The sequence below is a fragment of the Lolium rigidum genome, chromosome 7, assembly GCF_022539505.1.
Source record: "Lolium rigidum isolate FL_2022 chromosome 7, APGP_CSIRO_Lrig_0.1, whole genome shotgun sequence".
Lineage (NCBI taxonomy): Eukaryota > Viridiplantae > Streptophyta > Magnoliopsida > Poales > Poaceae > Lolium > Lolium rigidum.
Window position 1 is genome coordinate 314998013 of NC_061514.1, and position 72089 is coordinate 315070101.

Here is a 72089-nt window from a genome sequence, read left to right on the forward strand (position 1 = left end):
GCTAAAAAAACAATTTTAGGGACCACCGGCTGGACAAGAATTTGGACGCCGGCACTCCCAAAGGCCTAGGTTCCAAGCTTGTGTACGTACAGTGTTCGTAACCTCATCTGAAGCCACGAGAGTGCTCATCCGTCAATATTGCAATGTAAACTCGACATACATGTACGTACGAGTAGCAGATCGACAAGCACGCAACGACGGGCTATGTGCCTCTCCCTACTGTCAACATTGCCATGCAAGTACGAGTTACGGCCACATCTCCACTGTGAACCGTGAGTCGCACACGCGCCTGTCGCTCGCTCGCTGGATCGATCGCTCGGTCGCCTGTTGGCACGGGCGGGCGTGTCGTATGCGCGCGCGGGCAACCCCAATGATGGCGCGACATCCATCCCCACCGTCCATCTCCATCCCCACCACGCGTACGGACCACGTGCGGCCATCGCACGCCACCCCTCTGGCAGCCGGGCCACCACGCCGCATGTGCGCCTGCCCCTCTCTCTATGCCGTGGGTATCCACACGCGAGCTGCCCTGCTTGTCGCGTAGCCCGGCGGTATGTACGTACATCACTGTAACTTTTTATTACGTACAGAAACTGTGGACTAATCGTTGTAGTACTGTTCTTTTTCTTAGAGAAATAATTCTGCTGAGTAAGGTAACTGCAACTAGGCCATGCGCGACACCTGACAGTCGGCTCCGGCCTGGCCTCGCCCCATTGCGCTGCGTGGCCCGCCGCGGAGACGAGTCACGTGTTATTTAATCCATCCACATGGCCAAATTATAATTACAAACCCCTTTCGTCGTACTGCAGGCAGGCGCCGTACGTACTACTGCTCGATCGATCCCGTTCATCTGGATTTGGACAAGAAAACGCAACGGAAACCAAACGCAACTGTCAACGAATTGACACCGCTGCTCTGTTCAAGGCAGACAATGCAGTCAAATTGCTTGCTGAAACTTAATTAAGAACGTGGAGCACAAGTGTATGAAAGTCTCATGCATTTACCTCACACCCAAACAGGTTAACTGAAACACTAACGAACAAACATCTACAAAGGGACGAGCCACTTACTGTATCCCTCCAACTAGCACGCGGCTCGATTCGGCCAAGAAAATATACTAACGGAAACCCAAATCTTACAGGACTGCGGAAATGGAAATTGCCCTGTGCAAATAGGCACAAATGCATCAGTCGAATTGCTGATCGGAACATGCACACCAAAATTCGTAGTATGAAAACCTCATGCATTTACCACAAACACAAACTGAAACGCTAACGAACTGAACATCTGCAAGGAACGAACGAGCCACTTCCTGTTTCTCTCCTCCTAGCACGCGCGCGGCTGGCCGGGTCAACAAATCGCCAGCGCGCGTATCATGCATCAACCACACTAGAACGGCACGGGGAAAAATGTACATGCGCGTCGGTCGGGAATCTTGGAGCTGGCCGGCCTTGGAGCTTGAATTGGATTGATCACGACGGCGACGGCGATGGGGGAGCGACGGAGGCGAGGGCCTGCGCGAGCGCGGCCATGGCGCGAACCTGCATCTCGAGCGCGGCGATGTAGTCGGACGCCTCGGAGAGCAGCGCCGGGAAGGGCAGCTTCCGGCACCCGGGCACCAGCCGGCCCAGCTCCTGCGCCTTCCTCGCCAGCGCCGGCGCGCTTGAGGAGCTCGAGCCAGAGGAGGATGGCGCGTCCGTCGTCGACGGACGCCGTCCCTGCGGTTGCGGCGCCGGCGCCCGGGAGCTGAGACGCACGCGGTGCGCGCGGGCGCGGCTGCGGGAGGCGAGCAGCAGCACGGCGCGGCTCCACCGCGACCGCCCCCTGGCGGCGACGGCGAGCGCGCGGTCGGCGGCCTGGCGCACCTCGCGCGCCGCGGACGGGCCCCTCCCGGCGCGCACGAGGCGCAGCGCGTCGAGCAGCTTGCTGGAGTAGATCTCGTGCTCCCGCCGCGTCCGCCACCTGGACGGCGCCTGCTGCCGCCGCCGCCCCGCCACATCATCCGTCTCCGGCTCCTCGCCGCCGGCCCGCTTGCGCTTGCGGTCCCGCTCGTCTGCCGCCGCGGGGATCGTGGACGAGGAGGAGGACGCCATCGATCGCGCCGAGCCACTGACGCTCTGGTCCGGTAGTGAGCTCTGTTTGCGCGCGCGCTTGTGCTGCAGGGGAGGCGCTCTCGTCTCGGTTGGTTCGAAGCTTGTCGTCCGAGGCAGGGGAGCTGCCCCGGAATATATAGCAGGAGAACGGATTTAACTCGCGATTTTTTAACTAGTCCCGTTTGTATCTTTGTTGGCCCTGTTGTGCATGGATGAACACGAAGTGAAACAAAACTGGATGCACGTACGTGGCTCCGTCTAGGCCAATCACGACCCTAGGCAGGCTTAACTTGCATCTAGTGTTTGACGTGTACGACTCCCGATTCATTTCCGGCTGCAAGGACGGCGCGCGTACTGGCGTGTACGTCCATGGGGTTTTGCCGTGGTGTTTTTTTTCTGGACGGTGAAGAAGGCCGTACCTACGTACGTGAGGAGCGAGCGAGGGAGTGATGCAGGTCCAGCGCGACGGGCAGTGGGCATGAATGCATGATTGGGCACTATGCATGGCGAGAGAGCTTCCTACATGCCATGTTCCTCATGGGCGATGCTAACATGCTGCCAGGGGTGCTCACATGCTCCGACTCGTCGCTAGGCACGCGCACGCACGCACATTCTCTTCACCTCACCTACTTCCACATACGTATCGTCACATCGGATATACGTACTCGCCTACATTGCCTGCACGTATATCTAACAGAAAGAAATACAGCAAATGCACTAGAGATGAGGTAAAAAAATACAAGAGATATGAAACAGGTTTGGAGGTCAAATGGTCAATCCTGGCGTGTACGTGAGAAAATGTTGGCAACAAGATATGAAGAATCGGTGTGGGAGGGAGCCGACTATCTTCAAGGATCTGTTGGCAACAAAACTCGAGGCACCCTTGATGATGTTAGAGGCAATGTGAAGTGCACAAGCTTCAACTCGATCTCCTCCTGAATTTACGGGACAAATATGCTCCATGGAGGTAGAGCCTCTCAGGCATGCATTCAGTGGCATCTCGAGGATGATTCAATCCATGTCGTCATGTGAAGCACCATCAATCTGCTGCGTTGATTCTTAGTTTTAATGTTAGTAGGTGCGGTTTTAGGTGTGATGCTGCTTACCTTCTGTCGCTGGTAGCTTTTGGATGAGTTTTGGTAAGTTTTCAGAGTGCTGGTGGTAACTGTAGAGTTTGATCAGCGCTATGCCCGCAGGGGCGTCCTGGACTTTTAAGGGTTTTGGTTGCGGTAGTCTTGATCTACTAGTTATGTAGCTTTAATCTGAATCATGAATATGACCAAGACTTTATGGTTACGTTTTATAAAATGGATATGGGGAGATGTCTCCCTGTGAATCTAGTAGAAGAGATATCTATGTTTTTGGCCGACGAAATACCCCCCAGGATTTGTCAAACAAATTCATAAAATTTATCCAAAATTTCTCAAAAATTTGAATTTGCACAGATTATGTGAATACCGGTTAATTTCATGTGCTATTACAGTCTTCCAGTGGCAAGCGATAAAAACGGTTTCTGCCAAAATTTCAAAAAAATTGGCTGACAAAAGAACTCCGAATGTTCGCTGTTTCTCAAGCCCGCTTGTTGTTGTTGTTATTGTTGTTGTTGTTGTTGTTGTTGTTGTTGTTGTTGTTGTTGTTGTTGTTGTTGTTGTTGTTGTTGTTGCATTGCCAATATATCTTTTCTTATAGGGGCTGTTGGTGTTAGCTACTCTCAGAAGCTAGTATATATGGTGTAATGTTTTCTTTTCTCTTTCTTCTTTTCTTAATATTTTGTTTGAGAGCAAGCGGGGAGTTTCAACATTGATGTAATCTAGTTCACATCTCTTCAAAAAATTACAGCCTATTACACCAGTATTTACATAATCCGTAATATGTAAATTTAGGCAAATAATATAGGAGGAGGCGTTTTGACTCATAGGAGCATTTGCTCCCATTATACAAAATAATTAAAAAACAATTATTAAAATGTAAAAAAATTCTGACATAATTTTTTTGTTGTACATCATGACATTCTATATTCGTACACAAGTTTTTGCAGAAAAACAAAATTTTATGTGGCACGTACAAAAAAGACAAAAAAATGTACTATACGTAGTCGTGTTGGAGCATAAAAATTTGTCTATTTTACAGGAGACACATAAAATATTATTATTTTTTCTAAAAACTTATGTACGAACGTAAAATGTCTAGATGTACATGCAAAAAATTTATAATTTTTTGACACTTCAAAATGTACATTCACACAACGGGTTCATATGCTCCTATGAGCCAAAGTGGATTTCCCAAATAACATTGTAATTATTATTTTGAACTCATGTAAACAAGATTTTCCTTATGTTTTTATTTTTTTATCTAGCAAATTATAGCCTATTATATTGCACTAACATTTACATGATATGGGACATGTAATTTTGGGCAAACGATACACTACTTTAACTTCTGAAATCATGCAGACTAGAGTTTCTTTCTATTATTTGTGTAAGTTCTCTATCTATCGAGTTACAATCCATTACATATAAAAAAAGAGTTGCAATCCATTACAGTAGCATTTATATGATCCGGAACATGCAAATGTGGTCTATGTATAATTGATTTTCACTATTTTCATTTTCTTTGTTTATTGCTAACTAAAGGTAACCAATTGAACTAGTAGCCGGCCTATAAAACCTGTTGAGTACATCTAAGGGTTCTAGGGAATTTTTTCTCACGTCACATGTGATTTATCATTGGAAGAAAATTTGATAACGACGGAAAAGGGAAAATCAGTCAACTGCTTGGGAGTTTTTTTTCTAATGCTACATGTCATTTAATAATTGGAAGAATAGCACTGCCAAAGAGTCATTCCCAAAAAATACTCTACACTGTTTGCAGGAGATAAGTGGAGAATTAGGTCAAACACGTTTGACGCAGCTAATGTTGACACGTTTGAGTGTTCACAATTCTTATGTTGCCTGCTTCCTTTGACCGGCTTATCGTTTAACTTCTGAAATCATGTAGACTAGAGTTTCCTTCTATTCTTTGTGTAAGTTCTCTATCTATCAAGTTACAATCCATTACACACTAGATTTTATATGATCTAGGACATGCAAATTTGGCCATGAAACTTGCCATGTATAGTTGATTTTCACTAATTTCATTTTTTTTGTTTATTGCTAACTAAAGGTAACCATACTGAACCAGTACCTGCCTATAAAAATTATTAATGACTTCATCTAAGGGTTTGGGAGTTTATTTTCTCATGCCACATGTCATTTTATAATTGGAAGAATAACACTGCCAAATAGTCATTCCCAAAAAGTACTCTGCACTGTTTGCAGGAGATAAGTGGAGAATTCGGTCAAACACGTTTGACGCAGCTAATTTTGACACGTTCGAGTGTACAAAATTCTTATTAATTAGGCTGCACGGTTAGGTTGCTTGCTTGCTTTGACCGGCTGATCGTTTCACCTAACCTGATAGATAGAAAGGTAAGCGTTCATCAGCGCCGACCCATTATTCAACATAGTGAAAATAAACAGCAACATAACATGGACAGAGAGTTCAGAACCTTCACGAATCATAATAGTATTATTATCCAGGCATCTAAAAGAGTGGCTACTGAATGTTAACTCAATGGAACACACGCAGATTGACAAATATGGTCAAAATTCAGATACAAGTGACTCCGCGCATGGCTCCGCTGCCGCTCGACTGTTGACGTCTGCAGGTATTTCAGGTCGTTCAGGAAACGGCAGCCTGATCCCTGCATGTCTGCCTGCGTGTATGTTGCAAGGCGGATCAGAATTCAGAAGGGAACCTCTCCAAATTTGTGGATGGCAGCGATGCCACGGCAGGTGAATCAGTCCTGCACGGGCATTTACCCATGCTTCAGAAACTCAGACTTTACAGGAAGCTACAGGCTTCTCTGACTGTTCCTTCAGCAGCTTGAATCGGATAGAATCTAACCTGCCACCTCCAAGCATTGCTGTTTTATTTACTTACTAGAACATGAAAGCGCGCGTTGCTGCGCCCGTCGGTCTCAAGAAAGGAATGTTAGAAATATTTTTTGTGATTCGTATAGTTGGAATCAGATATACAAAGGAAACCACCCTACTAACTTGCATACAAAAGTACACATGTTAATTAGAACCACAAAATTATCAACCCAACGATCGTTCTCCAAAGTGGCTCCACAACATTTTACATATTTGCCTTCTAATTTCCTACAAACACGGCTGCAGTATTGAACAGAGTTTGGCACTGAAAGGAATGGTTCACTACCTCCGTCGTCCAAAGTTTGGAAGCCAGAGAGCGCCACCTCCATTCTCCAAAGTTCAGAAGCCAGAGGGCGACTGACAGTTGGATGCTTCCTGTCATAGTAACCCATCAGCATGGTGAGCTGTAGCAAGAGTATTTCCAGATATCACACACATATTTCATGTTATATATTATATTAATCATTGAAACTAATTTTAATCTCCCCGTGCCAATAGAAAGGCATATATACATTACATATCACAATGACATATGGCATTTAGTAAAAAATCCATGTTGCGTGCCAATCAGTGGTTCATCATATATCTCACATTTGTTCGCTACAGAGAAAAAAAAGTCATATGATTAGAAATGACAAGAAATTGTATACACCCACTCATTTTAGGAGGCCATAATGGCAATACCTAACATCTGTAACTCAAAACGGAAATTCAATTCGGCTCCCGGGTGCGTATGCTCTCTCTAACAAAAAAAAATCACATTTCGAAGTGTCGAAAACAATTTGACAGAAAATTCTACATGTACATCTCCATAATATATGTGAGTTCGTCAAGTTTCACGAAAAACCAACAATTTCTGTGTTCTATGTAAAAAAGAGAAAAATTGTCTTGTGAAAAGCATTATTTTTTGCACTGAATTTTATCTTTTTTACAGACATCACATAGTAAGTCGATTCTTTATGAAACAAGTTTGTGAACACGTAGCATGTGAAGATGTACGTGCGAATTTTTGGATTCAATTTTTCTAAAATTCAAAATCTGTGTAAGATACGTTTAAAAATATAGGGAGCATATGCACCCATGTTCCGAAACATCACTCCCCATATTGCGCGGTAATTTCACCATACAGTAATATTTACTTACATGTCTAACGTGGTCATGGGTCAATATGACAAAGGCAACAACATCTACACTGTGAGTGACCTGCAAACAGTGGCAGGAAAAATTTAGCATATATGGCATCAACTGTAATTACATATAATTTGACAAAAGGGCATACAGTAATATCTTACTTGCATGTGTAGCATGACCAAGGGATCAGTATGCCAAAGACAACTGCCTTCTTACGACCTGTAACCAGTAGCAGAACAAAATTAGCATATATACTATCGATTGTAATTACAATTAACTCGATAAAAAGGCATCTTATATGCTAACCTGCTTAATCCCCTTAAGATCCTTAGTTCCTGTGTTTGTGGGGCGCCATTGACAGTTATCAGCAAACAGCAACTGAAGAATGCTCCCTTTACTTAATAGCAGTAACTTTATTAGTAGCTTTTTTCAGCAAGTAAAACTTTATTAACTGCGAGCCTAAGTGCCTAACTTCCATATTTATAATAAATAATTAATATCTATGTCAAATTTTTGATCATATACATGGCACTCAGAGTTTACCTTCTATGTCACTTGAAAGGATGGAAAAGGGAAGATAAATTCGGAGAAAATAAAATGTTCAAAAGGCTTGATGAGTAAAAACGTTGTCCACTACTGTCAATCAAAAAATGGTGAAGTTGGTAATTTTATTTAAATGATAAACATATAATAATCAAAACGACATTAATCAGGAATTTCATAAATTATTAAATATAACAAAATTAGACATGATGCAACGACCAACAAACCTGCAACAGTCCACAATTTGACCTATGAACACAAGCACAAAGTTCTTTTTTTTTGTCAAGCACAAACGTTTTTGTGGAACCACAGACCTAGCACAATCAAAGTCGAGATGTAAGGAGGGGATGGTGGGTCATGGCCTCATGGGTGGTTACAGGATTGTCGAAGAAGATACATGTGTAGAAGAGTATGGTATTCTACAGATATTAGTCATACATATACAGACATCAACATGAGGTATGCCGGAAAGCCTATAATACGTCCGTTAGCCATATAGCTCTGAGATTCCTTCAATAAATCCCGCAGATCCAATTCGCCAATCCCTCCACTGGCAAAACATGTACGAAAATCTGGAAGGAAAAAAAACATTAGTGAGAAAGCATCAGTAATTTAATTGATATAAAAGAGGGAAGATGGGAGGAAGAGTCTGCGTCGAAGCAGAACCAAGCTCCAATCGAGCTAGAGCACCTGCGTCGAATTATGAACAGAAAATACTACATCAATATAAAATAATCTAATATTTGATAGAAAAAGGGAAGTGGAAGGCCTACCCAAGGGTAACAATCTTGCTGAATCAAGGAGGGGAGGGGACTATATGTACTCTCCTAGAGGAAGAGTACGCAAATAGGATAAATGAATTATAAGCTGCCCGCCAGCGGCGCACATTCATTACCATTAATTCCTTGTAGAAACGGTAAATTAAATCCTGAAACGCTGGTGCGTGATCTCCAATTGACAACGCGATGCTTCGCCCTCCCATCAACACCCTCTCGTGTCGCTCGGCGAGCCCCTAGGCCTTTGCGTCGGCCGTGAGAGGACCAAAGCAACCACGTTTATCCACCACGCGTAAGGCTCAGGTATCGGCCCAATCGAAGTAGTCTCGGCCTGGTTAATCACAAAACGCCCAACCCAATCTGTGGAGTAGAAGCCCTAGAACTTTGGGCCGCCCCATGTTTTGACGTTAACTAACGATGAGAACGGTTCCAGCGACGAGGGGAGAGATCAGGATCGTTTAAGCGCGCCATCAGACGGTGGGGAGTGTCAAAACGCTGAGGAGGCTCGTAGGTAGCCCAGTTTTACTGTTACTCAATTATTTTGCTATCTGTAAATTTACAGGCTTCTAAAGAAAGAATTACACAATAAGCATTGTTCTGCCTTATGTAATTCATGATGTAACCTTATTATCCAATAAATAGAGCCAATAAGGCATTGCTTCAAAATAAATCCCCGTGTACATTTGTCCAACATAATAAAATCCGAAAAATAAACTGCTGGCAAGATAGTGGAGAATTGGGTTAATCACGTTTGACCCAGCTACCAAACTTGAGACGCTGCTCCTCCTAATTTTGACACGTTTGAGTGCAGAAAAACCTTATTAATTAGCTGCATGGTTAGTTAGTAGTACTAGCTTGCTTGCTTGGACCGGCTTATCGTGTTACCTAACCTGATAGACCGAAAGATAAGCATGGATCAGCGCCGACGCATAACGAAGCTTACTGAAGCATAGCGAAGCTTGCTGGTTTCAGGCATTGTAAAAACATGGCTACCGAATGGTAACTGGATGGAACGCATCCAGATTGGCAAATACAGTACGGTGCAAATTCAGATGGAACTAACTGTACACATGGCTCCACTGCTGCTCGACTGCTGGCCTCTGCGGGTTTTTCAGGTCGTTCAGAAGATGGCAACCTGATCCTGATCCCTGCGTTCCTGCGCGTGTATGCGATGCCAGCGATGCCACGTCAGGTGAATCAGTCCTGCACGGGCATTTACCCATGCTTCAGAGGTTCAGGCTTCAGAGGAAGCTACAGGCTTCTCTTAATGTTTCTCTTCAGCAGCTTGAATTGGAGTGGAGAGAATCTAACCTGCCACATCCAAACATGGCTGTTTTCACTTCTCTGTATTTCCAACAGAGATCCCCAATGATCGTTTGTAGGACGCTTAGCTTAGGCCATGTGGATCCACAGGCGCGCGCGGGGAGCATGCGGGAACAGTTCTTGGCTAACCATTTCATTGTGCTGTGCTAGCGAGTGAGATCGATCTCCGGCTCTGACGCCGACGCCATGCATCGAGCGGTGGTGGAGCCTGGCATATGCCCCGTCGGCCGTCGCACGAACGGCCAGCGTCGGGACGCACGTTCTCCAACAGACTCGTGGCGTGGTGGTGCCCCGGCCACGCGCGGCCACGGGCGGAAAGCCTGAAACGCTGGGCAACTCTCTGTGGATCAGGAGGTCCGTCTATTCAGGCACATGGCTGCCGCTTCTGTTCATCGGGGCCGTGATTCGGCGTCAGCTTACATATGAATCGTCCTGTCCTGGTGAGCATCAGAGCGCGGCACGACACGCCGATCGATCCTGCAGTCGGTCGACACACTAGAACAGTCGCAATGATTTTCTTCTCCTTGATCATGTTCACCAATCGAAGGACCAAACTGTTGCGCGATCGGGCATCTAGCTGTTTGTGCTTGGTAAATACCAGTTTCTGCCAGAGCTCGCAAGTACAGCGTGGTCTCGGCAGAGAGCTGACACATGTCCGCTGCCAAATGATTTCCTTTTTCCTCGATCATGTTCACCAATCGAAGGACCAAACTGTTACCAGATCGGGCATCTAGCTGTTTGTGTTTGTAGATCAACGATCGGCAACCCTGCATCTGCGTAATGAGAGAGGTAAATACGTACCACTTTCTGCCAGCGCACAGAAGTACAGAGTGGCCTCAGCTGAGAGCTGACACATGTAGATCAGCCGCCACTAATCTGCGAGCGAACTCACCGATCAATCAAATTAAACTGATTCTCGGTACACATGCATGTGCGAGGCGATCAATCAGTGGGACTACGACGACGGCGAAGTAGATTAGTTTAGACCGGGCGTGACATTTGGCGCCGCAAAAGTCAAGTTCAGATAGTCACGCACATGCAGGCCACTACATTTTGGGATTCTGGGATTAGTTTGTGGATAGATGAATCAGTCAGGCAGTCAGTCATTCAGTCAGATATCTAATTGATTTAGACTGGAGGATTATGGTTCCGTGTCAAACTGTAACGCGGGATTGTGGATGTATCCGATGCATCGCCCAACAACCAGCGAACTGCTAACTGCATGATACTGTCCGAGCCGGATATGGATCAGCAGTGCGGCAATATGATACTGGTGTTTTATGGCGAATCATCCTCGCAGTTGCGTGTTAACTAACTGACTGCTCTGAAACTGAAGGGTTGCAGTCGTGTCCGAGCAGCTGGGAAAAAGAAAAGGAGCTGCACCACTAGGAGCTTGGCCCGGCCTCGTTTGATTTTGCTAGGCCGCAATGGCCTACTTTTTTTATGGACGGCGCGAAGCTTTGATGGGCTTGAATACCCCGGGAAAGAATACAGGCCGGGCACGCGTGTGCAAGGCAGGCCAGGCCAGATGGGCGAACCCTATATGCCAGCTGGTCGACCTAGTTCGCGTTTCTTTCTTTTTTCTGTCTCTTTTTTTCTTTCTTAAGTTTTTAAAATATTTAAATTTTAAAATTAATTTTTTTTAAGAATGTTCACATTTTCAATTGTTAAAATTTTCAAAACGCCCAAATTTGAAAATGTTTAAATTGGAAAATTGTTCAAATTTGAAAAGTTTGAACTCAAAAAGTTCAAATTTGAAAATTTTCCTATATAAAAATAATACGTTTTCGGAAAACATTTTTTTCCAAATTTTGAAAAAAAATTCAGATTTCAACAAATAATTTGAATAAAATGAGAAAAAATGGCAGAAAAAACCGAAAAAGCAAAAAGCAAAAAGGAAAAAAAGGCAACACCTAACCTAGGGTGTGCGGCACATCGTAACTCCTGACAAGGTCGGTGCATAGCACCTCCCTGCCATATGGCTACCACCGCCGTCGGAGGAAAAAAAGTAGGTGCCCCTTTTGTCTCTCGCGACAGGATGTGGAGGCGACACCTCTCCACCCCCCAGGTCTTCGCTAGCGTGAAAGATGGCTACCACCACCGTCGGGTTGTGCTAAGAAAGATCAATGTGGACCATGTTTTTAACAAGAATGCTAGGAAAGGAGCAGTTGATGCATTCTGTCGTGACGATGCAGGTACTTATGTCGGTGCACCGTGGTTATCTCATGTGGTATTGTCTCTGTATGGATTTAATTAACAAGAGGAGAGAATACGAATGAGATAATTATGGTGACAAATGAAGTCTACTAAATCCTAACGGAGGAAGTATACTGAACCTGCTAGGTTGGAGGCATTGGCGTACCGAGAGGCCCTAGCACTGGTTCATGACCTGGATCTCAAAATGACGCATATCGCTTTAGATTCCAAAGCCATGGTGATATTCACGAAGGATGTAGAGAAAAATATAGACCTAAAGAGATGGAGATCAATCATGGGCAGGAATTTGCTGACTTTACAAGGTCCCAAGTCAGCTGACTTTGAGTCACTGATGAGTGCTCCCTCGTCGTGATGTGGGTTCCACATACCAGTGTTCCAAAGTCACTAGGAAGTCAGCACAATAAAATCAGCGAATCTCAATACATCAATCATATAGCAGCTCAATTTTAAGATTGCATCTTTGTTCATGAGGAAAGAACTTTGAACTTCAAAAGCCCACAATATAGCCAAGCATATGGTACCTAATTGAGTAGACCCCTATCTTTTGCTCGGTACCCCCTATTCTGTAACAATTTCAGTAAACATTATTACTCATCAAAAAAGCTTGGCAAGTTTCTAAAAAAAACATAGTGTTGCAATTGGCCTGCAGAAGCTTATTTTTATATAACTAGTAAAAACGCATGTGCATTGGAGTAGACATGTAAACGGGAAATCAAGAAAATATGAAAGATCGCCATGTTGGATTGGCCGCATGGGTTCCTCTGGCCATCCTACCCACCCCTCCCCCTTCCACCAAGTTTCTCGGCTCCTCTCTACCCAGTGAACTCATAGGCCATCACCCAACATCAATGTAGATTGCTCGGCCATGATGTCCGCTCGCAGCTTCTACGGACTGTCACCGACCATGCTGCCCTCACCCGCTCACTCTCATAGGTGGTTGCAATGTCGCTTCTATGGCCTATAGCCGAGCATATCACTGAGCTCATCATCTCACGTTGACTCAGCAAGGCCTGCCGCCCCCCTGTACCGGCCATGTTTGTTATATCTTTCATGCTTCTACGATCGCCGGCACATAGATCCAGATGACACTATCTTGTAGCCGCCTCGCACCTAAGCTTGGTTTTCTTCCTGCCAAGACTGATGTAGGAAGGATATCGAGCGGGCATTTGGCGTGCTCCGAGCTTGTTTTGTTTTTTTAGGTACCCTGCTATTACTTAGTCTACATCTCATTTTGTGGAAGGTGATGAATACTTGCACGATCATTCACAACATGATCATCGAGAGTGAGAGCGGCCCTCAAGTGGTTGATGATCAAACGTATGAGCACTAAGGGTCGCTTGCTCAAGTTGATCACGAGGTGTTGGCCAAGTTTGAAGCTTTCCTTGCCATACAACAAGAAATTCGCGACGGGCAGGTTCATCGCCAACTTCAAGATGACCCCGTTGATCATTTGAGGCCAAGGAAAGGATACGCCCCTTGATGTGTCTTGATCTATTGGAATTCTTGTATGAACTATTTTTTTAGTGTTTAAGTTATTGTAATAAAATTATTTGAATTGGTGTGCGAACTATTCAATTTGTTGGTTTGAATTAGTGCAATAAAACTATTTATTAATGTTAACTTTGCAATATGGTTGTATTTGATCTAGACTCTATTTATGTTTTGAATTATGGAAAATAGGGGGAGGCCAATTTAGATTGTATAGGTGTGGGCAGTTTGCCGCAAATTAGGGGCAATTTCTGTTGGTGCCCCAAAGAGCTTGTCCGATGTTGTTGCCCAAGATGCCAGTGGAGATGCCCTAATCATCCCAACCAAATCCACGCTAGGTAGTACACGATGGAACTCAAGAGAGCATGATCTATTTTTCTATCTATGTAAAGATTCTAGGGTTAACAAAAACTGATAATTCAATAACTTTGTTAGTTTATCTTTAATACAGAAACTGAAAAATTAGAATATAAAGAAAGTAAAATTTCGGAAGATAGGAAAAAGTCTTTAAATAGAAGAGAAAGATGATTTATAGAAGGAATATAATTCTTAGGGTAATGTCTACACCACGGCAAAATAGTAGCATCACAGAGCACACTCCAAATCTCGAATTACTGGGTAGTAATATAATAATAATATAATCTGTATATATAGTATTATTTTGCCGGCGTACAAGTGGAAGCATATATTGTCTTCCAAAATATAATAAAATTAATACTATCAGACACAACGAAAAGGAATGTCGCAAATTATTCGGTTATTTTCCATACGTACGTACACTAGCAAGATTGGTCTTGTTCGTCGTCGATCCGCCTCATGTCACGCACGTCTTGCCTGCATGCAGCTGAGCGACCGCGACGACTCGATCGGGGACCTCACTGGCCATCACCGATGCCACCGCCGCCGCCTGCGCCTCCGCCGAATCCTCCGCCACCGCCGCCGCCAGCTCCGCCGCCGAAACCAGAGCCTCCTCCTGCTCCGGCCCCCGCACCACCGCCAGCGCCTCCTCCAAATCCTCCGCCGGCGCCACCACCTGCACCACCGCCGCCGCCAACTCCGCCACCGAAGCCTCCACCTTTGCCGCCGCCTGCGCCTATACCGCCGCCGAAACCGCCGCCCTTGCCTCCTCCAAAGCCGCCGCCGGCTCCAGCGCCTCCGCCTCCACCAGCTCCACCGCCAAGTCCGCCGCCTCCACCGGCACCTCCTCCTGCGCCGCCACCGAACCCACCACCTGCACCGGCACCTCCTCCCGCACCGCCTCCGAGGCCACCACCGGAACCTCCTCCCGCGCCGCCACCAAGTCCACCACCGGAACCTCCTCCCGCGCCGCCACCAAGTCCACCACCGGAACCGGCACCACCACCTGCGCCGCCTCCAAGGCCGCCACCAGAACCTCCTCCCGCGCCGCCACCAAGTCCACCACCTCCTCCTGCACCACCTCCAAGACCACCACCGGAACCTCCTCCTGCGCCACCACCGAGTCCTCCTCCTCCACCTGAACCACCTCCAAGGCCACCACCGGCACCACCTCCTGCGCCTCCGCCGAGACCACCACCTCCACCGGCACCACCGCCGAAACCACCTCCTCCGCCCAGACCACCACCTTTGCCAATACCACCTCCGAGCCCACCGCCATGTCCGATTCCTCCACCGAGCCCACCGCCTTTCCCAATGCCACCTCCAAAACCACCACCCTTTCCGATGCCACCTCCAAGCCCACCGCCCTTCCCGATCCCTCCACCTAATCCGCCACCTTTTCCTCCTCCAAATCCACCTCCAAGACCACCGCCATGTCCGATGCCACCACCCAAACCACCACCCTTGCCGATGCCACCTCCAAGCCCACCGCCATGTCCGATGCCACCACCCAAACCACCACCCTTTCCGATGCCACCTCCAAGCCCACCGCCATGTCCAATCCCTCCGCCAAGACCTCCTCCGCCTCCTCCACCGAGGCCACCACCACCACCTCCACCTAAACCTCCTCCTTTCCCGCCACCAAACCCAATCCCAACGCCGCCGCCCTTCCCGAACCCTCCGCCAAGGCCCCCACCAGCACCACCGCCTCCTCCGAGACCGCCACCTCCCCCAAGGCCGCCCCCTTTCCCACCTCCGAACCCAAGCCCGCCGCCCTGACCAATCCCGGCGCCAAAGCCGCCGCCCCCGCCAAAGCCACCACCTCCGCCCAAGCCGTCCTTCTCCAAGCGACGCCCCTCGGCTGCCACTCCGAGGGCCAGCACCACGGCCAGCGCCGCGAGCGCCACAGACCACCCGCGCTTCCCCATTGCTCGGTGCTCACTGCTCCCTCGCTGCCACTCACTTGCTTTAGCTATGATCCAGTCGAAGCTCACTGGGTAGTGATGCTCTGCTCTGGAGCTGGACCGTGGGGTTGCAGAGCTTTATATAGTGACGGAGCGAGCTACTAGCTTGGTGCAGCTCGTGGAGTAGGAGTGGAGTAAATGCAGTTGGTTGGGGCAATGGCTGGCTGGCTCTCGCCTTTGATCCCCAATCTGTGAGCTGAGATCCACGGCGCCACGCGGGGATGATCGACGGCGGTGCACGAGGGAGCGGAGCAGTGGGTGACAGAGGAGAGGAGTGGCGCTCACCGCGGATTTTGCCGGTGGATTTCCGAGTTGACAGTGTGGGGGTACTGGCTTGCGAGGGAGCGATGGCGATGTATCTGTCCGGGCCCGGAGGATGTGCAAGGACTGGCCATGCCGGCTAGCCGGTGGGCGCATTTACGGCGGCCACGCGCTTCCCAGCTTGCTCATCTTCCGAACCAACCAACAGCGTGCATGCATGCGCGCGGCCGCTCGCAGCTGCATGTTACATTACATTAATAATGTTAGGATGATAGGCGCCAAGTACTGTTCTCGTGTGGACTAGCTAGGCAGTAGGCACGCTCACACACTCGTACTGTACGTAACCAAGCAGAAGCAAAACTTGCACCTACTCGATTGCACGAACGTTATACGTACGTACGCTCATCCTCATGGACATGTACGTATCTCCGACTGAAATACTAATACACCACGGCCGGTTTGGAATTATTCGACGCGGGACACCATGTACGTGTGGTATATTAGCTTTTTACGATCAACACCACTCTGTGTGATCGATTATATTGGAACAGCCTTGAGGGAAAAAACCCGTTCGTCTCGAGCGCTCCCGCGGGCGCTCGGGCGAACCCCATCACCGCGCCGCGCCTAGGCCGCTCCCCCTCCTCCCCCCGCCGCCGCCGCCGGCTGAAGCCGCCGGGCAAAGCCTGGTCGGTGCTGGCGGCGGTGGACCTCCCTCCCCTCGCTCCTCTGGTCATTAGCGCGGGCGGCGTGACCGGAGGCGTTGTCCCCGCGCGGATCTCGGCGCATCCGGGGTGGGCTGGCCGACGGCCTGCGGCCGGCGAGGTCCGCGCTCCTCGAGGCGGCGTGGAGAGCGCTGCGGGTGCTGTCTCCGTGGGAGGCGGAGGCGGACAGCTCGGGTGCTTCTCCGACGTGATCTGATCCGGCGGCGGCCGGCCCTACCGACGACGGCTACTGGGACGACGGCGCAGGTCTTGGCGCAGCAAGAATCTTTGGTGGGCGCGTGGGGGCGGCTCGTCGGCCGCGCCGGCCGGATCTGGGCCAGGGGGCCCGATCGCGGATCCGGCAAGCCTCGCCCCGCCCGTCCCTTCCCGGCGGTTGCCATGCCACCCCGGGGGGGTCCGCCGGCACGGCGGGCCGTCGGCACGGAGGGTCGTGTCCGGCGGAGGGCCGTCCGCTCTGCTTTCTTATGGCCTCGGCCTTCTTCGGGTGTGTACCGGGTTTGTGTCAAGGTGGTGCCTTTCGGCTGCGCGGGTGCAAGATCGAGGATGCCGGGGCGGCGGCCCCGGAAGGTGGGAACCTTGTGGGTTGGCGGGCGAGCCCGAGGTTCGCAGTGCTGGGCCGGGGCCATGGACATGGGGTTGTCATGGTTCTCAGCGAGTTGCGTTCTGTGGGGGCGTGGTGGCTATCACCTTGGTGATGGCCCTCGCCATGTCTGGGTGGTGGAGAGGTGATGCCGAGAGGAAACTCTCGCCCTGGGTCTTCCAGGGCCACGACGGCGGCGTCCACGGACGTCGTCTCCTTCTTGAAGGCGTCGTTGTGGCTTCTCCCTGCTCCCTTTCGTGCTCCGGGTGAAAACCCAAGATCCCCGGATCGGGCGGTGGCGGCACTCCGGTGTCGTGCTCTTCTTGAAGACACCGTCTTGGAGCCCACATTACAAGGCTCTCCGACGGTCGTGTCGAAGGTGACTCTTCGGCGATCGTTGGCAAGGCTTGCTCCGTGCCCTTCCCTTGTCGAGCTTCCTTGGCGCTGCTGTTCGGTTGGTGAGCATCTTGGCTCGGTCCCCGGTGGTGGTCGGCTTCCGTTGGTGTTTCTGCGACGGAGGAGGTCTGTTGAGGCGCGCGTGAAAATGGCTTGCTCTTGAGCTAGCTCCGGCCCGACACTGTAGACTCCACCTCTCCTCCGAGTCCTCGTAGGCGTGTTGGTTGAGCTTGTTGGTTGCGCTTCCGGCTGTAGCTTCTTCGGTAGTTCGTGTGGGTGTGTGGTGTCGTTCTGTAAGCTGGATTCAGCACTTTGTATCATTCTCGCCGTTCGTGGCTTTGTTAATTCAAAGTTGGGCACTTGAGTGCCTTTTATCTAAAAAAAAAATTATATTCGAACAGAGGGAGTACCTATGTATGCATGCATACATGTTGATGATGTATATGTTCATTTGAATGTGTGGTTTTCGTACACGATACATCCCCTAACTTATGTATATGAAATGAACGATATTTTCAAGACGAGTGCACTGATACCATTTATATTTCTACATATATACGCTGTTTTTTGTTATCTTTTTGGTAATGAAAATCGATCCAGAGGGATCGCTTGAAAAAAAAATCCTATATATATTGGTGAGTAAAGTTGTAGCATCAATGATGGAGCAAAAAAGAATGTGTGCCTTATATTTTGGGGTCGAGTGAGTAGTATGCACTATGGAGCAGTGCACGAAAGCACAATTCCATTATGTTTCGTTGCAGTGGCGGAGCTTGCCAAGGAATTATGGGGGGCAAAACATAAAATATGTGTATCTGTGGGGCAAAATGCTCAAAAAATCTCTTCTAAGCCTTCTAAAAAAATTCTTGTTCAGTAATTCTTAAAAGTTGGGGGGGAGCTTGTCAAGGAATTATGGGGGGGGGGGGGGGGATACATAAAATATATATATCTGGGGGACAAAATGCTCAAAAAAATCTCTTCTAAGCCTTCTAAAAAATTCCTTCATCAATTCTTAAAAAATTTCCGCCTATGTTTCGTTGTGTTTCATTCGGTACAAACAAATTACATATTTTCAATCCAAACAAATTACATTAAACATTGTGACATGAATCTTAAAGCAGTAGATCGACGGTAAAACATGCACAGGAAAATCGTCACTCTCATGTAGTAGTAGTATTGATCTATAAAAGAAAATGTGAAAGAAAAAGTCCAGGCATCGAGCTGTGGGTAAAGTGGGCCATCAGGAAGTATTTGGGAAAACCCGCACTCTCATGCAAGTCTGTATAGTTTGTGAGGTAATATGTATTAACCTCTCGGTTAATGAACTTGTGTTGCATCACAAGCAGTTGTTCGTGAACTTTTAGTGTAACAATGTGATCCACTACTACAACTATGTTAGCCCTGCTGATTATGTGTTACTCCCTTCTTCCCATATTAGGATGCATATTAGTTTTAGTCAAAGTTAAACTTTGTAAACTTCAATCAAATGTACAGAAAATTTTATCAACATCTACAACATCAACTTATTGTTTTTAGAACCATCATGAAATATATTTTCATATTTTATGCATTTGGTATTATAAAAATTAATTATTTATATATATATAGTTAATCAAACTTTATGAATTTGACTTTGACCAAAACTAATATGCATCCTAAACTGGAAAGGAGTGAGTATATATTAGTCGTCGTGTGAATTGCTATTGCGTTGAAGACCTTGTAGGCAGTGTTTCTTTGCTAGGTAAGCTCACCACATAGCTGGCGAGGTTACGTATCAGGGAAATGTCTTGTAATTAAACAACGGTTTTAGAGGAAAAGCAAATTATGGGCAACCAATCAATAGGGGCTTGCCTTCTCCTGGGATGTCTCGGAGGAATTGTTAGCAATCAAATTGGTGTAGAGGCACAACGCGAATTAAAGGTTGTATTTCCACACAATGCTTCCCCGCAGCCAAGTTTTTGGTTTTCCAGATGCAAAAAAATACTGCGAGGAAATAACACATTGTGACATTAATCTTAAGCAACAAATCGACGCTAAAACATGCACGGGAGAATCGTCACTCTCGTGCAGTAGCAGCATCGATCCATAGAAGACAATGTTAAAAAAAAACCCAATTGCTAATAAGTGCACGGTGGTCGGTTTGTTTTGCCGAGCCCTTGCTTTGTGACCGTCCGATGGAGATCGGAATCTGGTCGCGCGAGCCGTTCCGACAGCAAGTGAGAAAACCGGTAGTTCTTCACGGAACTTCACACACCCGGTGCGGGCGCACCTCCTCCATCCCCATTCTTCTGCTTCAGCGGCGACCGCCGCCGCGCCCATCACCTTCCGTTGCTCCACCGGCAAGCATCTCCCTGCCCCTCCACATCCTTCACTCCATCGTCGCTGCTGCGCCCCGCACCTTCCTCCCGCTCGACGGTGAGGGCCGCCGGCCCCTCCTCCTGCAGGATCGACTGCTCGCTGCCCTGGCTTGGGGGTTGGGGCACCACGGGGGATTTAACCGGCGCGCTCCTCCCCCTGATCGACAAATCTCCCGTCCCCGGCGAACTCGCACCCCAGATCTCTTCCGTAAAATTCTGCTGTGACGGTTCTCCCTCCTCTACTTCCCGAGATGTCCAGCATCGCTCCTGGCCTACAAATCTTGGTTCCCCTTCTAGCGAGAGGAGAGGGAGGACGTGCGTGTGGTGCTGGGCGGATGGGGTTCCTGCATTCGGTGCTCCCGGCCATGCGCATCCTCCACCACCTACACCGTGCACGGTCGGCGCCGTCTCTCCTCCACCTGCAGCTGAGGAGAAACCACGTTTCGTTTGGCCGAGGGCGCTGCACGCCGGCGACCTCGATCCCCTTTCTCACCAGGACCTCTCCGCTCTGCCGCTCGCCAGTGGTGGTCCTGGTCCTCACCGGCACATCCACTCCGCCATCCTCGTCTTCCCACCACCGTGAAGACGTGTAGGCGAGCCTGCTGGAACGACGTCGGGGACCTCGCCAATGCCTGCATCTCTGCTCGCCGCGAGTCCACGCCTCTGTCCGGAGCATGGAGTTAGCCGTGGACGCGGATGACGGCGTTCAAAGGGAGGAGGAGACTACCTGTACATGCTCGACCAGGAGGTGACAACCAGCAAAAGGTCCATTTTCCCTCTCCTGCTGTGTCGTATCTTAGTATTCCAAGTTTAGCCTACAACTTGATACTGAAGTTGATATATGCTCTTCTGAAATTGATACTGAGGCTGAACTGAAGTAGATACAAGCAAGAAAGCAAACACAAAGTGGCTCAGCCTTTATTATGCTGATATTGAGTGTATCACATCATCAACATCTCACATGAAAAAAATGGTAGTACTATAATATACAGTCAGCAAGCAAGTATTCGTTTGTAAAATGACAGAATAATGGTTCAGTTGTATAAGTGCCACGGTATTCTGGGCAAACAAGAGACATAATAGTACTCTAGTAGTTCAGCAGGAAAGTACTGTAGTATCTTTGGGACAAACAAGAAACGAACACTTGACCTTCATCATCCAAGCAAGCTATCTAGTAACTTATGCTTCTACATCATATGTTGCTTTTCTTGGACACAAGTAAACATGAAACATATGATGGCCCTGTAATATTCAGTATATTCTAGAGCTAAGACAACCATAGAAGGTAAAATATATGTTATATTGATCACATAGCCTACAAGGTACACTGCATTCATTTTTTTTTCTTGACTTCTCACACATGATTTTAAGCATATTCTGAAAGTACTATCATTTTTAGATACTGATGTGTGGCGAATATTGAAAACCAATCAGCGGTACTAGATACCTAATCTAGCTAGTGCTCCATGAATCGATCAGCAGTGAATGTAACCATCTGAATTCAGAGACACTACTATTTTTATACTTATACACACTACTTTATCTGAATAATTTATATCACAAAGTTGTTGATAATGAATTTACTGAACTTGGACAAGAACAACATGTGCCGGATACTGATTATCCATCTGGATCCCGTGTTGTACTCGAATACATTATGGTTTTATCTTTTTTGTACGGCACAAAGTAGTAATGTGTGATCTGTTTCTGTAGGAAGGAGGGCTTCATTGCTTGTTCCGGCTAAGCACCCTCGAGCGCGGTTGTAGGCACTCTTCAGACTAAATACGCAGCCTTTTGGTTTCTGTGCAAGAAAGAAGGAGGTCAACGACCATGGACGACAAGCTGCTGCAGAGTACCTCACAAGGGCCCATTTCATTAAGTTGATTAGCCGCTCTAGTTTATGTTGTGTTTCACTTTCTCCTAAGTTGTGTATCCTGTTTCATTAAGTTGATTAACAACTTTAGCTTGAGTTGTTTTACTCTTTTCTCCTAAATTGCTTATCCCGTTTCATTAAGTTGATTAATGACTTTAGCTTGAGTTGTTTTCTAGTTTATCTTAAGTTTCCTATCCCTTGTCATTAAATTCATTAGCCTCTTTAGCTTAAGTTTCTTCCCACTTTATCCTAAGTTGTGTGTACCATTTATTTAAGTTGATAGGTCACTTAGCTTAAGTTGCTTTCTAGTTTCTAATTTCTCCTAAGTTGCTTACCCATTTAATTAAGTTGGTTAATCACTTTATCTTAAGTTTCACCCATCCATGGGCTAGGGGGTTGACGTTCTTGTCTGGCCAGGGGAATCATCCACATGATAAGTTTGTTTAGCCTACTCATTAAATTGAGCAGCCATTTTTAGTCTAGTTACTTAATGATCATTATTAAGTTGTCTTTTTCTTGGCTTAAACGCACACACAAAAACATCATTCCCTTTGTACTTCAGTGTGATATTAGAGATTAGCGGTTCAACCATTTTGAGGTGTGTGAAGTAATCGAGTTGGTGTCCTCACTCCCCAAGACAAATCTCCTAAGTTGCTACCGAGTGTAGGACTATGTTGCTTCACGTATGGGCCAAGTAGCTTACACAATGTCGATTCATAGTATTCTATTGCTAAATTGCTTTTTCATATAGTAATTTTTTGCTTCAAAGGTATACTAAGATGATTTCATGCTACATATAATTGTACTGATATCCTATTTTCCCAATTGAAGTCTTGATATGCAAAGTTTCTGTGTGAGGGGTGGGGTACTGTTTTGGGTGGGTAAAGAATGATGAGACAAAGAATAGTAGTACATGCTACTGGTATATGTTAAGTTTCTTTCCACTTATCTCAATACTGATTAGTTGCTTCCAAGTTTAAAGAAAATTGCTTTCTCTGCACCATACAGGTACTTGGTGCTTTCTCTATGTTGCAGCTTATATTACTTTGTTGCTTCATACATACACTAAGTTGCTTTCACATATTGCTTGAACCATGCTTGAAGTTTCTCGATCACATTCGATAGATAGAGATCCATAGTTGCAGTAGGGACAATGTATATTTGAATGGCGATTTCTGATTAGTTGTTTGTTAAAAAAAAATCCATGCAACCGAGTTTGGGTACATATTTTCCACCTAGCTGTATTTACTGTACCCCTTAGTTCCAACAGGGATGATGTAAGGTTTGTATGGTGATTTCTAGGTTTTTATTTTTCCTCAAATTCATGCATCCAAGTTTGGGTACATGATTTTCCATCTAGTTGTGTTTTATTCTAGCCTAAGTTGCAATAGCGATGATGTAGAATTGTATGGTGATTTGTAATTAGTATTTTTTTATGAAATCCTCACAACCAAGTTTGGGTACATGATTTTCATCTAGTTGTATTTACTGTACCCCTTAATTGTTGCAGGAATGATATTAAGTTGTATGGTGATTTTTGGGTTTTTATTTTTCCTTAAATCCATGCATCCAAGTTTGGGTACATGATTTTCATCTAGTTGTATTTACTGTACCCCTTAGTTGTTGTAGGAATAATGTTAAGTTGTATGGTGATTTCTAGGTTTTTATTTTCCTCAAATCCATGCATCTAACTTTGGGTACATGATTTTCCATCTAGTTGTTTTTTTACTCTAGCCTAATTTGCAATAGCGATGATGTAGAATTTGCAATAGCCTAGTTTTAAGGAGTGTAGCAATTGTGTCTTCTCTAGTTGCAACCTAGTAGGGGATGACGTCAAATGCAACCCCATTCGGGAATGGATGGTAAATTTGTGCATCATCATTGAAACTTATCTATCATCGTGTCTAAGTTATCTATCGGTAGTACTAAATTAGTTAGCATCATTGTTATCATGTTGTGTACCATTGTCGTGAAGTTGCCTACCGATTTTCCAGTGACACTAGAGTTGCTGCAATGGCGCTTCGACAAAGACAATAAATTGTTGGTTCAAACATATGCTAAGTTGTATTTTCATGAAATATTTATTGTTGTCGCACATGAGCTAAGTTGATTTTGCAGAAGTAAATTTCCCCTATAAATTTGCTAAGTTGCATACTATGGACAGTAGACAGTAAGTCGTTGCTTCACATGTGTTCTAAGTTGAGTTTTGCTGGCAGATGTACTAAGTTGTATTTTTTTTTTCAAAGTAAGTTGTTGCTTCACACATGGAGTTTGGTTATCCGGATCAGTTTTGGAGAGCAAGCACACGATGACATACCGCCCTCGCGAGAACGCTGCCGTTAAGGTCGATCGTGTCCCACTTCCTTGATGCCATCAAGCTGAGCCGATCTTGATTAGAGTTATATACGATATGTTGCATTTCTAGTAGTGAACCCTCGCGAGGACGCTGCGGAGGTTGGTCGTGTCCCACTTTCTTAATGCTCTCAAGCTGAGCCGATCTTATACAATAAGTTGCATCCCTTAGAATATGCCGTAGTATGACTAGCGGCTAGTAGAGCAAAATTGATGTCTCGATACAAGTGTTGATGATGGTTGTTGCTAACTGAGTATCTTAGAAATTAAATTGGTACAAAATATACAAAAAAAAACTAGTGTAACCAACTCTTTGTACGAAATTGCTTCGCCATAATACTAGAGTTGCTTTTCCGCAACAACTGAATTGGTTTTCGGAAAAAAGGTTTGTCAAAATATATACAAATGGGATCTAGTTTCGAAGATCTCGTCGCGAGAGGCCCAACGGTGAAAACGGATCGCAATTTCGACAAATGGTTTGAAAGTTATGACTTTTTTAAAAAAAATCGCTTGACATTAAATGCACGTATAGTCACTATATGCTAAACTTACTTTTTGGTAAACTTACTTTTTTTTAGTGCGTGTGCTTTGGCCGTGGGTTCCTTTCTCAGATTGGTGGGTTTGAGTACTTTCCATATTAGGAGTGATGGCTGGTTAGGACTAATCAGCCTCCGTTTGCTGGCTAGATGCGTCCAAAAAAAAAGGTCCAAGCATCCAGCTGTGGGTACAATGGTCCATCAGGCAAGTATTTATGGAGCAGCATTTCGCAATAAGTTCTGGTTGAGCCGACAGCTGACCACCGGATTCCACCACACTGTTCATCGTTGCGACGAATGCAGGGATGTACTGTGCATGGATATGGATGTATATTCCGGTTGATCTCACTCCATGGCCGGACCAAGAAGTAGCGTAGCGACACTGCATTTCCCAGTCCACCTTTGGTTCCATTGGTTTCACCGGCACTAGCTAGCAGTAGAAAATATCTGTCGGTGCAAACCAATCCGCACGACAGAGGTCCTAGCACGACACGACGCGCAGCTGATTTCGCTTCAGCTCGTACCCGGAGAATGGTGCACACGGTATATGCCGACCAGAGGCGTTCCCTTCCGGATCGCGTCTGAAAGGAGCTGCGCGCATGTGCCTCGCCAATAGACAGATCGATACAGCAAGTCAGCAACCGATGGAGCAAGGAGATGCATTGCGCTACAGCTATTTTCAGCGAGAGGATAGTATTAGACATGCCTAGGAAAAAGCTGCACGCCCCTTAATTGCAGCGAACAAGACACAGGCACAAGTAGGGGCATTTAATCCAGGCACATGGCGATGCTGCTTCGCTCTTCGCAACACACCGTCTTCTAGTTGTAGGCTGTATAGCTGGGCATGGCAAAGATTGTTGGCAGGGCAGGTGAAGACATTTTATCAATCATCCTCTAAAGCCACTGAAACCAGCCGCCGTTCACACGACCGAGATACGTACTAGTAACACATACACGAAACCACGGCAGCATTGCGCTGACACGTTTGGAAATCTGAAGCGCTGGAACGGAAAGTCCCAGCTAACTCGTGCAACATTTACATTCTTGGGAGTTCAAAATCGAAAATCGGGGCTTGCACCGTCGATTTCGAATTTCAGGAAAGAACACTAGTTCTAAAGGCCGTTTACATTTGGACATATGCTACCGTGCGCTTAAATCTGATCCCCACCAAACTAGGCGCGGGGAAAACAGCCAAACGACCAGACCACCGACAGGAACATCACGAGAGCAAACTGGCCCAACATCTGTCCCAAACTCTTCAGTCCCTGTTAATCGGCTTCTTTTTCCTGGTCGCCGGGGCTTTCTGCTCCGAGATCATCTTCAGCAGATTCACCAGCGACCGCAGCCTGTCCCACACGCTGATGCCATAGAGGGTCTCGACGAGCAGCTGCTGGAACGCAAACCCGTTCTCCGAGACAGGATACTGCAAAACGGCCATCAGATGACTGTCAGAAACACGGTGCCATGCAAGTCGGACTAGTAATACGGGGAAACAGCAGACCTGAATAGGTTTGGGGATCATTGTTTTAACGTATGGCCACCATCTATCTTCTACAACTGCCTTAACAAGGCAGCAGGCACGCAAGCCTTCCACGCCAGCAAATCTTCCAAACCCGCTGTCTTTAACACCACCGAATGGCAAAGACTGCACCGAGAAAGAGAAATCAGCATACTTGAATCGGCAGAGGATAACATATAACAATGAAGAAGCAATATATGCCTGCAGTTACATGATGAACACATCCTGAACTGTACTACAGATATACAATATAAGTGGTTGTATCCTAAACAGATTTTCATTATTATTATATCTTAATCTTAACAGTGTGTCAATTTATTACAAAGGGGAGAACACAAACTGGACAGTGCGACTGACCTGGCACATATAACTTGAAGCAAAATCATTGATTGCTGCAACACCACAGTGCAGTTGAGATGCTATTTTGATGGCACGCTTCTGGTCGCCAGAAAAAACAGCACAACCAAGACCGTATTTAGAGTCATTTGCAAGTTGGATGACCTCTTCATCAGAACTGAACTTCATGATTGGCAGAATTGGTCCAAATGCCTGTTAATCAGCGTAACAGTGGTAAGGCAAGCATCCCGTAAAATGAAAGAATATATATATATGTCAGTCCCAGCATACCTCTTCTTGCATTATTTTCATTGTGTGATCAACATTCACCAGAACAGTTGGAGGAAAGAACTGATCAACCGCATCTTCACCCAAATTGCCAAAGCTCCCTCTGCCAGCGATTTCAGCACCTTTGTCAAGAGCATCGTTAACAAGATTCTGAAGTCTCTCAGAGTGCTCTATCATACAGATTGCACCCATATCGTATCTGCCAGATAATGGAGGGCCCTACGAAAAGCACAAAAGAAAATGAGAAGGCAAATAATGACATGAATACTACCAGAAATATAAGATTGCCAGCATTACATATTTACCACCCAAGGACTTCAGCTGTTAAAACTATCTAGTGTAACCTATTAAGTACATGCTTAAACTTATCTAGTGTAACCTATTAAGTACATGCTTAAACTGAGTATCATATGGTATGGAGGAACTGAATTAACAATGAACATTATGAAAAAACTTAGGTTAAATGTGAATGTAAAAATTGCATGTGGACGACATAAAAGTAGCAAGAATAACCACAATAAATAAAAATAAAAAATAGCAACAGAAGGCGGTTCTTGCGTTCAAATTTCAAATTTCAAAACAAAATTTAAAAAATAAATAATAAAAAAGCTTTTAAAAGTAATAAAATCTGCACTTGGGCATGTGGCTATTGGATGCAAGATACGACTGTTTGAACTTACAACAGATATCGATTTGATTATCTTCACTACTCGAGAAACAAAGGTAGGATAGATATCCTTGTGTACATAAAATCTTTCAGCACCAGCACAGTTTTGTCCACTAGATTGCAACGCAGCCCTCACAGCAACTTGAACAACCTTCAAACAAGACAGGGCTATAGGTTATTTGCTATCGTAATATTGTTGAAGAAAACAAGCTGGACAAGGCATGCACAGCATAACAATATAAAACTACACTTACATTTGGTAAATCCACATCTTCACACACAATAAATGCATCTTTACCGCCAAGCTCAAGAGTTACAGGTATTAATGTCTCCGATGCTTTTTGCATAATCTGTGATAAGCACAACACTGAACACATTACGAAATTAAACAATAACAGCGGAAGCAAGCAAACAAATGTATACAGGCAGCATATACCATGGCATCTACAGTGGCATAAAATATTAGCAGCATCAGATTAAGAAATCGCTACTTCAGATGTGAGTCATACCATCCTGCCAACACCAGGCGATCCAACAAATATTATTTTGTCCACTGAAGATACAAGAGCTTGACCAGTTTCCGCGAAACTAGAGAAAGAAAGACAAGAAGGCAGGCCGTGTGAGCAAGTAGCCTTTACACAAAGAAAATGCATAAATTATAATCGTACCCAGTTATAATGTGGACCAGATTATCTGGAGCACCAACGGCTAATAGAGCTGCTTGTATGATACGGTAATAAAAGCAGCCAGACCAACTTGCATGCTCTGAAACCTGTAATTCAGCATTTCATATATTAGAATAATGGATATTGTTACAATAATTCTGTTGCTCAAATCAAGAAAATAAATGAAAAGATAAATTTCAGAGGTTATAATGAAAATAACTTTGCAGACAAAAGCCAAGAGACACATGATAGTTTCCATAAGATTGACTTGGGACAACATAAAACAGTAAATGACATTATTATAATAATAATAATAATAGTACAACATTTGTGTACTCAAAGGTGACACATAATGCAGGTTACACATTAAGATACAGAACACGAATAGTAGCCATGAGAAACTCAAAGGTGACACATAATGCAGGTTACACATTCATCGAATGACAAAAGTCAACAGGTAGACATAGCCTGTAAGAGTTTCCGTGCCAACGCTGTCATGTACAAGAAAACATAGTCAGGTCGAACTGGGGTATTTCAAACCTTGTACGTCTTTAGAAAAACACCAATACTTCTGTAGGCTCTACTGAGGTTGCGAACAAGACCATACTCTGAGCAGATAGTAGATTACCATAACTACTAAGAAGATTCAGACTTCAAGCTAAGCCAAAGCATTTTGCAAACAGAAATTCGATGAAATGTACATGAACTAAGAGACTCTTGTGCTTGATCATGATGGGAGAACATTTACTCATACTATTAGATTACAGACAATATTCATCTGATGACTTACTTTTATAACCGCAGCATTACCAGAGAATACTGCAGCCAGCATAGGATTGAAGACATTGTGGAATGGATAATTCCAAGATACGATTGCACCAATCACTCCAAGAGGGTAAAATTCAACTTTTGCTCTTTTGTGCAGCATTGATCTCCCACAAGCCCTGAACAGTTTTAGAAAGAAAATACAAATCGAGTATAAGAAAATAAAACACTAATTCGCTACTTCAGTGTAAAAAAGGATTAGTCAAGGCATTATTTTAGGTGTTATGAAATGAAATAAATGCCCTCAGCAACAGTGCATAGTTCTGCCTTTATAGCTTATAGAATATTACTGCAACATGTGCAAACATGAAAAGGCCTATCTTCTGTGCAAGAATTAACAGAAGTTGCTAGCCTGATATCTGCAGTATGATCAGCTTGTAGTATGTAGTCCTGTTTTAATCAAGACCATAATTAATTTGCTGTAATGCTAATTTCAATGTCCGAACTCATTATGCTACTGAACAATGCTAAACACCCCGGTAACTTTACATATCATAAAGGCTTTGTTGTTTTTGCTGCTCTTCTGTATGCTGTATTTGTTTAACATGCATGGTTAAATCAACACTACTTTTACAAGCCCGACTGAATGAACATTATATGGCTTAAGTTATTTCATACACACTGGAGTATTTCTAGTTCCAAGAGTCTTACCTGTACTCAGGTTTTAACCACTTCTCACCCTCATCCAAAAGCCAGGTAATCTTCTCACAGGTGGTCATTATCTCCCCTAATGAAGCATCAACCATAGTCTTTCCGGTGTCCCGGGATGATATCCTGCACAAAGGTGACAGTATTAATCCTTGGACCTTCCATATGTTAGAAAGTGTGAGCGAATAAAACAAAAGGAGAGATCATTGATCAGGACTTAGTAAGCCCTTCATCAAGGGTCGGTAGGTTCTCTCTGAAAAAAATAGTTTGCATCTCGTACAAGCAAACAATAAGAATGTTTCGAATTGTCAATATGTGCTTACTCGCATATCAGGTCCTGGTGTTCAAGTATATACTTCAGAAGGATCCGGAGAAACTGTCGCCTTTGTTTGAAGCTGCTTTTTGACCATATCTTTTGTGCTTTACTGGCTTGGGCAACATGCTCCCTGACCTAATGAGTCAAAAGAATAAGTGATATGGAATAGAAAGCCACATTATTGAAAGGTCCAAAATATTGCAAGAAAGGTACAAAACAAGCTTTGCGTGCTTCTTAATCATGACTTTAAGAAAATCGAAATCAATAAAGGCAAACCATATCACTAGTCAATAATGCAAAAGAGGATAACCAGAACAAATAAAACATATAGTGATGTATATTGTACTTACAGAGAACGTAACGATAACAAGCGAACATCATACCTCATCAGGAGTCAATGCAGGGAAGTATCCTAAGTATTTCATGGTAGCTGGTTCGTAGCATCGAACCTTGTCAGTCTGAGCAGCTTTCCCCTTCCTTGGTATCTGCAGCAGAGCATAAACTCAACATGCTACGATTCAAAAAATGACCTATAACCTAAAGGAACTGAAAATCCAGATGAAATCTGTTAAATCATTTGGTCCCTAGGGCTATTGCTGCTCCTGCTGCCATAACTGGTCATTCTGAGGATTACCTGTCGAGTCGAGTTATCGGCGTACTGACTTATAGACTAATCTTGACTAGTCTAGTCGACAGTCAAGTTATGACTCATAGATTAGTCGCGCGACCAGTCTAGACTAGTCGTTGGACTCATTAATCCAATATGAGCCTTCGGTAGTTCAGCTTAAAGCAAATCATCGCTGCCAAAAAAGTATGTGTAGTGCTGTGGAACCATTCCTGAGAACACCTATATCGGCACCAAATCATATTTCTAGTTAAACAAGGGTGCACAGATGGTTTTCCCCTATTGCATTGAACCCATTTCTCATTTTCTCTTTTGGTTAAGAACTTTGTTTCTTTCCATTAAAAAAGTAATGGAAAATGGGAGAGCCCAGCACAGAAAAAGATTATGCAGTTCATTTGTAAGTTATCACTGTATCACTGCATCAAACCATTTTGACTCTGAGACGGTGAGACCTAACCACATTAAAGATGGATTATGTGCCAAAATTAAAATTCTGTTATGTCAGTTGTCAAGCCCAGTGTTATCAAGTGCTTGCTTAAACTTTATTGACCGCATCTTCAAGTTGCCAAAGCCAAGGCATTGGAACATGGAAGTTTAGAACACATCAAGGTATCCAACAAAAATAACACTGCAATCAGTTTACGCGAAACAACCAGCAGGCACCTTCCAAATGGCTATCCAACTCACATGTTTTCCACAAAAATACAGCAGTTCAGTAGTGCATCAGATGTACATGTAGACTGAACGAGCAATATCAGCATGCTACAGCTTAATCCACTACACAACCTTACATGCCTCATACCAACAGCAAAAAAAAACCACATAACACCAGTCAGTAATGTAACTGTTCTTCAAGATAATGGGCAACCAAATACCTATCAGAAGACACTAAGTCATACTCCAACCTGCGATCCCAGGTCACACCAAATCATGATCGCAGTATAAAAAATAAGCAACATCCAGTACAGACAGCAGAATCGCTGGGTCACTCACTGTACTATGCACGCACCAGATGCTTTCAAGTACCCTAGATCGCAGGGTCAAGTGAGGCACAACGAACCAGCAATCATGCATGTGCATTGGACCATTCATTCGGAATTTCGGACCGAAATCACCACCTGAGCAAGAAATGTGGAACCATTCCTGAGAACACCTATATCGGCACCAATTCAGATTTCTAGCTAAATGAGGGTGGGCAGTGGGTTTTCCCCTAGTGCATTGAACCCGTTTCTCATTTTCTCTTTTGGCTAAGAACTTTGTTTCTTTCCATGATGAAAGTAATGGAAAATGGGGAAACCCAGCATAGAAAAAAAATATAAAGTTCATTAAAAAGTTATCACTGTATCACTGCATCAATCCATTTTGACTCTGAGACGGTGAGACCTAACCACATTAAAGATGGATTATGTGCCAAAGTTAAAATTCTGTTATGTCAGTTGTCAAGCACAGTGTTATCAAGTGCTTTCTTAAACTTAATTGACTGCATCTTCAAGTTCCCAAAGCCACGATCGGGGCATTGGAACTTGGAAGCTTGGAACATATCAAGTATCCAACAAAAATAACACTGCAATCAGTTTACTTGAAACAACCAGCAGACACCTTCCAAATGGCTATCCAACTCACATGTTGTCCACAAAAATACAGCAGTTCAGCAGTAAATCCGATCTACATGTAGAGTGAACTAGCAATATCAGCATGCTACAGCTTAATCCACTAGACAACCTTACATGCCTCATGCCAACAGCAAAAAAACCACATAACACCAGTCAGTAATGTAACTGTTCTTCAAGATAATGGGTAATCCAAGTACCTATCAGAAGACACTAAGTCATACTGGAATGTGCAATCCCAGGTCACACCAAATCATGATCGCAGTATCAAAAATAAGCAACATCGGGTACAGACAGCAGAATCGCTGAGTCAAGCTGCGCACGCACCAGATGATATCAAGTACCCTAGATCGCAGGGTCAAGTCAGGCACAACGAACCAGCAATCGTGCATGTGCATTGGATCATCCATTCGGAATTTCGGACCGAAATCACCACCTGAGCAAGAAATGTGGAACCATTCCTGAGACCACCTATATCGGCACCAAATCAGATTTCTAGCTAAAGGAGGGTGGACAGTTGGTTTTCCCCTAGTGCATTGAACCCGTTTCTCATTTTCTCTTTTGGCTAAGAACTTTGTTTCTTTCCATTATGAAAGTAATGGAAAATGGGGAAACCCAGCATAGAAAAAAAAAATATAAAGTTCATTTACAAGTTATCAATGTATCACTGCATCGAACCATTTTGACCCTGGGATGGTGAGACCTAACCACATTAAAGATGGATTATCAAGTGCTTTCTTAAACTTTATTGGCCGCATCTTCAAGTTGCCAAAGCTTGGAGCATATCAAGGTATCCAACAAAAGTAACACTGCAACCAGTTCACAGGAAACCACCACCAGACACCTTACAGATGGCCATCGAACTCACACGTTTCCACAAGAAGAAGAAAAACGGCAGTTCAGTACTGCATCAGATCTACATGTCGTGTGGCTAGCCAAGTTAACATGCTGCAGCTTAATCCACTAGAACACCTTACATGTCTCATGCTAACAGCAAGATAACCACGAAACACCAGCCAGTAATGTTACTGTGTCGCGGCATTCTTCAAGGCAATGAGCAAACCAAAAACCTATCGGAAGACATCAAGTCATGCTACAGCGTGCAATCCTCCCAGGTCACCCCAAATCATGATGATGGGAGTATCCAAAACCAGCAGCATTCAGTACCGATAGGAGAATGGATGAGTCACGTTGCAAGGTTAACTCAAGTACTAGAACGCAGAAGCAGCATTTGGGGCAGCGCATTGGGTCATTCAAATTGAGGCCCGAATCACCAGCAGAGCAAGAAGGAAATGTGGAGGGGGACTTACGTAGATGAAGCTGTCCTCCTTGTTCTGGTTCACCTCCTCCAGCACTGCACGGAATCCGACCACGGTGAATAAACCCTGGTAAACCCCTACCAGCCCCCACGGGGGAATCATGGATATGTAGAGCAGTGCGGGGGAATGGGGGTACCGTCGGAGGCGTCGACCTCCATGGAGGGGACGGTGGGCGGGATGAGGAGCAGGAGGACGCGGCAGAGCGCGTAGGCGGCGGCGAGCACCAGCAGCGGCCACCAGAACGCCATGGCGGACGAGCCGCCCACCCTATGTGGCTAGGGTTCCGGCGGTTCGTGAGCAGCGAGCGGGCGAGCGAGTGAGCGCGGTCAGGAGCGGCGAGATGGCATCGGAGGAATCAGATCGGGAGGGATTTTGGAGGCTAGGAGGAGGAGTTACTTTATTCGAGGAGTGGGAGCGGCGACAGTGGGGGGAGATGAGTGCCAGTGGCGGGCGGGCGGGCGGGCGTCGGACGGCGAGCGGTGGGCTGGCCGCCTCGTGTCCTCCGCCGTGCGCTCTGCAAAACCGTACGCCGTGCGAGCCTGTCCGTCCGATCGTGATAATCAACAGTAAACAGTCTGAACTCTGAAGAGTGATTCATGGGGCCAACTTAGCCCAGCCCCTCTTACATATAGCCCACTATCCACGCGCAAGTGCAGATGTGCAATGCTCCAGCCCACTACTATCTATGTCCATCCAGACGCAAGAAATGCAGGAAACAACATTTGTAGCCCAAGACTACTCATGTGATGACTAGATCGATTAATATATATAGTAATTCCCAAGATCTTTGACACAATTCCGCCTTTGCTCGAAGAAGGTATATCATGGAACTTCATAGACTCCGCAATGTGATTGACTAACTCCACAAAAATAGTTGCACATCTCAACTGGTTGTGTCCATCAACCATAGCCCGCCGCAACCTCTCGCGGCCAAAAACAGAACCACCGTGCTTCGGTCGGATACTCTTTGCAATGCAAGAACCGTTACAACGTCTTCTTCCTCCCATATCAAACTCTTCGTCAAACATTGAATCGTCGAATTCATCTACAATTCAATAATACTTGTGTCAAACTACTAGTAAAACACAACAACATAAATCTAAAACAAAATTAGCTACAAAAAAGATTAAATTTCCGTTCATACAAAGTGGAAAACGACTTGTGTGCAAGCCGGAGCTCATCGGCCGGTGGCGGTAGGAGGTTGCGCTGACGGTGGGGCAGATAAACCAGGCGGGTGGGAGCCTCAGTAGCGTCGAAGGAGCCTTGAGGCCATGCGGTGTGTGGCTGGAGCGTTGATGTCGCGCGGCGGAGACGGTCGGTTGACCCATCGGTCTGGTGAGAGTGGGGTCGTGCGGCACCTCCTGACCACCAAATCGGTGCTCTCCTGGGAGGCATGGCCCCGCAAACAGCCGGTGGGTGGCCGAAATCTGCTAGAATCATCTCGGCGAAGACCAGGATGGCTAAATAATTAGTCCCATTTTATGTCTAAATTTAATTTGAACCTACTTTCAACAATTGAAGTTTTCTAAGAAACGCCGAGTAAAATTCAAAGATATTCAAATGTAGACATCATCACTTACGAATTTCAAGCCTTCTATTACGTGAAAACAAAGATCGTACATAGCATTATATGCAAAATCAGGTACTCCCTCCGATTCGAACTGTTGACTACATATATTTATATCTAATTAAAGTTGAATCAATTAATATAAATCGGAAGAAGTATTAGAAAGATTTGAAACATGCAACTAACTAAATTTGTAGTTTAGGAGGCCAATTTAACCCATAGATACATGTCCAGATAGGGCAGACCGTGCAACGCACCATGTCGGGCCTGGAGATGCCCTAACATCTACTGCTACTTTTGGTCCAGTCTAGTTACTTGCTGCTTCCTATGGGTTCTGATTTGTTAGGGCGAAACCTCGTAATCAGTCAGCTTGGCACAATGGTCTTTGGCTTCCGTAGGATTAACGTTTGTAGTACATGATCCATATATGCCTGACGTTTTTGTGCTTTTCCACCGCGCCGGCGCGTGTGTATGTCGGCATCGCCTATAGGCTTAGCCAACTTGTGGGTGTGTTGATGCCCTTCGCCTCCTCGCCCGACCCCAACTCCTCCCCTATCTGCATACGATCGATTCTAGATGATTTTAGATGTCGTTCGAGTTTGTCTTGTCCAACGTTGAAGCAAGCACGTTTATCCTGGCATGTGATGACACCGTAGATCTTTTCGTCGCTCTCTCTTCGCGGTAAAGACGTTTATCCTGTGTCACACGTAGAACGATTGCATTATTGGTTTGGGTGGGGCAATGAGTGTATTTGTTGTTGGTTTATGGGTTCTTCACATTGACTTTACTTCCATGAAGATTTGGTTGTGCTGATGCCCTCCGCCTCCTCGCCCGACCCAACTCCTCTCCGTTCCTTTTAGATCATATTTTATACATGCTCGAATATTACACAAATTATGATTAATTTTTCACTTCTTTATGTTTTTATGTAATGTTACACTGCTCTATCGATCAGTGTGGAGAAGTTATAAGAGAGTAACAATGTATGCACCATTACAATTATAGTTTATTTATATTAAACTTTTCTACCTTTGTACAACTTTTTTTGTCACTGTAACATTTTAAATAAATATGCATTTTCTACTACAATTAGTATGCGCATAATAATGCCGATGCATGTTAAGATGCACCATTTTCTATAACTCTAACATCTACAAATACTAATAGCCTAATACTATTGTTCAAAACCAAACCATTTTGTAAGAGTAATTATATTTGTTTTTAGTGGATATTTTGATACATTTTCTGTTCAGAAAATATTTGGTTTGGTTGGCTCTATATAACTACAAGATAACAGAAAAACAATATCTAGCAGGAACAAAGTTTTCTTTCTTAATTAGTACCCTGATTAAACGGCTAAGATTGAGTTCAGATTTACGGTATTGTCTTTGTAACGATTTTAGTATCCAAAAATATTCATGTAGAGAGCTCTTGTTTGCATATCCAACAAACATGTTTAGACCATTGTTTCCACCAAGTATCTTTTATGTGAGTTTCCGGTTTCTTGAGACTTCCGAAACATCTATTTTTTGAATACATTGAAACATATCTCGCTTTTATTTTCCCGAAGTTTCTTCATCAAATGAGTAATTGTAGAATTGACAACACATTTGTTTTGGAAAAACACAACTTTATGTTGGAGCCTAAAGAAAAGAGTGGATGCAAATGACATTCAGTTGCTAAGCTAAATTAGACAAATGCACCATGTAGAACAAAATTCGAATACTCACTTAGCTGTATGCCTGTATTCCGCCTTTGCTCGAAGAAGGTATCGTGGAACTTCACAGACTCCGCAATGTGCTTGACCGAATCCGCAAAATAGTTGCGCATCAACTGGTTGTGTCCATCAACCATGGTCCGTCGCAACCTCTCACGACCAAAAACGGAACCACCGCTTCGGTCGGATACTCTTGTGCAATGGAAGAATCATGACAATGTCTTCTTCCTCCCCCATGTCAAACTCTCCGTCGAACATTGAATAGTCATACATGCTCGAACTCATCGACGATTCAAAAATATTTGTGTCAAACTACTGCTACTACTACTACACAACAACAACAACAAAAAATTAAAACAAAATTAGGTATAGAAAAAGATTTAATTTCCACTGATACAAAGTGGCAAACGGCTTATGTGCAAGTCGGAGCTCATTGGTCAGTGACGGCAGTGGGTTGCGCTGACAGCGAGGCAGATAAACGAGATGGGTGGGAGCCTTAGCAGCGTCGAAGGAGCCTTGAGGCCATGCGGCATGTGCGGATCTAGAACTATTCTTGGGTATGCAATGAATACCCAATGTTTTCTGCCAAAAAATCAGTATCTAAGCTCCTACATGCATGTGTATATATGTTTTTTTACAATCAATACCACATATATTCATAATAACAAATAGTACATGGTAGATACACGAGCTGACTACAAGATAAAGTCTAAAAGATACTAACAAATCTTCGAGTTCTTAAGATCCTTTCTTCTTCCAAGACACAATCTTGTACTCTTCTGAAGGCAACCAAAGATAGATAACGAACCATAGACATGTAAATACCGACGAAGACTCTCCCATAATTTTAATTTGAGCCGCACGGTTGCGTGCATGCACGTAACTATTGAAGAGGTCAATCAACATCGGCAAGAGTACCAACACCAATATCTCATGGAATAACAACCCACTAGTCTTGTCGACGTTGTTGGAGAGCCGAGAGTATGAGTCACCATTGTAGAAGACGTAGCAGCCGAGACAAATATTGCGAGGATAATCCTCCTTGCGGCAACCATGAGAAAAGATCAAAAATCGACAAGATCTGAAAGCCCTTACCTAGAGAATTGTAATCCTCCAACACCACCATTAACGCCGGGAAGAAGGTCCATTATCGAACGAAAGACCGAAAATCACTTATTGCAGACGATGTCATCTCCATTGAGGGGAAACCAACAAGAAGACGGCTACCAAAAATCTAGCATAAACTACTGAAAATACTACTTTTACTAAAAACTCCACGCATAGATCGAAGCCAGCCGGAGGAGGGGGAACCGATCTATGGAGGAGGCTGAAGTGGAGGTGGCTAGGCTTTGTTCAGAGGCGGCAACTATATATGGTAGAGTTCTTTTGTACATGTTTAACTCGTCCAAAGGGGAACAAGGTGATATCCGGGAACCCCTATACCACGCGCTTGTTAGTGTGCCGGATCTTAGCATCGCCTGAATGTGACCCGGGATGGGCCGGCCCATCAAGTCATTCGGTCGCGAAACAAATATTTAGACCACCTTTTCTCTATTTAACAACATTCTAGCTTTATCTAGTGGTTTTAGCTCCTCTCCTCTATGATAGACACTAGAGTACTCTTCCTTTTTTTCAAACTTGAACAAATTTTGAAACTAAACAAAATACTTGAACAATTTCGAAACGGGAACATTTAAATTTTAGCAAATTTCAAAATCGAATAAAATTTTAAAATTTTCTCAAATTTGAAATATGCTCCAATTTTAAATTTGCATGATTTTGAAGTTTGCTCGAATATGAATTTTGCTCGAATTTTACATTGGCTTGAATTAAAATTTTGCTAGAAATTGAAATTTGCTCGAATTTAAAATTTGCTCGAAATTGAAAAAGAAAAAAGCAGAAAAATTGAAAAATAAAAGGAAACCCTGAAAAAAGCTAACTAACTAAAACCGACTGAACCAGAAAAAACCACGGGGAAAAAACGAAAAAACGCAAAACCACACTAGATGGGCCGCGGCCCGCTCACTCCTGCACGCTGGCGGCTATTAATCTGCCCCGCAGCTGGGCGATAAATAGGATTTCGCGTGCTGTCTAGACCATCCCGAGTTCAACCCCTCCGATCTGGACCAAAATATCCAATTTAAGCTTTCACCGGGTTGGTTCCCCTTGATATGGCCTGCAACCGATGGAACCCAGTTTATGGGAGCAATGAGAGGCATCAAATCGGCACCTCCTAATGCGAACCGCTCCTCTTCCTCTTCGTTTATCTCTAGCTCGTGATGCTTAGTTTTTCACAAGAATGACACGATGTGTCTAGCCATCTCAAGCTACCGGAGGACACATGCGAGGTGGGGGTGGGGCTGGAGGGGGACCTTTGAGCGGCAGCGGGTCAATCCTCGGTCGATTTGGCAGGGATCCAACCCACAGTGGTGTGGTAGGGAAGCGAATGGGCGGCACGCCGTGACCGTTATTCACAGTTGGAGAGCAGGTAGGTGCCCTAATTTGTTGGTGCTTTATATTTGTAGAACAAGCCGCATATTACAGTGCACGTTGCAAAAAAAAGTTGGGCCATATTTTTATAATTTAGAGCATCTATTGGAGCCACTTTAACCAGTTTCTAGTTTAATTGAGATGCTCTTACTAATAAAAATGAAGTTCAATTAAAGAAGTTTCACGGCGAGAGACGTAACTAGCACCATGTGTTTTGCGAAATGGAGTTGCGATTCACTACACTTTTGTGTAACTAGTACAAATGCCCGTGTGTTGCTACGGGTTCTCAAATTTCATTTCTCAATGCACATATATGTATCACAACTCACTATGAAAATTCAAAATAAATCAAGGATATCATGATGTACTATAGCATGATAATACCGAACACAATAACAAGACAGCATTATTGTTACTCTTTTTTTTCCACCACACATTTAATATAATAGATCCTCAATTTCTTTTCCAAGACACATTTAATATAATATAATATTCAGACAAAGACTCATGTTACTTAAAGGGGGCTGCACATTTGCCACACTTTTCTTTTGCACTTTTCATATTTGCCACATCAGTTAAATATAATGAGAAGTATTAGTCTAGTCGGATTCTGTCGGATAAGAAACCTCTCCCAAGATGATTGATCTAACTTACCATCTTCTCTATCCAAGTAAGCACGTCCATATTATTCAGTGAGTTCCCATCAAAGGTAAAGAGAAGATTGAATTGACCAAAGATCTTCCATTTCCATGTGCACCAACAGCTGGCTGTATGCTTATTTCATTTGAGATTACAACAGGTGTGATCTTTCAGAACCATGTTTCCACGCGAGAACAGTTTTTCTAAGGAAAAAAACCGACTAAATTAGTAACATCTTCAGCAAAGGAAGCAATGCATGAAAATTGTAATCAATTGATAGCAGCATGCCTACAGATCGGATGCTTCTCCCTTTCGAAACGTAGTTAAAAGAGAAAACAACACTATTTTTTTTTTGCTATCTGAAACCTAAAGTAATTCAGATTCGGAATTCTTAACCAAGCTCATGCAAGACAAACGACCGTTGTTGATAGAAAAGTGCTACAACAATAAATTTGATACTGGATAGTTTCTTATGAATAATATTCTCACACAACTATCATTTCCTTCAAAATAACTACAATATATGCTATCCAAATGCTTTTCTTACAAAGAAGAAAAATGGTCCTTAGTGCATAAAGAAACCTTCTTGTGTAATATTTTATGTACAGTCTCAAGCATAATTCTTATTTTTATCCTACTATATAGTTGCTACTTCTTTAAAGTACCAAGGTACAGTGCCAGATGTATTCATAATATTTCTCACACAGCTACCATTTTCATGATAATTCCAGTGAAGCACATGCATTCATAAAATAGGAGGAATATGAATAATATTAAAATAGCAGTTAGGACCGAGATGGACAGCATATGACGTTCAAAAGGCAGTATCAGATAAGGCAACTAACAGCTGAACCAATTGAAAATACTGCATAGTTAGTCCGCATTTTTCTATAATGCCAAGCCTCAACTATAATATTAAAATTCCACTATTCATAAAATACTCCTAGTTTCGTCTATTGAAATTTCAATATCCTCTTATTATTAGCAAAGAAAAGCACCAACATTTTCGTTTCTCTTGAGAGAAGTTTTGACTACTCGTTGTTACCTTAAATACCATACCAACAAAGGAAAAAACTTTGACAGCTTATGATGCCCAACAATCTGAAATCATTCACTAATTCTTATGTTGAATCAACCAGAGATGCATTCCAAATCCAATAGCTAGCAGCTAGCACAGTTAATACATGAGGCAATCTATCAGCCTTCATATTTCTTTTCACGTCTATATCACTACATATCTCGCAATTAAAGACTGACAACGTCCTGAATTGAATAGATAATGTCAATTGACCAGATTATATGGAGTGCACTTTGTCTTGTTTTTTTATCTTTTAAAGCTAACCAGATTTGCAGGAGTACTATACACCTGAAGGTGGGAGGAGGTCATTGGTCACGGACCTTAAAGCCGTCAAACTCTCATCCCCTGTGTCACCCGATACACCTGTTGCAACGCGTACTACCTGAGCAGGCCGTAGTCGAAAGCCTAAACTATAACTATACGACACATAGTACCATTGCGAAATTCCATACATGTCATCCTCAAAGCAGTAAATATAAACCTTTAGAAATTGCATCCCTCTTTTCCTCCTGCCAGCATCATCCCACCACCATGTTCTACAATCTGTCAAATTGTATTCTAAGTTAAAAGTAGCACCATGTAGTCTCTGTAAATAGTAAAACATAACAATTATTTAAGGAGTTTATTTTTAACCATTCATTGATTTGTTAAACAAATCTTCAGCATGACAGTTTAGGTCATTCATTAACGACAAGAAGATCCGCTACAACTTTCATTAAAAGTATTCAAACATTCACCAGCGATAAGAGGATCAGCTACATCTTTGACGCAAATCCATTTTTTCATGAAAAGGATTCAAACATACATGTATGCACTTGTGGTCAGTGAATGTATCCTGGAAAATATACTCCCTCCGTTTCTAGTCTAGATATAAGGTGTATAGTTTTTTGAGAAAAAATCCATAATGTAAGGTATATTGCGTTGGACAACCTGTGTGGACTTTTTTTAGGGATTCGATTGTGTTTCTTAACTTTTGAAGACCCCTCTGTTATCTCATGTCAGTTGTCTAGGATCAATCCCATCAAAACCTTGTGTAATTTTGCCTCCACATGCGTTTCTTAATTTCCGTGTAAAAAATTATACACCTTATATCTAGGAACGGAGGCTGCCCTTTAGATATATTTGTTGGAACCATAATTGGACTTTCAGCGAGTATAAATGTTTGGTCCTAACACATCCATAAATGATACCTTAGTGAATAAAGGAAGGCAAGTATTTTTTTAACAAAAAGGAAAAAAGATCACATCAAATTGAAGATGATTTAATTTGAATCATCTCATTTATTTATTAGGTAAATTTCAGATCTAGCGCATAACCCAAATTACAATTATCGAATCACATAAGATTCCATAACAGGACTGTGCCTGTATAATTTGGCGTATTGTAAACAAATGCACTTCCTTTTTACAATTGCATCTTGATTGTCACCTAGTCTAAAATTATAACTCTCAATTGGAGAACTATTCAGAAGGTAAATAGAGATAATGAGCTTGCAGCTCTTCATGCAGATACCAGTGCCACAATTATATTTGTGAAATAGAGAGATCTTATTTGAAATAAAGAGGTTCATGTAAAAGTATGTAAGTCACCTACCTGAACACGCCAGGTGCTGCATCTAATGGCATCTACAAATTGCCTTCTGGTTTGCTCCTCCATCCAAACGACACCATTATGATTTATCGTCATCCTCATTCCTTCTACTCTTTTCGTTGTTATCTTTGAAACTCCAAAAAAATCGCCAACACGGTTCTTGTTTCACTTCCTCATTATGAACTAAATTAAATAAATATGCATTCCAGATTGATGAAATGTATGCTCTTAGCAGTACTCAAACCACTGCAATTCACATGCCATTACCCCAAGTTCTGAGGTATAACTTCATAGCTCTAACCTCTAATTAACATATATTAAAGTACTTGCAAGACCTGCCATTATCAAGGCATCAATACATGTAGATCATGGCCTATTTCCTACATCTGCGTGGAAGATTCGCATATGAGAACTGTATCCGCCATTGGCAAGGATGAATAAATACAAACATTTCTCTTTCGACTGATCTAGTTATTTTATAATTAGGACACCAAAACTGGTTTAGATTTTTTTTCTAGGAAAATAGATGCATTAGGAATGTATAAAACTGCAATGCAATATTTATTGTTGTGAACTATTTCTAGGGCCAGAGCTCCATCCGCAGTTCAGAAAAAGGCTATTAATTCAGCAAAAGTAGTTGATTAGCTATGTATAAATGCTTGGTCCTAACACATCCAGAAATTACTGTAAGCAATGCAAAGGTAAATAACACGGCATAAGTCAAGTAATGAAACTCTGAAGGATGGGAATAAATTATCGAGAATTCAGGTTCAGAGAAAATTTACAACTAACCTCGATATTCTTCTTGTCGTTCGCCTCCATGTATTCCTAAGCCAGATGATCCAACCTGCAAAATAAAGAGACATCCTTAGATGAGTAGAAGGATGATAAAAAAAGGAAAAGGAAAACAAGAGGTAATTGCAAGGTTCATCTGGCTAGGTGCTTTCCAGGTGTCATACCTCCAACTTGAGTCTTCAATAGACACATGGTACTGAAAAAAATTCAAAAATCTACTTTGGAAAATTTCTGCAAAAAGGAAAACACAAGCACCAATACAATCAGCTATTTTATTAGCTACTTGAATCCTTCCGTGTACAAGTGAACACATCAGTTGTCCATTCAACCATATATATATATATATATATATATATATATATATATATATATATATATATATATATATATATATATATATATATAGGTATGCTATTCTCGAACCGGTTCGAGAATAACTATTCTCGAACCCTTTCGAACTTCCGCGTGTTTCACAAGTGAACTTCTCGACGGAATACCGAATTGCATGTTCGTGCGGACAGTATTTTCATGATGATTTTCAAACCGCTTATCGGATTGATGCGTATAATATACCGTTGGATTCGCACGGAAATTTCGCATCTTTTTCTTGTTCATTGTTTTCCCAAATTCTATATTGATTAAAACTAATTTGAAATATACAAAACAACGTTTTCGCGGATTTCTCTATTGTTGTACAGTTTTGGGGTTCCAGTTTTCAAACCGTTTATCGGAATGATGTGTATGATACGCCGTTGGAAAGGTACTGACTAGGCGCACCTTTTTCATGAAGAACACTTTTCTAAATTCTTTATAGTTTAAGAGCAGATTTGAAAATACGTGATTACGTTTTTTGAACTTCTCGGTTTTTCGAACTGTTTTTGGGGCTTATTTCTGAACCACTTATCGGAATGTTCCAAATGATATTGCGTTGAAAAGATATTGATTAGGTGAATCTTATTCATGTTGAATGTTTTTCCAAATTCTAAATGGTTTTAGTTTAATTTCAGAAATACATAAAAGTGAAGATAACGCCGACACAAGAACATTTCGAAATTGGCTCATCTAGATTGATTATGTGTGGCATTGCGATCTGTTGGAGTATTAGTGATGGTTGTTGGCATGCCAACGGTTTGAAATTAACACGCCTTCGATAGTCAGGTGTGGCGGGACGAAATGTTAGAGTGAAACTCGGGTCATATTGGTGTCAAATACAGAAATATATGATCGATTTGGTCAACTGATGCACGCATGGATGAATTTAATACCTAAGATTTCTGCCCATGAAAAATTAAGTATGTGAACTGCCTCGACAAGCACGTGAACTTCGCGGTAAATATTTGTGAACTTCTAGTCACGAATTATGATATATGAAACTATGTTTTTTTTAACTCATTGTTGCATCGCGTTTCAAAGTGAACATTTCAGATTGTAAACATTGCACGAATTTTTTTCATGTATTGGGTGAACATAGGGCATCATATTTGTGTTTTAGTGATTTTTTTCATTTATTGGATGAACATAGGGCATTATGTACTTTTGGACATTAAATAATGAGCGTGCCAACAATTAAGTAGTGTTTAATTCAATTTTTATCTTCTAATTTTCTTCAAATGGAAAGGAACTTTCATAAACTCCCTAACAAATCAAAAAGAATCCCCGAGACAAAGTAAAAATGGACGATGCTAACTCCTAGAAGAAAATGATGTGAACTTCCAAATATACTCCTCAAAAATAAAAGGCTACCGAATTACAAATAATGTGTACTGTGCATCAGGCAGAAATTAGCCAGACAAGCTTGGCAGCAGAAATTATACTAAGAGAGTATATTCAAACATCGAAACAAGCCAGCAAGCCAGCAGCAGAAAATTAGAAATTGCAGGCACAGCCTCCAGTGGATGACTCAACTGCCGCATTGCCTCCTGCGGTGGCGCAGCGCTGCGTCATAGCGGACGGGTGGACTGCTGCTCCGCGCACTACAGTACTTCCCTGTAACCTTTTACACGTAGCATGAGAGGAGCTGTACAAGATCTTGAGAGTCTTTTTATTGTCAGCATGAAATCCCAAACCTGCAACTCATCAATAGTATAATTTTGAGAGTAGAGACAAAGATTAAATTTCTTTTATTTCTGCATTTGTACAAATCACTAGATAAATAATGTACAAGTAAATGCGAACTGTTTTCGCCACCAAAAATTGAATGCACAAAAATTAAATGAATTTCTGGGCATTAACAAGTGAACAAGTGAACTTCAGAGACATTACAAGTGGACTCCGGGTCAAGCATTTTCTTGACGGCCTTTTCACTAGGGAATTTCTTTTTTTCATTTTTTCGAATGTAGTGAACTGTTTTAGACTGAGGAGTGAACTTGTCTTACATTGAAAGTAACATACTTTCGAGAACAAATAATCCAGTTTAGCATACAAGGAAAACTTACTTTTAGCAGAAAACATTCTGACTTTAAATATATACATTCTATTGAGCATTTGCAAAACTAGTTTGTGATCTGTCTAAGCAATCAAGACAGTTGCAAGACTCAAATAATATCTTCTATTTTGTCCTTTGATTAGAATAGTTAAGGAACAAATAAGAAACTATAATCCAACCCACTTGGACAGGCTAACATGAATTAACTCCATATCCAAAGAAAACTAGAACTGAAAATAATAGGGAACACCACATACAAGCTGGCAACATTATCTTTTTGATCAAATGATTCTCACTGGATAGCAAGTACTAGTAGTGCATCAAGATAAGGAAAGAGTTAAAGCATATACATGGATCAAGAAGCAACAGAGGAACGAGTCATATGGTTTTTTAAAAGATCATACACACCTTCTGAACTGGTCCAACATCATATCTGAACTGCGGCAGCTGCAATGTATCCGACTTGACGTTGTCTTGTAACCTGCATTTCCTCCAATTAAACAGAGTAAAACGGGACAGCTTGACATGGTCTCCAAATACGAAGTGAACTTCCCTTGTGAATAATATGAACTATACTAATTCTTTTCCTACAAGGCCGAAGCATCAACTTCCATTTCTTTCTATTAAATACAGATTGAGTGAGATAATGTATGCTTTTCTTGCAATACTCTCAAACCAAATGGAAACGAAGACCAGGGCCACATTAGACAGTTCAGAATAAAAGAGGCCCAGAGCAATGGATGGAACCGAGATTCAAGTGGACCCCCGCGATGGTAATCGTGAACTCTCGTAGCACTATGTGTAGGACAAACTCCCAAATAATAGGAAGTGAACTGGTCCTGGTAATAATGTGAACTACTATTTTTCATACTATAAAATGAAAATAGTAGTAGATGTTATCTTCGCAAATTAAGAGAAGTGAGCTTCACAAATTAGGAGAAGTGAGCTTCACCGATTAGGAGAAGTGAGCTTCACGGATTAGAAGAAGTGAACTTATGAAACACCATATCTATCTTTAATCATGGACTTATTGAACTTCCCCATAAAAATGAGTTATATGTGCAGGAGGGGTGAATTTTGTGTTAACTAAAGTAGTATTTAACAAACAAGACAAACTTATGTTGCGACAAGAGCCTCCAAACTGAACTTCAAGAACCCAAGATATGAACAATGCCAAGAAGTAAACTGAACTACACCCAGATACGTGCTAAAAAGATAAAAAGTGCTCAGTTGTTGATGTCAAGGGCCATCTGTGGTGCTAGTAAATTTAAATATATATGCATTAAGTGCAGTGCCTCTAATGAACATGCTAACTTCCTATTCTTTGATTATGTTGGCTGCTTGTTCTGACAAAAACACAGAGAAGTAAACTTCACTTTTACACAAACTCACTGTGATCCTTTAATTTGTTTCATAGGAGACTTGACTGACCTGCTTCACATCGCGTCACTGCCTTTAGCTGAGGACTTGACTGCCCGCCCGTATACTGCAGCTCTCCCGGCCATGAGCTTTTGTGCATAGCAAAGGACAAAAAAGTGCACACACCAGGTGCATCCAGATCAAGGCACTTAGACTCCATTGGATGGCCAAGGTCAGGCTTTTTATCTGTAATCCAAATGAAAACGATCAGCTTTGCTGAAAATGCATAACCATAATTAAACTAATATAATCGCAAGCAACAATGAAGCCAAAGCAGGATATTGTCAAACTCTTAAGCTACTCTAGCATACAAAAAAAATTCCATACAATTTCGTCTTGTAATTCTGAATGCTTGTGTGCAGTACTATGGCTGGACACATAGTAAACGTCTCGCAATAGGTTGATTAAATTTAGAAAGAAAGAAAGAGGCATACTACTTACAGTTACAAAAGAACATATCGATCTGACATACAGGTGTGGTGCCATCCTTGCTCACGCATATCCCCAAGCCTTTAAAGGTTACAACAGACATATCCGTGGTGTTAACCTGATGTTTCAGCATCTATCAACTCTACATGGGATATTACTGCTTGGGGGCATGGCCGCCCAGCCGGGAACATTGCTGCTCGGTGGCCGCGGTGGTGCAGACTGAAGCCTGAGAGGGATAACAGAGCAGTGAGCAGTCCAACTTGAAAATATTTTTGTCGTTCAGTTAAAAATGACAGGCAAAACTCGTGATCGTGAGCGCGTGGGCGGCGCGGGTGCCTACCATAAGCGGTGGGGGTGACGAACTGAGAGTGCCAAGGGGATAACAAAGCAGTCCTGCGTGGAAGAATTATTATTTTTTCGTTGGGAATTACTGGCAGCACTGCTGTGCGTGGTTTATCAATACATCATACCACTCAATATCTGGTAATACTTGTGAACTAAATAGAAAAAGAAATCGAGATTAACAATGATAGGGAGAAACAATACTGCTTTTACAACAAATCAAGATCTAGCGGGTCTCTAAGAAAATATAGACATGAAAGATACCTTCCAGCTATGGGCATAACGAACTTATTTTCCACAAAGAAGTATACTAAGGTAGGCCTACATCACTGTACCAAACTGAACTTCTAATTTTTTTATCAGGCACAAAGCAACAGCACATACGGATGCGTACCGTGAGGCTGCAGCAGGGCAACCACTGTGGCTGGGAAGCCACTTGCAGAAATTTGGGTAGTCGACCTGGAGGAATTGGGCAGTGCACCGGTAGTTCTTGGGCAACGACGGATTCCCACGACCCGCGATGGAGCACTCTGACAGGTGCGGCGGTGGACTCCAGCGACGCGCGCGGTGGACCGTCGGGCGGCGGTTAGGTGGCTGTTGGAGATGCGTCCTGGTCGGGGTCGCGAGATGGTATGGGCGCGCGGCGCGCGGCCCTCTTCCCCGCAGGTTTCATGTCGGGCTGCAAGGGAGACGTGACCCCGGGAAGGGAGAAGCCTGGGCGGCGTGGTGATGCGCTGGTGCCGCCCGGGGAAGAAGTGGTGGCGCGAGATGCGGTGTTTGCCGGAGGGGACGAAGGCTGGGCTGCTGCAGAGGAAGGAGGTGGGGGGCGATCTGGGCTTCCGCCGGGAAGATGGCGCGGCGGTGATGCGGGCCTCCGCGGGGAAGAAGGAGATCAGCAACACGACGCTGCTGCCGGGGAAGAAGGCGGACCGACGATGCGTGCTTCCGCCAGGGAAGGGCGAGCGGCAATGCGGCTGCCGCCGGGAAGAAGGTCTGGCGGGAATTGGGGCGTGCAGCCTACCGCCGGGAAGAAGGTCAGGCGGGATTCGGCGCCGCCGCCGGGAAGAAGGTCGGGAGGGGATTCGGCGCCGCCGCCGGGAAGAAGGTCGGGAGGGGATTCGGCGCCGCCGCAGGGGAAGAAGGTTATGCGGGAGTTGGGATGGGCGGGCCGATAGGGACGAACGTGGGGGAGTTCACAAGGAGGGGATTCGCGGGGTGTGCGGATCGGTGGGTTTCGTTGTGGCAGGTGGTTCGGTAAGTAGCAGGGGTTCGAGAATAACTATTCTAGAACCCCCGCCGTCCCCACCAACTGTCGGAGGCGCCACTGTCGCCCCAGGGAGTCTACCTCCCGCCCCTGCTCCCAGCTCCTCCGGCGGCGCCCCAACCAGACCGAGAGTACAAAAAATCTCTAGAGTACAAAAAATCAGGAAGTTCACATCTACAAGACTCAGTAGTTCACATCTACGGAACTTGGATGTTTCACATACACGAAATTTTTTAAAATTATGAAATTCTCCAGATTTCAAAAAATCAGGAAGTTCACATCTGCAAAGACTTGGAAGTTCACACTCGCAAAATTCAGAAGTTTAGAAATTTTTTCTAGAGTTCAAAAATGGGAAGTTCACATCCGCCTAAATTTAGATGTTCACTTTCGCAGATTGGTGAAGTTCACTTCACCGAATTCAGAAGTTCGAAGACTCGCTGCATAACTAAACATGAAAATCGAAAAGTTCACTTCGAACACAAAAATATAGAAGTTCACATTATTTTGGGAAGTTCACTTCGAACAAAAGACAAAACAACTCGGAAGTTCAATTCAAACATGTGGAAGTTCGCAATATTTTCAGAAGTTCACTTGCCACCGCGGGGAAGTTCATTTACCTCCATACGGAAATTCACTCCCCGTATAGAAGTTCATATTTGAAATGGAAGTTCACTCTTACAATGTTGAGGTCCGTCTGGAAGTTCAGATGCAGAGAAGGGGAAGTTCAGATAGTGCAGATGCGACGGTAGTTCGCTATATTTTCTGAAGTTCACTTCAAACTAGACCAAAGTTTTGGAAGTTCGCCTTGTACAATATTGAAGTCCGTCGGGAAGTTCAGATTCGGGGAGAAGAAGTTCACATCCACGAAGTTCGCTATAATTTTATTACATGCCGAAACTTTTATACCGCGATCGGAAGTTCACTAACGGATATAAAGGAAGTTCACTTCTATATTCGAGCACCTCATACACTCGTTTTTCTGGACGGAAATCATACGCATAGAAATCGTCCGTACAACCACCGATTGCGCAAATCGACCAACTCAACTTACAATTAGCACTAATATAACTCTACTAATACTCCAACATATCGCAATGCCACACCTAATCAATCTAGATGAGCCAATTTCGAAATGTTCTTGTGTCGACATTATCTTCACTTTTATGTATTTTTGAAATTAAACTAAAACCATTTAGAATTTGGAAAAACATTCAACATGAAAAAGATTCGCCTAATCAATATCTTTTCAACGCAATATCATTTGGAAAATTCCGATAAGTGGTTCGGAAATTAGCCCCAAAAAACAGTTCGAAAAACCGAGAAGTTCGAAAAACGTAATCATGTATTTTCAAATCTGCTCTTAAACTGTAAAGAATTTAGAAAAGTGTTCTTCATGAAAAAGGTGCGCCTAGTCAGCACCTTTCCAACGGCATATCATACGCATCATTCCGATAAACGGTTTGAAAACTGGAACCCCAAAACTGTACAAAAATAGAGAAATCCGCGAAAACGTTGTTTTTTATATTTCAAATTAGTTTTAATCAATGTAGAATTTGGGAAAACAATGAACACGAAAAAGTTGCGAAATTTCCGTGCGAATCCAACGGTATATTATACGCATCAATCCGATAAGCGGTTTGAAAATCATCATGAAAATACTGTCCGCACGAACATGCAATTCGGTATTCCGTCGAGAAGTTCACTAGGAAAACACGCGGAAGTTCGAAAGGGTTCGAGAATAGTTATTCTCGAACCGGTTCGAGAATATATATATATATATATATATATATATATATATATATATATATATATATATCTGAGTATGAAACAATCGTTTCGTATTTCCCATCAGATCAGAATGTCGTGTATGGTTTGAAATAAATGTCGTAGAGTACATCAGTACTATGCAATGCATTTCCGACCTCTCAAACTAAAACGCTTCATATACAGATGAATATCTGAAACAAATATCATGATATTTGACCTGTGAAACTACACAGATGTTCGCGAATAAGTCCGGAATTATCCTAGTTTGCTTATTGATTGTACGCACCAAGCTCAGGCTGGAGTGCAAGCATTTGGCACTATCAATGTCGGACGTGCAGTCTAAGGTGTGACCAATGAGACCGGCACTTAGAAACTCGATCTCAGAGCGTGTTTGGCAGCTTCAGGGAAAGGAATGGAAGTTTAGCGGTGGGAGTTTGTTAAGGGATTAGGCATGGTAATTTGATTATTAGTCCCAATCCCACCTTTCTCTTTCTTTTTGGAGAATATTTTTCTCAGCTTTTGATTAACCACTCTGTAAATTGTAAGTTTGAGCTACCCTACTGCTAAACAAAGAATCAACTTTCAGCTAGCACCGAGTTAAGCTAGCACCGAGTCAAAAAGAAGCTTTCAGCTAGCGTGGTAAAACTGATGGCACCGTCCCAACAGGCCGAGTAGCTTCCCTCCTTAGCAGACAGAGCATGCCAAATGATTCTCTCTGTGCAAACAGGCTCTTACGAAATTGCTCCGAGCAAGCCAAACGAGCCTGTCTGGTTCTCGTGTTCCTTGGCCGCACACACACGAACGATACGACACAAAGAAATCACTGACTCGCTGGTAGACACGAGTAGAAAAGAAAGGGACGCAAGTAAATAGCTGGTCGCCATAGGTTTTCTTCGCCGTCGGGTGGTGGATGATGGGCTCATCTAGACGAATCGACCAATTACCAGGTCCCCTGAGATGAAATCGGGGGGAGTTCGCCCCCTAAACTCCCAAACCTCTTCCCACCTAAATTCCCATTCCCTCTAATCAAACAAGGGACTTCCAATCCCCTACACCCTCAACTCCCATTCCCCACGTCTAATTCCTCTGAACCAAACGCGCTGTGAAGGACATTCATTGTGCAGTACATCAGCGAGGGGGTCCTCATCCACGCCCGCCCTAAAAAATTGCATGAGATCTAGGCGGCGGGAGGCATGTACCTGAAGGAGAGCAGGAGATCTTCTGGACATCTGCTGAGAGGGCCTGAGCGAGCCTCGCCTGTTCTGAAGACGCATCGGTGGATTGGGAGACGCATCGGTGCCGCCACCCATCCCATGTCTAGTGCGGGTCGAGCCCTACTCGTCAGTTCTGAAGCCCGCGACCGTCGGAGCAGGGGCGGAGACGGAGGGAAGGTTGTCGCCTGTCGAGATGTGGTCGGTCGTGTGCGGTTCTCGGGCAGGGGCGGCGGCGGTGAAGGGGCAAAGGCAGGGGATGTGCGTGTTGGTGATCCAGGACGGCGGTGGAGTCGTGGAGAAGATAGCTTTGGGTTTCCTCAGGGACCAAGCGAGAATGACGACAGAACCAGCGAAAGAAGTACTAGGTTTCGTTGGGCTTTGGCCCATGTGCGCTCTCGCGCGGTGAAGCTACGAATCCGGACGACGAAAGTTTTTGCCGTATTGAGGTTTGGCAGAATAAGGAACACCTTCGTTCTTTTTAAGTAGTGTAGATAGATATAGAGAAAGCAACAAAACAGTTATCTCTTATTGACTAAGATTTTACTTAGCTCCTGCCTTGAACATAACTTCAAGAAATAAGTTTTACATGCAATGTACAATTTTGTGTGATGTTGTTAGACCTATTAGTCAGCTCATTATGCTTGGTCTGGTCATGTCACTCACCGTCTTTGCCTCTGTTACACTGCTAACTCGTGTCGTCCCATCCGTGAGATTTGTTGATTGAAAAAGAGCTAGCTTCCCTATGGTTATCGCTACACCTCCCAGTGCATCTCTTGGAAGACTTATCTTTGCACCTCCACTCCATGCATTGCTACAGTAAAAAAAGAAAATCAGATGCTTAACAAAAAGCTATCTTCTAGTAGTACAAATTGGTGGTATTTCTGAACATTTCTTATTTGCCACAATAATATTCTCTTTTTAGTGATATCTTTTTCATGCCACAACATTTGAGGAAGATAATCTTGTCTCCTTTTTATCTTCAATCGGCCATCCTGCCCCACAATAAGAAAAGGAGTAAAAACAGTAATAGCTCCCTTGTGTTTCCCAAAAAAAAAGATAGTTGGAGAAATCTAAGCATGAGACCATAACACATGGTCCATTATTTATTCATCTCTCCCCTCCTCTCGATTTCTTCCATCTCTAGAGCCCAAGTTTTCGAGACTCCCAATTAGGCCAATCACAAGTAGTGAATAATAGGAGATGGAACGTACACAAAATAAGTGTTGCCGTAAGAATAAGCCATTTCTCCAAAAAAAATACGGCCAAATATAATGTTGTACTTGGAATCTACAGCAGAAAATTCCATCACCCCGCTACGGGCTACAAAATCTCTTTCAAATGGGTCGACATAAATGACAACGCCCAACACACCTAAAAACATTATTAAAATTAATAAGTTTTACGAAAATCTATGTAAAAAGTATATGTTGAACTACCAACTATTTATCCATCAGCGAGCCATCGGGCAAATCAAAAGGATCAGCCATAATGCAGCTTCTACGATTTGTAAACAAAACAATTCATGAAGGAAAATCGAATTGAAAAGTGAACACGTTAGCCATATCGTCATGAATTAGGAAGAAACTTTACCTTTTCAGTTTAGGTTATACAGTGCGATTAACCAATAATAATCCTAATAATCAATACATCCAAGCCTAAAGTTAATAAGAAGTAAAAAAACGAAGGATCTTCATGCACCAAGGTTACTAAAGAAACATGCATGCATCACAGATATATTAGGTCGATTGTTCTACTTACGTAGATTTGTATACGGCTAGGTGGCTAATGAAATGTACTGCTCCATGTATCTATTTGTAGACTCGAAAATGATCTATAATCATACCACTGATTTATACAAATCATGCGATTGCTTTTGAATTCACAAGTCAAAGCCCAAAAAATTGAAGCATTTACATACCTGAACGGGACAAGTTGATCTGCTGTGAATTATTTTGACTGTAATGAGTTGGGGAGGTGGCACGTATTGTTTTTGGGGTGGCCTAGCTTTATAGGCGGACCATGTAATGAGACCTGACAGGCAAATCTAAATCTTTACTATTAGAGTAAACATGGAAGGCAGAGATATCATCCTTTCCATCACAATAGGTTGAGAATCCAATATTACCTTTGACAGCATGCGCGCGTAGAAAAAAGGTATGCAATATATCAAATCGCAAAATAAATCACAAAATCATCGGTTGCCTAAGAAATACTTGTAGAGAATAAGGAAGGATATCATGCGCTAGAAAAGAAACAAGGCACGCAATTAATTATTAGGGCCCTAATATGCGCTTATTTTTTACTGGTCTAACAAGCCCCATGTTATGTGCATAACATTCAGTTTTTCAATCCTAATAATCTAACTGTCACAGGTGCATGCATCAAAATTATCTGACCACGTGAGGTGTGAGTTCTGAGATCTGCTACATAAAAATTCAAGGATTACTAACCTGAATACATGGCATACCATATTATTTTTGTGAGTACTAACAAAGAAGCATTTGAAACAACAACCAACAAAACTCAGACCAGCTTGTGCAGAACATCAGCTTGAACTGAATTTTTCAAGAAGGGTAATTTAACATCAACCAATCAAGGCAGGCATAATATGTGGAGTACATGTGCCCATTTATTCATTCTTGACTGAATGTGACATGTGCCAAGCCTAATTTAACATCAACTAATCAAGGTAGGCCTAACCAGATCAATGCTTTCGGTTCCAGAAGTGTTGCCACTCTCAGTATCAGAAGATTCAACATCACAACTGAGGGCCAACCAGAATTCAAATATGAAGTGTTCCAGTTGCCTGGGTTGGCAGGAACGACACTGCCAGCCAGTGACTTTAGCTTCTGATAAGAATTCGTCACCAACGTCAAACAGGTTATTAACATGTGATTTACAGATTTCCAATTCTGGTTAAACCTTTCATGTGGGTTGCTTTAGATTTTTAATGTCATCCCCTGTTATACAGTACACACGTGTTATAGGTAAGTGAAACTTAACCCCATCATGCAACAAAAGAACCTAAGAACAGTTTAAAGGTAAGTGGCCATTATAATTTATTTTATTTTCCAAAGGGAGACTTCACTGAACCCTCGTCATCTACTAAATACTATAAAATAGCCTACGAAGTATTGTTAAGTAAATCATGAAATCGGAGTATCTGCCATATGAAGTGATCCGGGGAGGGAGTTGTCATCTGGAGGGGGTGAGCGTGAAATGTTATAGGTTACCAGATTGGACAGGACTCGTGGTCGGATTCGGCAGGGAGGCATGTAGAAGAGCTCGCCGGGATTCAGCAGGGAGGCATGCAGGATTAGCCGCTGGAATTGCTTCAGGTATATGTTCAGATTCTTCTCATTCATCTGAAATACACAAAAAAGGCTGATTAGGTTCTGGTTGAAATTAAACACGAAAGTAAGATGCAATAATTCTTCAAGCAAGTAGAACACACAAATCATATTTGGGTACATTGTAGATTTGTGTTGCTGTGAAGAACTGAATCATTTTGGTTTGTCGTTTCCCATACTCACACCGCTAAGTCCATTGTCCTATATTTCTTCACTGATTATGTGTTTAGGTTTCAATGTTGCAGTTGTTAGATGCTTTTTTCTATCAAAACAGTATCAAGGCCACACTTCGAGCAAATAAATTAAATGACCTCGTAAGGCCAGCAATATTGAAATCAAGTTGCTCACTATAATAAATTAAATAAAATGCACCAGCACTCACGGTTTTGTTCAAACTCCTTCAAATCAAACCATGATTTCTGGTACATCAAGGTCTGGCACTACCGCTGTCACACAACTACAAACTCTTTAACACCCGATCAATCACAAAAGAAATGCTGCAATCAAGGAAAAAATTATACACTATTGTAACTCACCATCATCAACCACAACATTTTTGTTTCCTTCCTCCCCTTCCACATGTTCATAAGCTAAACAACCGTGTTACGGATTAAAGGTACGGCATCATTGCAGATCAGTTCATCCACCTTTTCAATACCCTGTCATATTAGTCTGAAAAATCAGCTTTCCAATCCACTGTTAAAGAAAAAGTTAGTTTGCCGACTATATGTGACTATAAGAATCACTATCATTTAAGCACTTATAACAGGAGTGTGCTACCAAAAACTGTGAAGTTGACAAATAATAAGTACCTGTGAGGTAAAAAGCAACAGAAAAAAAGTTGCAAAATATCGATCAAGTCAATAGTTGTCCCATCTTCAATGGTGACCTCAGAAACAGATGCTCCCAGGTCTAGTAGCAATTGTACACATTCCACATGGCAATTCAAGGCCGCCATATGAAGTGGAATTAGGCCTCCATCTGCCTTGTAGTTCACCATCTTGACCAAACCACTGCTAATACAATTATATCACTACAATATTCGCATAATGAAAAAAAGGAGAAACAAGCAAGGGACCCGGACATACTCATCGTCGAAATCAGCATCTGAAACTTCTTCAGATGATCTGTGATTCGTCTGGTTGAATAAGTTTGGTATGCTTGACACATAATCTGCACGTACAAGGCGAAGGCACATCTGAAACTTCTTCAGATGATCTGTGATTCGTCTGGTTTAACAAGTTTGGTATGCTTGGCACATAATCTGCACACACAAGGCGAAGGCACCGGGCATGACCTTGCAGTGCAGAAAAATGGATAGCAGTCCCTCCATTCAGATAATCTGACATGTGGATCTGAAAAGACATTTCGCCGCCGCCTCAGGACTACATATCCAAGCAGTAAAAAGAAACAGAGTGAACAGCAAGCAAAATACTCACATTTGCATTGAAGAGCATCAGCGTTTGAACAACCTCCCAGTGGCCATATTGGCATGCTTGCATCAAAGCAATCTACACATAATCAGAAACATCGCATACTTAGACATAACACTTCATCTCTGAATGTGGAACTGAAAATAAGCAAATGCACCTAAATTTGAGTTTACTTGCCCCCTATAGTTCTGAGATTGATCTCTACACCGGATTCGAGTAACAATGTAAAACATGGCACCAGCAGCAGGACAAATGTTAGTGCCGCTCCTTTGTCCAATCACGACAAATATCAAAATCCAGCTGGTTTAGCAGACATATGGTATTACCTCATGGTGAACCTGTGCGGCGGCATAGTACAGAGGCAAATTGCAGCCGCTAAATGTGTAGTACTGGGGCCAGCCGAGAGTTGTACTCGAGGAGCGTACACGCCTACTGCAGGTCGCTGTCCCTGGTTCCCGGCTGGGATGAGTATGTCGGTGTTGAAGAGCGGGCGAGAGGACCAGAGTGGAACTTTACTCCCTTTCACAGCAGATCTGCACTTAAGTCCCTTAATGGAAACTTTAGATGAACATTTTCGCTCTCTCTCTCTCTAGAACATTAACATCCATGGCACTATATAATTAATCAGGTAGAAATGAACTATCTAGAGGAAACAATTAATTGAATGGTAGTCCAAGTATTTTGTTGTGGGTGCAAAAGAATGTAAACAAAATGGAAGTGCCCAGAAACATGGTATCCCATGTTTAGGAAGGGTCACCTTTGTGGTGTGGTTCCTTCTCGAGTATGCCAGGAGATCTTCTCCTCTACACTCTGCAGATAAGCAGGCATTTTAATGTGTTATGCACCAATACACGATACTACAAGTACAAGCACACTGGATAAAGCTTAGGACCCCCTTTTTGACTATCTATCTATTCCCACTACAGCCAATAAGAACTCTCTCCATACCAAATTTTTGATTCAGAAACATTTACGTGAAGCCTCTCATTCACCATGTTGCAAACTTTTCTAGTAATTACTAATTAGATCGCCATTCTCCATGTAAGTCTTTGTCTGGAAATGAACCAGATAGTTTGATGACACCCTGAACAAGATTATTTCAATCTAAACCCTACCCAATGATGGGAGATGTGCTGCCAGTATCGACCAAATTAAGCACAGCGTAACAGTGATCCCCGCAAAATGCGCAGTTCGAGGACACCGACAAAGAACCCACTTGCATAAGTAAATCGAGTGAGGGGTAGTAGGCGTGGGGAGGTGGCAGACCTCGTGGCGCTGAATGGTGCCGCCGTATACTGTAGCCTGGCAGAACCGGCGGTACAGCGGGACAGCGGCGTAGGAGGCACCGACCGAAGCGGCCGCCACGCCGAGAAGGTACCCTAGAGTCCTCCTAGAGCTCTTCTCACGGCCGGCAGCGGCGGCGCCGGAGGAGGAAGAGGCGAGCCCGCGAGAGAGAAAGGCGTCAGCCGCGGGCGGCCATGGATGGAAAGGGGAGTGGCGGCGGGCCAGCAAGGGGGCGAGGTAGCGGTGGAGGAGCCTGGGGAGCGGAGGAATCGTGTTGACGACGCCCTTCCTTTTCCTCTCCGGAGGAGGCGGGCGGCGTGCAGATGGGAGCGGGTGGTGTCCATCCCGTGGGGGCGGCGTCCAGATGGAAGGGAAGGCGGGCGACAGAGGGCGGCCCAGCTAGGCGGGGCGGAACGTAGTGCGACGAGAACGACCAAGGTTAGACGTATTGGGAGGTGGCAGAATAAGGAACACATTCGTTCTTTTTAAGTAGTGTAGATTAATGAACAACGATTTGCTAACTTGTGCCTCAAGTCAGGTGGCGTGCGGCAAGGATAGCATGGCGGAAGGCATGTGGACCCTAGCCTCTTTGGGGCTTTTAATTTCCCAATTTCTATTAGATGCCAGGGCACCACGTTGTCTTTCAGAGTGCTCCCCTCTCCCTATCATTGGATGTCCATCGTACGGCTGGCTCGAGGAATAACAGGACAGATGCTAACAGGCCTTTCGTCACGAATCTCCCTTTCCCTTGGTCTCTCGTCCGCTCCTTTCTTATCCCCTCCCCACAAACTACTCCTCCACAACCAGGCCCCATCGAGAGGATCCCGACACCGGCGGAGGAGAGACGAGAGGCGTGGTGGTGCGGATCAAACAACATCGCGCTCCGGAGGCGAAGGGCGTCGGTCATGGTGGTTGGGGAGATTGGAATCCAAGGGCTCTGGCGCTCCCATGGCAATGGGGCGGCGGCCATGGAGTTGGTGGCGGCTCGCGGGTGTGGGGCGAGGCGGAAGGGCAGGTCCTCCGCGCTCTCGAGGCTAAGGGCAGCGCGGCTGACGCTCATCTCCACCACGAGTTGAAGGCCTCGTCGCCATGGCACGCCGCCGGGAAGGACCTTGCCCCCATCGTGCTCTCTCACATGTTCTAGCGCGCCGCCGGGCAACGCCGCCGGAAAGGGCCTCGCCCCACCGACCGCCGCCGGGCCTACCAACGGATCCAGTCCTCTTCCCCTGGCTCCCCTAGTTCTATATCTAGAAACATCAAAGCATGTAACAAAAATTATGTTTCTTCCAGTTCTGGTTGCAATTTTTTTGATGCTGGATGTATTTTTCGACTACTTTTTACATCCACGATCTTGAAATAATAGTTTCCCCTAAGATCTGGATGTATAATAATAGGTCTCCCATATTTCTGGATGTAATTTCTTTATTTTTTCTACATCTGCTGCTATTTTTTACATTCTCGATTGGAATCAAAAACACTGCGGATTTTCTGGGATGTAATTTTGTGTAGTTAAACTTCAATCTTTTACATGCCAATACTTGTTCTAAACTTGAGGCAGAAAAGTAGCAGATGACACATGCGTTTTTTGGCGTGAATTTGAGACAGATGTATTTATTTTACACGATTGTTCTTTGTAATTTTTTCTCAACAGAGCTGCGAAATGAGACGCTCTGATTTTGCAGATCCCATGTTTTTTGTGCAGCGACCATCCCGAACGGAAAGAAGACGTGTGGGATTAGAACTTTCTACTTTTAGACTGTGAGGGATGTCCGGACTAATTTATTTCTATTTTTGGGTGGGGCACTCCCTAAGACTAACCGGTGCTACGGCACTATGTAGTAAGGTCCTTTTAATTTCTCTTTGCTTATTTTTACTACGGAGTACTAAATGGAAATCCAGAGATAAGATCAAGTGGGGATAGGTTCCGAACGATGTGTAGTGTACGGAGTAAACGGGGGTTTCCCCATTGTTTTGGTGGGACGCCACTTATTAATTAGCTTGGTGATTAATGGTCATACAATCGCAACCTCCTCTAATTGCAACTAAGCCAACAGAAAAGATTCGGTCACCTAGAGCATACGTCAGCCGTCAGCCGACAGCGACGGCTCCTTTCGGAAATGTTGAGCCAGTCCTTAATTAACCTCTTGCAGATTAGCCACCATACTAGCTAATTATTTTATCCTATTATTTATAAATTTAATTTGAACCTAGCTTCTACAACAGAATTATTTTCCTGAAAATAAACACCAGGCACAATTCGGAGCTACTCGAATATAGACATCATCACTTACGAATTTGAGGCTATATATCGTGTTTTCTTTTTTTTCTTCTTCTTTTATTTTCTTTTGGGCTTTGTTGTGCTCTTTGCTTTAACGGCGGTCTCTTTCATGTATCGGTGGTTGCCATATTAATATAGCGGGATGAAAACCTATTTCGAGGACCTATATATCATGTGAAAATAAAAAAATCATGATGTGCAAAATTCAACTACTCCATTAGATATATTTTGTGAAGATTTGCAACATGCAACTAAATTTGTAGTTCTATAGGCAAATTTTAACCAATAGATATATGGTTCACTTGACATTGTGATCTTGGAACAAAGATCTATCTAGGGAAGATCGAGAGCGTAGTACACGATTACTCCCTTCGGCCGGATTTAATCGACGCGGAGGATGGCCTGCCCATGCATATCATTAGCGGGTGGGTAGCATCAATTAATTAAGTTCAGAGGAACTGTATAATACCACATCAAAAGATCAGGAGAAAAACTTATGTACCCCATACAAAAAAGAAACCACCAAAGTATTTTTTTCCCCGTAAAAGGGTAGGCCAGCCTCTGCGTCGATCCATGACTACTGCCTCTTATTTCAGTATGTAGTAGTTTTTTTTTTGTTTGGAAAAGAAACTTTAAAGTTAAGCAGTAGAATGTAAAATTCATTTTTTTTGTTTCTCCAAAATGGCATGACATATTGACGTGAATTAGCAGGTCTACCTATATAATTTTGGCGTTACAATCAGCGAGTACCCCTCTTGTGGACTGTCAAAAGAGATCACGTAGTGCGCTAAACCAAAACAAACCAACGGACCACGCTCCGATTTTTCAGCGTGGGTAATACAGCAGCCCGCAAACTGGGCTTCCGCTCTCCATCTCTCACCTTTTCCTCCCTGACATGCATGGTACTCTCCCGTCACCCGGCGTTGCCGTGATTCGCTAGCCCAACCACGCACAAGCGAAGCACGCCGCACCAAACCTGCTCGCCTTGCAGCGCTAGCCTAGATAAATAGCGGGTAGTCCACCACCACTTCCTCCTCCTCCCACTTTTACACCCTAGTTCCTCTCTCACCACCAGGCCGTCACCGCTCCCGGCGCCAGCGCCTAGGTCCGCCGCCCCTTTCCTACCCAGCAGACGAGCACCAAGAGAGTAACAATGTATGCACCATTACGATTATAGTTTATTTATATTAAACTTTTGTACCTTTGTATGACTTTTCTTTGTCAGTGTAACATTTTAAATAAATATACATTTTCTACTACAATTAGCATGCGCATACTAATGCCGATGCATCTTAAGATGCACCATTTTCTATAACTCTAACATCTACAAATACTAATAGCCTAATACTATTGTTCAAAACCAAACCATTTTGTAAGAGTAATTATATTTGTTTTTAGTGGATATTTTGATACATTTTCTGTTCAGAAAATATTTAGTTTAGTTGGCTCTGTATAACTACAAGATAACAGAAAAACAATATCTAGCAGGAACAAAGTTTTCTTTCTTAATTAGTACCCTGATTAAACGGCTAAGATTGAGTTCAGATTTACGGTATTGTGTTTGTAACGATTTTAGTATCCAAAAATATTCATGTAGAGAGCTCTTGTTTGCATATCCAACAAACATGTTTAGACCATTGTTTCCACCAAGTATCTTTTATGTGAGTTTCCGGTTTCTTGAGACTTCCGAAACATCTATTTTTTGAATACACTGAAACATATCTCGCTTTTATTTTCTTGAAGTTTCTTGATCAAATGAGTAATTGTAGAATTGACAACACATTTGTTTTGGCAAAACACAACTTTCTGTTGGAGCCTAAAGAAAAGAGGGGATGCAAATGACATTCAGTTGCTAAGCTAAATTAGACAAATGCACCATGCAGAACAAAATTCGAATACTCACTTAGTTGTATGTCTGTATTCCGCCTTTGCTCGAAGAAGGTATCGTGGAACTTCACGGACTCCGCAATGTGCTTGACCGGAACCACCGTGCTTCGGTCGGATACTCTTGTGCAATGGAAGAATCATGACAATGTCTTCTTCCTCCCCCATGTCAAACTCTGCGTCGAACATTGAATAGTCATTGATACGTCCAAAACGTATCTACTTTCCCGAACACTTTTATTATTGTTTTGCCTCTAATTTGTGTATTTTGGATACAACTAACACGGACTAACGCTGTTTTCAGCAGAATTGCTCTGGTGTCTCGTTTTTGTGCAGAAATTCAACTTTCAAGAAAATCCTCGGAATTTATGTCGAAGGGCTTATTTTTCCAGAAGAATCACGGAGCCAGAAGGGCGGGCCTGGGGGAGGCCAAGGCCCCCCAGACACTAGGCCGGTGCGGCCTGTAGGAGGGGCACGCCGCCATAGCGTGTGGCCCCCTCGGCTGGCCTCCGACACCCTCCTCTGGACTACTTAAGGGTTTCGATCTAAAAACGCGAGACGGGAAGTCGAAGTCGCCAGAAACCATCCAGAACGCCGCCACCGTCGCGAAACTCCGTCTCGGGACCAGAAACTCCGTTCTGGCACTCCGCCGGGACGGGGAATTGGAGGAGATCATCGCCATCATCACCACCGACGCCTCTCCATCGACCAGTCATGTTTCCCCCATCCATGTGTGAGTAATTCCCCCGCTGTAGGCTGAAGGGGATGGTAGAGATAGGATGAGACTGGTCATGTAATAGCATAAGAGTGTCCGTAATTGGTACTTTGATGATATTGTTGCAACTTGTTATGCTTAATGCTTGTCACTAGGGCCCGAGTGCCATGATCTCAGATCTGAACATGTTATTGTTTCATGATGATATTCATTGTTTTATGATCTTACCCGCAAGTTGTATACACATGTCGTCGTCCGGAACCCGAGGCCCCAAAGTGACGAAATTGGGACAACCGGAGGGAAAGGCGGTGATGTGAGGATCACATGTGTTCACGGAGTGTTAATGGTTTGCTTCGGTGCTCTATTAAAAGGAGTACCTTAATTTCCGATAGATTCCCTAGAGGCCCGGCTGCCACCGGACTGGTAGGACAAAAGATGTTGTGCAAGTTTCTCATTGCGAGCACGTACGACTAAATATGGAACACATGCCTATGGATTGTTTAGTACTTGGATACTGTTTTATTATTATCTGCAAATGCCCTGCTTTGATTGTTACATGAGTTTCTCTCATCCATGCAACGCGCGTCATCCATCCCTTTGCCTACAGTATTTTAATCCTGATGTTTACTATAATCACTACTGTTGTCTTTATTACACTGCTGCTGATATTTCACTACTACTGCTGCTATAAAACTGTTACTACTGATAAATGATACGTCTTCGACGTATCGATAATTTCTTATGTTCCATGCTTGTTTTATGGCAATACCTACATGTTTTATACATACTTTATGATGATTTTATGCATTTTCCGGAACTAACCTATTGACGAGATGCCAAAGGGCCAGTTCCTGTTTTCTGCTGTTTTTGGTTTCAGAAATCCTAGTAAGGAAATATTCTCGGAATCGGACGAAATCAACGCCCAGCATCTTAGAATTCCACGAAGCTTCCAGAACACCCGAGAGCCGCCAGAGGAGGGCCCTGTGGGCCCCACACATGCAGGTGGCGCGGCCCAGGCCCTGGCCGCGCCACCCTATTGTGTCGTCGCCCCGTCAGCCTTCCGACTCCGCCTCTTCGCCTATTTAAAGGTCCCTGACCTAAAACTTCGATATGAAAAAAAGCCACGGTACGAGAAACCTTCCAGAGCCGCCGCCATCGCGAAGCCAAGATCTGGGGGACAGGAGTCTCTGTTCCGGCACGCCGCCGGGAAGGGGAAGTGCCTCCGGAAGGCATCTCCATCGACACCACCGCCATCTTCATCAACGCTGCTGTCTCCCATGAGGAGGGAGTAGTTCTCCATCGAGGCTAAGGGCTGTACCGGTAGCTATGTGGTTAATCTCTCTCCTATGTACTTCAATACAATGATCTCATGAGCTGCCTTACATGATTGAGATTCATATGAGTTTTGTATCACTATTCATCTATGTGCTACTCTAGTGATGTTATTAAAGTACTCTATTCCTCCTCCATGATGTAATGGTGACAGTGTGTGCATCATGTAGTACTTGGCGTAGTTTATGATTATGATCTCTTGTAGATTATGAAGTTAACTATTACTATGATGGTATTGATGTGATCTATTCCTCCTTTCATAGTATGAAGGTGACAGTGTGCATGCTATGTTAGTACTTGGTATAATTGCAATGATCTATCATGCACTCTAAGGTTATTTAAATATGAATATCGAATATTGTGGAGCTTGTTAACTCCGGCATTGAGGTCTCTTGTAGCCCTACACAATTAGTGGTGTTCATCATCCAACAAGAGAGTGTAGAGTGGTTTTATTATGTGATCAATGTTGAGAGTGTCCACTAGTGAAAGTACGATCCCTAGGCCTTGTTTCCAAATACTGCAATCTCCGTTTATTCTATCGTTACGCTGCATGTTTACTTACTACACGCCAACAAGCACTTTTCTGGCGCCGTTACTACTGCTCATATTCATTCATACCACCTGTATTTCACTATCTCTTCACCGAACTAGTGCACCTATACATCTGACAAGTGTATTGGGTGTGTTGGGGACACAAGAGACTTCTTGTATTGTGGTTGCAGGGTTGCTTGAGAGGGATATCTTTGACCTCTTCCTCCCTGAGTTCGATAAACCTTGGGTGATCCACTTAAGGGAAACTTGCTGTTGTTTGCTTGCGCACAGTTGATGTGGGCGTAGTAGCTTCCTTGTGATGTTGGGAACCCCAATAGGAAGGTATGATGTGTACAGCTGCAAGTTTTACCTCAGTAAGAAACCAAGGTTTATCGAACCAGTAGGAGCCAAGAAGCACGTTGAAGGTTGATGGCGGCGAGATGTAGTGCGGCGCAACACCAGGGATTCCGGCGCCAACGTGGAACCTGCACAACACAACCAAAGTACTTTGCCCCAACGAAACGAGTGAGGTTGTCAATCTCACCGGCTTGTCTGTAACAAAGGATTAGATGTATAGTGTGGATGATGATTGTTTGCGGAGAACAATAAAACAAGTATTGCGAGTAGATTGTATTCGATGTAAAAGAATGGACCGGGGTCCACAGTTCACTAGAGGTGTCTCTCCCATAAGATAAATAGCATGTTGGGTGAACAAATTACAGTTGGGCAATTGACAAATAGAGAGGGCATGACAATGCACATACATGACATGATCAGTATTGTGAAATTTAATTGGGCATTACGACAAAGTACATAGACCGCTATCCAGCATGCATCTATGCCTAAAAAGTCCACTTGCAGGTTATCATCCGAACCCCTTCCAGTATTAAGTTGCAAACAACAGACAATTGCATTAAGTATGGTGCGTAATGTAATCAATAACTACATCCTCGGACATAGCATCAATGTTTTATCCCTAGTGGCAACAACACATCCACAACCTTAGAACTTTACATCACTTGTCCCGCATTTAATGGAGGCATGAACCCACTATCGAGCATAAATACTCCCTCTTGGAGTTAAGAGTAAAAACTTGGCCAGAGCCTCTACTAATAACGGAGAGCATGCAAGATCATAAACAACACATAGGTAATAGATTGATAATCAACATAACATAGTATTCTCTATCCATCGGATCCCAACAAACGCACATGTAGCTTTACAGATAGATGATCTTGATCATGATAGGCAGCTCACAAGATCGGACAATGATAGCACAATGGGGAGAAGACAACCATCTAGCTACTGCTATGGACCCATAGTCCGGGGGTGAACTACTCACTCATCAATCCGGAGGCGACCATGGCGGTGTAGAGTCCTCCGGGAGATGATTCCCCTCTCCGGCAGGGTGCCGGAGGCGATCTCCTGAATCCCCCGAGATGGGATTGGCGGCGGCGGCGTCTCTGCAAGATTTTCCGTATCGTGGCTCTCGGTACTGGGGCTATTATCGACAGAGGCTTAAGTAGGCGGAAGGGTAGGTCAAGGGGCGTCACGAGGGGCCCAGATGCCAGGGCCGCGCGGCCAGGGTCCAGGCCGCGCCGCCCTGTTGTCTGGCCGCCTCGTGGCCCCATTTCGTTTCTCCCTCGGTCTTCTGGAAGCTTCGTGGAAAAATAGGACCCTGGGCGTTGATTTCATCCAATTCCGAGAATATTTCCTTACTAGGATTTCTGAAACCAAAAACAGCAGAAAACAAAGAATCGGCTCTTCGGCATCTCGTTAATAGGTTAGTGCCGGAAAATGCATAAATATGACATATAATGTGTATAAAACATGTGAGTATCATCATAAAAGTAGCATGGAACATAAGAAATTATAGATACGTTTGAGACGTATCAAGCATCCCTAAGCTTAGTTCCTACTCGTCCCGAGTAGGTAAACGATAACAAAGATAATTTCTTAGTGACAATGCTACCAACATAATCTTGATCAATACTATTGTAAGCACATGTAATGAATGCAGCGATTTGAAACAATGGTAAATGACATGAGTAAACAATTGAATCATAAAGCAAAGACTTTTCATGAATAGTACTTCAAGACAAGCATCAATAAGTCTTGCATAAGAGTTAACTCATAAAGCAATAATTCAAAGTAAAGGTATTGAAGCAACACAAAGGAAGATGAAGTTTCAGCGGTTGCTTTCAACTTGTAACATGTATATCTCATGGATATTGTCAATGTAAAGTAATATAACAAGTGCAATATGCAAGTATGTAGGAATCAATGCACAGTTCACACAAGTGTTTGCTTCTTGAGGTGGAGAGAGATAGGTGAACTGACTCAACATAAAAGTAAAAGAAAGGTCCTTCAAAGAGGAAAGCATCGATTGCTATATTTGTGCTAGAGCTTTGGTTTTGAAAACAAGAAACAATTTTGTCAACGGTAGTAATAAACCATATGAGTTATGTAAATTATATCCTACAAGTTGCAAGCCTCATGCATAGTGTACCAATAGTGCCCGCACCTTGTCCTAATTAGCTTGGATTTACATGGATTATCATAGCATAGCACATGTTTCAACCAAGTGTCACAAAGGGGTACCTCTATGCCGCCTGTACAAAGGTCTAAGGAGAAAGCTCGCATTGGATTTCTCGCTTTTGGTTATTCTCAACTTAGACATCCATACCGGGACAACATAGACAACGAGATAATGGACTCCTCTTTAATGCATAAGCATTCAACAACAGATAATATTCTCATAAGAGATTGAGGTTTGTTGTCCAAACTGAAACTTCCACCATGGATCATGGCTTTAGTTAGCGGCCCAATGTTCTTCTCTAACAATATGCATACTCAAACCATTTGATCATGATAAATCACTCTTACTTCGGACAAGACGAACATGCATAGCAACTCACATGATATTCAACAAAGAAATAGTTGATGGCGTCCCCGGGAACATGGTTATCGCACAACAAGCAACTTAATAAGAGATAAAGTGCATAAGTACATATTCAATACCACAATAGTTTTTAAGCTATTTGTCCCATGAGCTATATATTGCAAAGATAAAGAATGGAAATTTTAAAGGTAGCACTCAAGCAATTTACTTTGGAATGGCGGAGAAATACCATGTGGTAGGTAGGTATGGTGGACACAAATGGCATAGTGGTTGGCTCAAGGATTTTGGATGCATGAGAAGTATTCCCTCTCGATACAAGGCTTAGGCTAGCAAGGTTGTTTGAAACAAACACAAGGATGAAGCGGTGCAGCAAAACTCACATAAAAGACATATTGTAAACATTATAAGACTCTATACCGTCTTCCTTGTTGTTCAAACTCAATACTAGAAATTATCTAGACCTTAGAGAAACCAAACATGCAAATCAGATTTTAGCATGCTCTATGTATTTCTTCATTAATAGGTGCAAAGTATATGATGCAAGAGCTTAAATATGAGCACAACAATTGTCAAGTATCACATTATTCAAGATATTATACCAATTACCACATATATCATTTTCCAATTCCAACCATATAACAATTTAACGAAGAAGAAACTTTCGCCATGAATACTATGAGTAAAGCCTAAGGACAAATTTGTCCATATGCAACAGCGGAGCGTGTCTCTCTCCCACACAATGAATGCTAGGATCCATTTTATTCAAACAAAACAAAAACAAAAACAAACATACGCTCCAACCAAAGTACATAAGATGTGATGGAATAAAAATATAGTTTCAGGGGAGGAACCTGATAATGTTGTCGATGAAGAAGGGGATGCCTTGGGCATCCCCAAGCTTAGACGCTTGAGTCTTCTTGATATATGCAGGGGTGAACCACCGGGGCATCCCCAAGCTTAGAGCTTTCACTCTCCTTGATCATGTTGTATCATCCTCCTCTCTTGACCCTTGAAAACTTCCTCCACACCAAACTCGAAACAAACTCATTAGAGGGTTAGTGCATAATCAAAATTCACATATTCAGAGGTGACACAATCATTCTTTATACTTATGGACATTGCACAAAGCTACTGAAAGTCAATGGAATCGAAAAATCCATCAAGCATGGTAAAACATGCAATGCGAAATAAAAGGCAGAATCTGTCAAAACAGAACAGTTCGTAAAGACGTATTTTTAAAAGGCACCAGACTTGCTCAGATGAGAAAACTTAAAACTAATGAAAGTTGCGTACATATCTGAGGATCACTCACGTAAATTGGCATAATTTTCTGAGTTACCTACAGAGAATTAGACCCAGATTCGTGACAGCAAAGAAATCTGTTTCTGCGCAGTAATCCAAATCTAGTATCATACTTCTATTAGAGACTTTACTTGGCACAACAATGCAATAAAACTAAGATAAGGAGAGGTTGCTACAGTAGTAACAACTTCCAAGACTCAAATATAAAATAAAAGTACTGTAGTAAAAACATGGGTTGTCTCCCATAAGCGCTTTTCTTTAACGCCTTTCAGCTAGGCGCAGAAAGTGTGTATCAAGTATTATCAAGAGATGGTGTATCAACCTTACCTTGGGCTTTACCCTTACCTTTCTTGTTATTTTTCTTACCCTTTGCTTTAGGGAATATATGTCTTCCCCCTGGTGTAGAGGTGAATTTCATGGTGCCTTCTCCCATATCTATGACTGCTCCCAATAGTTTCAGCAGGGATCTTTCAAGTGTGATTTGTCCTGTTCCTACACATTCAATAACAAGATAATCAATGGATATTGTTCTTCCAAGAATGGTTGTATGCACACCTGCAGCTATTCCCTTAGGGTTTATAACGAGTTATCAATAAGAGTTATTCCTTCTCCCCCTTCGACGAAATCCCAAAGTTTCAAAGATTCATGAATACTCTTAGGCATTAGGCAAAATTCAGACATAATATCACAATTGGCATGAAGAGTTTGGTCACCGATAACAATTTTAATAGTAGGATCCCATAATGAAGGTTCAGAGTTCACTAAAACTTGATCAAGACGGTTACGAACATATCTATAATTTTCATTCAAGCAAGATGCACTTGTCTCAAGAGTGTTTAATCTATTATAAATGCTAATAAGGGCTGAATCAAAGTTATTAGCTGAATCATGTGATGCAACCAACTTCTTTATGGCATTAAAAGCTTGATCCCCATTGCAATGAAGGAAATCTCCTCCCACTAAAGCATCCAAAGCATATCTATAGCGAATCATAAGCCCAAAATAAAAGTTACTAAGGAGCAAACTTAGAGTTATTTGTGGTTCAGTTTTACGATAAGAAGTAAAAATTCTGGACCAAGCATCTTTAAAACTCTCGTCACCCCCTTGTTTAAAAGTGAAGACTAATTCTTCAGGTGAAGAAGTAACAAGTGCAGAACTAGACATGGTAACAAAAATAAAATGCAAGTAACTATTTTTTTTGTGTTTTTAATATGGCAAACAAGACAGTAAATAAAGTAAAACTAGCAACTAATTTTTTTTGTGTTTTATTTTAGTGCAGCAAACAAAGTAGTAAATAAAAGTAAAGCAAGACAAAAATAAAGTAAAGAGATTGGATTGTGAAGACTCCCCTTGCAGCGTGTCTTGATCTCCCCGGCAACGGCGCCAGAAAAAGAGCTGCTTGCGCACAGTTGATGTGGGCGTAGTAGCTTCCTTGTGATGTTGGGAACCCCAAGAGGAAGGTATGATGTGTACAGCAGCAAGTTTTCCCTCAGTAAGAAACCAAGGTTTATCGAACCAGTAGGAGCCAAGAAGCACGTTGAAGGTTGATGGCGGCGAGATGTAGTGCGGCGCAACACCGGGGATTCCGGCGCCAACGTGGAACCTGCACAACACAACCAAAGTACTTTGCCCCAACGAAACGGTGAGGTTGTCAATCTCACCGGCTTGCTGTAACAAAGGATTAGATGTATAGTGTGGATGATGATTGTTTGCGAGAGAACAGTAAAACAAGTATTGCAGTAGATTGTATTCGATGTAAAAGAATGGTCCGGGGTCCACAGTTCACTAGAGGTGTCTCTCCCATAAGATAAATAGCATGTTGGGTGAACAAATTACAGTTGGGCAATTGACAAATAGAGAGGGTATGACAATGCACATACATGACATGATGAGTATTGTGAGATTTAATTGGGCATTACGACAAAGTACATAGACCGCTATCCGACATGCATCTATGCCTAAAAAGTCCACTTGCGAGTTATCATCCGAACCCCTTCCGGTATTAAGTTGCAAACAACGAGATAATTGCATTAAGTATGGTGCGTAATGTAATCAATAACTACATCCTCGGACATAGCATCAATGTTTTATCCCTAGTGGCAACAGCACATCCACAACCTTAGAACTTTACATCACTTGTCCCGGATTTAATGGAGGCATGAACCCACTATCGAGCATAAATACTCCCTCTTGGAGTTAAGAGTAAAAACTTGGCCAGAGCCTCTACTAATAACGGAGAGCATGCAAGATCATAAACAACACATAGGTAATAGATTGATAATCAACATAACATAGTATTCTCTATCCATCGGATTCCAACAAACGCACATGTAGCTTTACAGATAGATGATCTTGATCATGATAGGCAACTCACAAGATCAGACAATGATAGCACAATGGGGAGAAGACAACCATCTAGCTACTGCTATGGACCCATAGTCCAGGGGTGAACTACTCACTCATCAATCCGGAGGCGACCATGACGGTGTAGAGTCCTCCGGGAGATGATTCCCCTCTCCGGCAGGGTGCCGGAGGCGATCTCCTGAATCCCCCGAGATGGGATTGGCGGCGGCGGCGGCGTCTC

At 43.4% G+C, this 72089-nt stretch overlaps 3 protein-coding genes and 3 long non-coding RNA genes across 9 annotated transcripts; 1 reads left to right on the forward strand and 5 right to left on the reverse strand.

The window, feature by feature from the left end:
- Positions 1-1472: 1472 nt before the first annotated feature.
- LOC124673184 (transcription factor bHLH149-like) lies at positions 1473-2093 on the reverse strand. Its single transcript, XM_047209309.1, has one exon. It carries the CDS (start codon positions 2091-2093, stop codon positions 1473-1475), a length of 621 nt encoding a protein of 206 aa, XP_047065265.1.
- An 18263-nt stretch (positions 2094-20356) lies between these two features.
- On the forward strand, positions 20357-22238 carry LOC124675912. The gene is made up of 2 exons (XR_006993461.1): positions 20357-20944; positions 21893-22238. It is a non-coding gene; the product is annotated as an uncharacterized LOC124675912 (long non-coding RNA).
- Positions 22239-25874: 3636 nt separating this feature from the next.
- Positions 25875-34006, reverse strand: LOC124677935 (aldehyde dehydrogenase 22A1-like). Its single transcript, XM_047213874.1, has 14 exons — positions 33895-34006; positions 33750-33793; positions 30588-30689; positions 30212-30339; positions 29892-30014; positions 29206-29359; positions 28419-28522; positions 28260-28338; positions 28005-28100; positions 27764-27901; positions 27087-27302; positions 26817-27008; positions 26442-26585; positions 25875-26363 (listed from the first exon to the last, which is right to left on the reverse strand). The coding sequence occupies exons 1-14, from the start codon at positions 34004-34006 to the stop codon at positions 26199-26201; spliced, it is 1797 nt and encodes a 598-aa protein (XP_047069830.1). The 3' UTR covers positions 25875-26198.
- Positions 34007-39968: 5962 nt separating this feature from the next.
- Positions 39969-43868, reverse strand: LOC124676273. 3 transcript variants are annotated; one of them, XR_006993564.1, is made up of 5 exons: positions 43799-43868; positions 43632-43686; positions 42843-43225; positions 41570-41792; positions 39969-40374 (listed from the first exon to the last, which is right to left on the reverse strand). It is a non-coding gene; the product is annotated as an uncharacterized LOC124676273 (long non-coding RNA). The 3 variants fall into 3 exon arrangements; XR_006993563.1 differs by having other exon boundaries at positions 41538-41792; XR_006993562.1 differs by lacking the exon at positions 39969-40374 and having other exon boundaries at positions 41355-41792.
- A 1496-nt stretch (positions 43869-45364) lies between these two features.
- LOC124679059 lies at positions 45365-48132 on the reverse strand. Its single transcript, XM_047214887.1, has 4 exons — positions 47920-48132; positions 47491-47664; positions 46468-46540; positions 45365-45700 (listed from the first exon to the last, which is right to left on the reverse strand). Exons 1-4 carry the CDS (start codon positions 48038-48040, stop codon positions 45682-45684), a joined length of 387 nt encoding a protein of 128 aa, XP_047070843.1. The 5' UTR covers positions 48041-48132; the 3' UTR covers positions 45365-45681.
- Positions 48133-53258: 5126 nt separating this feature from the next.
- Positions 53259-56465, reverse strand: LOC124677687. Of its 2 annotated transcripts, XR_006994188.1 has the most exons (4): positions 56381-56465; positions 56227-56290; positions 55728-55859; positions 53259-53305 (listed from the first exon to the last, which is right to left on the reverse strand). It is a non-coding gene; the product is annotated as an uncharacterized LOC124677687 (long non-coding RNA). The 2 variants fall into 2 exon arrangements; XR_006994186.1 differs by lacking the exon at positions 53259-53305 and having other exon boundaries at positions 55529-55859.
- Positions 56466-72089: the final 15624 nt, after the last annotated feature.

Excerpts from the sequence above, each read along its gene's own strand:
- LOC124673184 (XM_047209309.1), bottom strand. The coding sequence starts at position 2,093 with ATGGCGTCCTCCTCCTCGTCCACGATCCCCGCGGCGGCAGACGAGCGG.
- LOC124677935 (XM_047213874.1), bottom strand. The coding sequence starts at position 34,006 with ATGGCGTTCTGGTGGCCGCTGCTGGTGCTCGCCGCCGCCTACGCGCTC. Across the intron at positions 30,690-33,749 it reads AGGAGGACAGCTTCATCTAC|ATACCAAGGAAGGGGAAAGC; the intron begins GTAAGTCCCCCT and ends GCTCTGCTGCAG. Across the intron at positions 28,339-28,418 it reads CTGGTCCACATTATAACTGG|TTTCGCGGAAACTGGTCAAG; the intron begins GTACGATTATAA and ends TTCTTTCTCTAG.
- LOC124679059 (XM_047214887.1), bottom strand. The coding sequence starts at position 48,040 with ATGCTGAAACATCAGGTTAACACCACGGATATGTCTGTTGTAACCTTT. Across the intron at positions 47,665-47,919 it reads CGATATGTTCTTTTGTAACT|ATAAAAAGCCTGACCTTGGC; the intron begins GTAAGTAGTATG and ends TTTGGATTACAG. Across the intron at positions 46,541-47,490 it reads AGTGACGCGATGTGAAGCAG|GTTACAAGACAACGTCAAGT; the intron begins GTCAGTCAAGTC and ends GAGGAAATGCAG.